Source organism: Ochotona princeps, chromosome 11 (genome assembly GCF_030435755.1).
Source record: "Ochotona princeps isolate mOchPri1 chromosome 11, mOchPri1.hap1, whole genome shotgun sequence".
Lineage (NCBI taxonomy): Eukaryota > Metazoa > Chordata > Mammalia > Lagomorpha > Ochotonidae > Ochotona > Ochotona princeps.
The window spans coordinates 34,684,448-34,756,536 of record NC_080842.1 but is presented as its reverse complement, the minus strand read 5'-3'; the positions used below and the strand labels follow the sequence as shown (position 1 = coordinate 34,756,536).

The following is a 72,089-nucleotide window of genomic DNA, read 5'->3' as shown; positions in this document are numbered from 1 at the left end:
AGGTTTGTATCGCATGTGTGAGAGACAAAGTGGTCACATGGGAGCACCTGATTTCAGTCCTTGACTTCCGTCTGCAGTTGGACAGGGGTCTGGATTGATGACTTGAATATTCTGAGCTCAGTTTCCTTGAGTTTTCAGGGTACTGTAGAGGTCTGAGCTCAGACTCGGCTCTCATGGGACTGAGTGAAGGTGGATGTTGCCAGCTGTTCAGAACACAAAGCATAGGCACCCAGAAGCACCCAGGAGTTTTGCTTCAAGCAAGTTTTTCTTTAAAATGGAATAACAGCTTCCTTTGATTGAAGTTATGAGGCAGTGAATTGGAGGACTCCCTGTGTGTAGATATGAGATAGATAGACTGAATCTTAGTTGGCTGGTTCACTCCTCAAATGCTCCCAAGAGCCAGCTCAAACTCAGGAGCCCAGAATGCAAGCCTTTATGCTGCGTGGGTGGAAGGGACACACAGCTACTTGTGCCATTGAGCTGCTTGCTAGATTGTGCACTGGTGAGATGCTGAAGTCAAGAGAGCCAGATGTGGAACTCAGGCCCTGCAGTTGAGAAGTGGGTCCCCTAAGAGCATGTTAGTCAGCAGGCCAAGGCCTGCCCTAGGAAGGCATCCTTGTTAACTGCACTGATGATAGTATTGTTTTAGAGGGAGTTGTGAATTATTAGAGTATTGGTTTTGAAGAAGTGAGCCTATGGTGTGCTAACCTTGCTAGAATTATGGTAATGAATCTTTGGGTCTCTTAGTTTCTCTCTTTTTCTGTGACTTCTCTCATTGTTATAATACTGCGTGCAGGAGGTGAATGTGAGAGAGGAAATTGCCATTCATTTTACATACTCATGTCCTATCACTTTCATTGTAATCTCGTGTTTGCACTCAGGTGGTCTAGTACAAAGGAGGGAACACCTACTGAGTGCTGGCTCTGTGCATTTTCTTTCTTGCTGTTCATCCTGAAAGGTTTCTCTTTGGAACTCAGTTTTGTTCTGTCTAACGTGAGCGGATGTGTTATGAAGTAGAATGGCTTAGTGATGTGTCTTCAAGTCTTGATTTATGCCGTTTTTCCTCTGTGCTTGGTGACAAGTGCTTGAGGCCTGGGGTCTTGAAGGAAAGGAGCCGCATTCACACACCTGGCCACCAGGCGGCACTGCCGCACAGGTGTTCATCCTTGGGATTCAGTGGGGATTCTAAGGGTAGCCTGGCAGTGCTGTGAGTTCTGAATGGTTCCTCTGGGCTCCAGGTTCTAACTGACATAGGTGGCAAGCTGCTGCCAATGCATGCTGGGTGCCTGAGCTACATTCTCCTGCCTTAAATCCCTGATCATTTGAAGAACAGCGCTTCATCATCCTTCCTTCCCCGGACTGTCTTTTTTTTTTTTTTATTTTAAGAAAGATTTATTTATTTTTCTTGGAAAGTCAGATATACAGAGAGGAGGATAAACAGAGACAGAGAGGAAGCACCACAACCTTCTGAAGCTCATGTTTTGGCTCTTTCCTGGAAAGTGTCTGGTTCCACACCATGTACACACAGTTCTCTCAACACCCTAGGTCTGAAAGGTCTTCAGTAAAGTCATGCTGCGTCATCTGATTTATTCTTCTAAGAAACCTTGTTGAGTTTGAGTTTGTTTTCCATGTGCAGCATCGAACTTGTCCTGTGTTTTCATGGGAAAATCCAGATGTGTTTCTGATGGGTATTGGACAAAATAGAAATTTCCCACCATGTTATAAGGGATCTTCTTAATTTTGTGGAATGAGGAAATAGGAATGTAGTAGGGAAATACATGTATTATATTTTTGGTAAGTGATAAATCCGATGTATGTTAGTATTGATGTAGAAGGGCAGATTGAGTTCTAGTGTGAAAAAGAAGAAAGAAGATATTGTAGAGGGAAGGTAGATGAGAGTTTGAACATGCAGGAAAACTGGAGAGGAGAAGTAAGCCAAACTTGGCTATTAATAGGCCAGTAGTCTTGGCCTACTCATTGAAAATCACCGGAATTGATCATTAGGTCCTTGAGTGGACACTAGGAGCAACCTCTCCCTCCTGCCCCCTAGAGAAATTGGGCAGTTACCATCGTGACGTGAGTGGGTGAAGAGTGCCCCACCCCCGCCTTGAGCATGACCCTTACTTTGCCTAAGCCATAGATAGACTTCCCTTTGGAGCATTGTTTTTGGAAAGGCTGAATTACATGCAGTGAAATGAAACTAATTTCATAATGTAACAATAGCATGAAATTAGGTGGTTATGGCAAAATTTCTAAATACTGATAATAATAGCTCACCCCGAGTAGTTTGTATTTGTTATCAATTTGCTCAGTTGCTAATTATCACTATTTGTCCTCTGAGGTCCTCCTTTGACGTTCTCATATGCACTATCAATTCAGATTTGCACAAGAACTAAGTTAATAAGTCCCTAGGATGGAGAACTCATTTGCTGAGTTGTCATCGAAGAATTTAAGATGGGCCAGGTCTTTGAGAAGGTAATTGACGCAAGGAAAGCACACATGTTTATAGGGCTCCAGTGAGGCTTCTCTGCTGTGTGTACTCCTTATTCCCTCATGTTAGGATAAACCTATCTCTGCCTTCAAATATTTCACATTTCTTTGTGGTGAGAACATTCAAATACCCATTCTACTTTTTAAAGAGAAATATACTGTATGATATGATTGTCTGTGTTTATCCTACTATGAAATAGAACATCAGAACTTCTTGCTGTGATGTACAGTTTAATATCTCTTAATCAATGTTTTCTCACTCCTTCCAACCCTCAAGTTTCTGTATCCTCTCATAACGACCATTATACTCAGATTCTGTGTGTCACCTCAGTTTTAAGGATTTATTTATTTTTATTTGAAAGGCAGAGATTGGAGGGGAAATGAGAGAGGGTAAGAGAGAGGGGAGAAAGAGAGTGATTGGGAGGGCAGAAAGAGAAGATGTGTGTGTGTGTGTGTGTGTGTGTGTGTGTGTGAGAGAGAGAGAGAGAGAGAGAGAGGGAAAGAGAGAGAGAGAGAGAGAGAGAGGCAGAGAACTTGGATCTACTGGTTCACTGGGTCTTCCCTAAATGGCTGCAGTATCTCCACACTGAAACCAGGAGCCAAGTACTTTGGCCATTATCCCTTGCTTTCACAGGTGCAGGGAGCTGGATGGGAAGTGGAGCAGCCAGGACTCACACAGGCACTTTTTTGTAATGCCAGTGTCAACAGCAATCAGTGAAGCCTGTATTTCCCTCACTGCTTGTGATCTGGGAAAGCAGCAGAGGATGGTCCGACTGCTTGGGTCCCTGAACTCACATAGGAGACTTGAAGAAGCTGTGGTTCCTGGTTTGAGCCTTGCCCAGTGCATGTTTTTTTAGATTCTGCTGTTTTAAGAGTAAACCAGTAGATGGAAGACCTCTCTAATTTTCCTTCCCTCCCCTGCCTCCCTCGATAACTCTTTCATATGACTACAGCTTAAGGCAAACAACAAGGACAACAACAACAATAAAAGCCTTAGATTTTTGGAAAGTGAACTGCCTTAACTCCTGTGGTTTGGCCCGATCAATTTGCTTTAATGATGATGTGATCCACTCCCATTGGCAAAGATAACCCCTTACAGAGTAGCTACCAGGAGGACTTAGCCCCTAGCAGTACCACCACATGGCTCTCCTTCTCTCTTCAACTCTGATCAAATACAGCAAGGATTTTATGCATTTGGTCTAATATATCTTCATCAGACAAAAGCAGCTTTCTGTGCTACACTACCCAAGGAAAATGAAATATCTCATGATCTTGATTATGGAGGCTGAGTTTTGTGGGAGCAATATCAGCGAGAGAATGCCTCTGAATAGCCCTGGGAGGACCATGCCACGTTATTCCCAGCACCCAGAGTGCATGAAAGATTTAGGTTCCCTCATGATTGAAAGCTCCTCCAGAATTCTGGAACCGTGTACCTGCTGGAGACATTCAGCCAAAGCTGACCAAGGATGTTTTCCCCAGAAGCAGATGGTCTCCTAGATTTGGACAGCTTTTTCAGGATCATGAATTCAGACTTTTTTGATGCTATCATGAACACATTATTTTTTGTTTTCCTCTTCCCTGCATTTCCTATGTTCATAATTGTTTCACCCTTTACCATACAGAACAATGTTAATGACCATAATCTCTGGGTGGCTTTAACAAAGCCTATGCTCTAGGAAAAACACAAGAATGTTTGTAAGTTAATGTCCCTAAATCAGGAGGCAATTTCGTTTATACCAATGCCTGTCTGTGTTCACAGTGACCGTGAAAGCTCAAAATAACAGGGCACAGTTCATATTAGAGACAGCACTGGTCTAGGCCTAAGTGTACTTGCTGGGAGTTTTCAAAGTTCCCCAAGCTTTCCGCATTAGTAGCCCAATAGTCCAGATATAGAAAACCTGCCAGACTGGTGTTTGCAGAAGCTATGTTTCCAAGCATCACATACGAGACCTGGGAACTTGCTACGTGGATATGAGCACTTGCCTGCACATCACTAGTCTAAATCTGGTGTGGTTCCTTTCCAATAATGTGATTATGCACACTTACATCAGCAGCATGCGTTGAATGACCAAACATACACACACACAGAAAGTTGAATGTTCCAAGTGGTGTTTGTTGAGGAGCTCTGCAGACTTCTGGGAGAAACTTTACTAATGTCTGCTCAAGTGCCACTAGGTGGCTCCCTTTCCAGTGCTAAGGGCCTTTTCAGGTTCTCAGAAGTTGCTTGCTTGGTTGGTTCTGTTCCATATTAGTTCAGATCTTGTTAATTGGCCAGGCTCACTCTTTGTGAATAGCTTTCCCTGAAAATTCTAATGCCTCCCATAATCAGATGCCAAAGTTGGTACCAACCCTGAAATAGATGAAGATAATTCCTGGGCCAAGTGTTCCTGGGCATGAGTATTGGAGGCAATAGTATACTGTTGCTGGGTAGGGAAGCTACTCTGCCAGCTGTGGGAACGTTGGAGTTTTGTAGGCAATCAGACCATCCAGGGGTGCAGAAGGACAGATCACCACACTCCACTGTATGTGAGTGAGAAGATTCAGGTTCAACAGAGACCAAGCAGTAGCAATTGTAGCCGCTTTATATCTCCTTTTCACCCTTGTTGGGGGCTTGAGTATGCTTCTGAATGAACCTGGGTGCTCCACCAGTTTTTCTCATGATTTTACTACTACAGAGGTGGCTGAGGCTGCTGTGTCTTTTGATACTGCCTATGAGTAAGGAAAATGTTCAGGGGGAAGAAACTTATCACATGTTTAAAGGACCTGCTCAGAATTGACTGCAAACAATTGTGAGTGTCAAGAGGGGTATGGCAGTATTTTCTGATCCTTCTGTTTTTGGGAGGTGTCCAGAATGCTATAGCTTGTATTACAAGTCCAGTTAGAAAAAGATACCTGTTTAAAGTAGGCCATACCCCATTAAACTGTGACCCTTAGTCATCATGCCTCCGACAAAAATGCTGATCAACTGTCTTTGAATGCTGTTAAACTCTCATTTTTTCATGGACTCTGAATTGTTTGATTTTGAGTTTTATGGTAATTCCTGATAGTAGGGTTGCTTTACTTTCTTGATATTATCCTGTGTGTGAGAGAGACTGTCATATCTAGTTGTGAAGGTACAATGCAGTATGCATCTGTACATGTCAATCAAAGATGGACTGCTAATGGAACTGTTAAATATATCATGACAAGAGGATGCTGGACTGTCTGCCATTGTCTGTAGCCCCTATGCCTGGGTACACTTTAGTAGCCGAACGATGGACTTGTGATTGCTGATGAAGGACCATACTATTGTCATAATATGGGATAGTCAGTGGGGATGGAAGGGAATTTGCAGATGTGTTAGGGGAAATCCCAGAGCCTATGGAATTGTATCATACCAATACAATTAAAATAGAAGAACAAAAGGAAAAAGATTTATCTACGTATATTAGAAAGGTAGGTTTACAGTGAAAAGGAGGGAAAGAGAAGGAGAGCCAGATGGAGAGGGAGGGATGGGAAAAAATAGGTAGGGAGTAATAGAAAGGGGGAGGAGAGAGAGAGAGAAATTTCTATGTGTTTGTTCACTCTCCAAATGTCTACAAGGACTGGAGGTTAGCAGATCAGAAGATAAGATCCAGAAGCTTCTTTGGTGTCTCTATTATGGGAGCAGGGGCTCCAGGACTTGAGCCATCCACTACTGCTTTCTCTGTCCTTAAACAGGGAGCTGGACAAGTGAAGCAGCCACGACTCAAACCCATTGCCTATACTGGATGTCAGTTCCATGGGGGGAGTTAGCCTGCTTTGCCGCTGTGCTGACCCCTCGCTTGAATTTACTTTGTCTGAGTTTTATTTTCAACAGTATACTTTCCAAAATGCTTGAAAACTTTAGAGTGTCAAAAGCCTTGAAGGATACCCCATTTCCCCCTAATACTTTAAAACTTAGTTGTGATGGACGTGTACTCTCAGTTGGCAAAAATGAATGTAGAGTAATCAGACACAACCAAATGACATCTTGTGGCTCTCTCTCCCTTTCAAGATGGAATATCTGTTGCAGGTGATGGTAGAATTCTAGGATGATGGAGATGTTTATGTACACAAAGGATAGCATAAGTAATAGGGCATCAATTCCAAATTCCTCAAACTAGGCTGAGAGCAGATTAATTTATTATGCAAGCATTCCTTCTTCACATTTGACAACATACTTAGGAAGTTAGGGAAAATACCTCTCATTCCTAATTCTTTTACCAAGTTTTGGCAGAGTAACATGTTAGTGCTAGATGACCTTAATGAAAACAGAATGTCTGGATGTTTTCATATTCTGTTCGCAAATATCCAAGTGCTTGCTTGTAATCAAATATTCCATGAAATAGATGAATGAGCTTGTCTGCCACTCCTCAGCCGAGGTGCCTGGGACAGCAAGGGGCATTGCAAAGGAACAGGTGCACACATTGACAAGCATCTGCTTTGGGGCAGGCCTAAAGCTGCGAGTTGGGAGTCACCATCAATCCATTTTTCTAACAGCAGAAGGCAGCACCTCATCCAAGCAGGGATCCCTAGGGCTGCTTAAGGGCAGAATGCAAGCATGTTGATAAAGGCAAAATAATGATAAATATGCTAAATTTTATTTCTGTTTGAAAAAGAGAGCTACAGAGTGTGGAAATGGGGGGGGCAACGGGAGGCAAGGAGAGAAAGCAAGAGGGGGTTAGAAGGAAGAGGGGGATGTTAGAGAGTGAGATAGGGAGAGAGAGAGATTTTCTATTTGTGATTCACCCCCCAAATTGTCATAGGGCTGAGGCAGGGCAAACCAGGTGGTCCCACGGGGTCCAAGCTACCTGCCTGGTTACCTGACCCACCTGCATGTAGCTTGCAAGCTCTGTTAGCAACTGTGGCAGTGGGTCTGGCAGGGTCCACGTTGCTAGGCTCTGGACCTTGTGTGCACCTGCGAGAACCAGTCCTCATCAGTATAAACGACAGTGTAGTGGGTGGCTGGCCCTGATCCACTTAGAGATTGAGGCAACCTATTGGGGCTTTCAAAGGACATCTGTCACGTGGCCGAGGAAGAACAGAACAGATTGAACAACTAGCCCAGCCCAAATAAGGCAGCAAATATCTGGGTGAATGGAGAGTCTGTGGTGGACTGTGTCAGCCAGTGGATATTGTATTGAAAGTGTTCCCTCATTCTCAGTTCAGTGAGACTGAGACCATTTTGGAGCTCTCGACATCTTCTGAACAGAACCCTCAGAGCATATATACCACATTGGTACCGTGGATCAACACTGGGTGGCCGTTCCTGATCCCTGGGTTCTAGGGCAGTTTGGAAGCTGGGTGTGGCTTCTACCTTGGTGTCCTCCCCTCCCACCAGATACAGTGAAAAGAAATGAAAAGCTTGGAAATAATGATCACACCCACTTTCCCTGACCATCGTCCTTCCCATCCTGATCCACTCTGTAATTGTCATCAAAAATTAAAAAAAAGAAGAAGAAGAAGAGTATGGCATTACTTAAGAGACCTGTTGCTGTATACACGGCTAAAGTACTTGCTTGCTACCACCGGGATCCCACATGTGTATTGCCTTGTATCCGGCTGCTCCACTTCCCTTCCTGCTACAGTAGAGGATGGCCCAAAAGCCTTGGGAAAATGTGCCCACCTGGGAGACCTGGAAGAAGCTCCTGGTTCCTGGACTCGAGTTGGCTCACCTGCAGCCGTTGTGGCAACTTGGCTAGTGACACAAGCTGTTTGGGAGGTGAGCAGTACAGATAGCATACATTGATGAACTTATTAGCAGTTTGACTACTACGAAATGAAGCCAGACTTCAAAGAATACAATGGAAGACAAGATTCAAGTTAAAAGTATATTGCTTTGGTAAAATCATCACATTTACAATTTTCATTTGTAATCTGAACTCAATCAGTATGCCCCACCATTCCCAAGTAATCTTCTAAATGTCATTATACCGCACTTGTATATTATATATACAACACACATCCTATCTTCTAAACGTCAGTCCGGTATTTATGGGGGTCCCAGGCTTGCAGCAACAATGTTTTCTCAGCGAAGAGTACAGTTTTGGAGTATTGATACTTGTGTCAGTTCTCTTCCCATAACATTTTTGCTTCAGAAAACTACCACACGTGTAATTTTCTTCAGGAACTGCATATCCAAACTTTCTACATGTGGTTTTCTTCAGATACTGCCTAGCCACCTTTTCTGGAAATGAACATTTTGTGGTAGACTAATGTTGGAACAGTTTTGTTTGTTGCTTAGCAATGTCAGGGTTGTTACTAGCAGTTTGAAGAGCTGCTTCCCTCTGCATTCATCTCAAACACAACATCTTCCACTCTGCCTCTCGGCACAGGAATGGATGAATGTAAGTTCTAGTCTCAGGGTTGCCATGGCAACAATCTGTCCAGTAGTCACATCTTCTACAACTGTAAGAGAATAGTCCCCGGATTTCTTCATATGCTCAAAAGATGTCATAACCTGTTCAGGATTGATGACTCCAGTCTCCATCAGCTGGCCCAATACCTCAAAAACAAAAAAGAACAAAATGAAACAAAGCAAAACACGTGTATTGAAGTGAGCAGTACAAAGAGGCCTCAAAGGAAGCCTTATTCAGGATGTGTGTGGGAGATGGCTGGAGAAACTGTGGCTGTGTTCTGACTCCAGTTTACTTCTCTGAGCAGGTAAGGACCTAACATGGGCATCTTATCAGGTGTCACTGTTGCAGTTAGATGAAGGAGGCCTGGTGGTAGGTGCTCCTCTCCAGGTACAGCAGACCCTGGGCTGCCCAAGCACACGGTACAGGATCCGGATCTGGCTTCAGAGCCAGCCCCACCTCCTCCTCCTTCACCTGTGCTCATGCCAAAGCCATGGCAGGAACCCTGGTCTAAATGTGGGCAGTGCCAATGCTCCCACACTGCTCTGGCCTCCTGGCACAGCTCTGTGCATATTCAGTGCAGACCCAGGTGCCAGTTGGGCCTGCGGGGGCTCTGGGAATAAAACATAAATTCTTGTGTGGACTTTTCAGACTCATCCTATGCAAGAATCAAAAATGAAACTGTGCACCAATAAGAATACTCACCTTGAATTCACTTCACACAGACATTTTGCAGTCCCTTCCGGGAAGCCTGCTTTTTAGCTTCCCAGCACTGCCGAAACTCTCCCGGCTCCTCAGCAGTGGCTCCTCTGCTTTTCATGATGGAGAGTCTCTGGGCAGGAATGCTGGAAGCCCCACGTGCCCAGGAGTGACACCTGGGCTGATGATGAGCAGGCTATGCATGGTATTACAAGCTCCTCGGAATGGTTGCACTACAGCTCTGATTGGTAACGCATTGAAGCACTTTATAAACTTTGTAGCTCCTCCATAATTTTGAATCACTTTAAAGTACTCATGCTCCAATCTGTAAAGTCTTCCTTAAGGGCTGCAGATGTATAAAAGGCACATGATCCAAATGACAGTAATCAACTCCTTCAATTTTACATGTGGAAATCTGTGGGCTTGTCCCTCTGAACACTGTGTATTGGTTGTTCACCAAGTACAAACAAAATGGTCATAAGGACACAGTGCACAAAATATCCATTTTGCACCTGCACCAAGCAATCCAATTATAAACATTTTGTTTAAAAAGAAATCTTTTAGTTATCTACCTGTGGTAGATGTGTGTGTGTGTGCACTACACTTGCCCAGGAACCTGGTCAACTGGAGTCATGCAGAAGATCCATTCAGGAATCTTCTGATGGCAAATCTTTGGGAATGCCCTTGAAATAACAGGCAGGCACCCACCATGCCAGGAGAAGCCAGAGAAGGAATGGAGCAGGAGATAGATCCTGCACTTCAAAGATCATGAAGTTCTTTCTGAGTTGAACTAGATCTGTAAAGGTTTAAACTAGTAACTGAGGCGCTCCCTAACATGGTCCTGTTAGCACTGACTGGCATTTGTCTTCAGATCAATGACTGCATTCAGGTTAGGTCCTTCCAGCTACCCAATGATTCCAGTTCTGGTTGGGATCCTTCACAACTAAACCATATCAAACTCAGCACTGTTTCTCAACCAAGGTGTCACAGTAGTGTGGTGTAAACAATGTTGCTACTTAGGGGACAAGTGCCATGATCTTTATAGAAACATTGAAGCATCTAGCTTTGTTGCACCTCAAATGAGGTTTAATTGATAGAACACAGAAGATGAAATGCCTGCGTCAGGAGAATGCTTGGCACTCCTTGTGCATTTCGGTCTGGTGCAGCTTGGTCTTCAGCTGACCAGCAGGTGCAACCAGCTCAGGCTGCCTAGCAAAGAGTGCTGCGTGTAGCCTGACTCTTCACCAGACGCTGACTTTCTTTGCTATCATGCCTGTTGAAGACACACACTGAGGAAGCCAGTGAAAGCGTGGACACTTACTGTGTGGCATTAGGTGTCCAGGTAAAGATGTATGATCAGTTGTTTCAAGCATATTTATGACTGAGTGTTCTTAGGTCCAATGAGGAGACAATCCAGTGAGAGCAGAAAAATCCTTCTGTAGAGGGATATTTGGTTTTGAGTCTCTGCAGTTACACGACATCAGGAGAGGATACATGCCAATCCATGCAGGATGTGATAGTTCCTGATGGAAGAAGAGAACACTGATTTCACAAGACTGACCAAGTTGAGGTAGAAGAGCAGGCTTGTGGTAACACTGTTCCATGTGAATCTCCCTCTGAGTTTGTGTGAGTCTAAAACTGTTGGGAAATCACGATGACATAAACTTCTACTCTACGTTCCCCCGCTCTGGCAGCTGAGCTATCGAAGGGTGCACAGCATGATATAAACTTGAGACATCTTCATGGTCGTCAGCTAGGTGGAGGTTTCTGACCTATAGGACACTGGGACATGCATGTGTGTTGCAGTATTTCATGAACATTTCTGTGTTTTGTTGTGTAGAGATTTTTAGTGGAGAGTCTCAGGTGGCAATAATGAGTAGGAAGTAGGGTACAAAACACTTTGTAAGGTATTGGGCCAATAAAGAATTTCCCCTTACAAGGCAGCAGTGCTTCAGTTAATACATGCTGAGGCAAATACAGATAAAAGCTCAGAAGAACTATGCAAAATCATGAACTCTCCTTGATGTGCCTCTACTGATGCAAGCAGACTGTCGCTGTCCTAACCTAATTCCCAGAGAAGTGCAGCTTATTGTGGGGAAAAGGGTCAAAAATGCATGTAGAGGCTGAAGGAACATAAGACCCAAGTCAGTAACATGTTCATGCTAGCGTGTATCCCTATTGCTGGCCCCTTCGTTTCTGTGCAAGATGTAGTCCTGAAGCATTAGGTGGCTGAGCCAGACAGGCATAGAAATGCTGGGAGAGCAAGTCCCTGCTTCTTATACCTGAAAGGGATGTCTCACCCCCAACTCAGGTGTGTGAGCCTAAGCCCTGAACCCCTACTTGCCGTAAGCTGGGAGACTGGAATCCTTGTTGGTTCTTGGGGTGACTTACGTGGCTACTTGGTTGCTGCTTTCTATGCGGTGGGCCAGTGTTGCCCGTTGCACCTGTGCCGCCTGGTCGTGCTGAGGATGTGGAGTCCATTGCTGATCTTTTTCTCCATTGTGGTACCCGCTCACTGCTCAGTGGAGCAGTGCTCACGCCAACTCATCACTTAGGATGAGTATAAGGCCAACGTCCATAAACAATGCTTATTATGTAAATATTGCTCAGAGATAAAACATGTTTTAAATATTCCAACAAGAAAGGTATCAAAAATATTAATAATGAGAAAAGATACTATAGAGCAAAATAGGTGTTAAGAATAACGGTATGCTGTAAAAGATTTTTCAAATATTCCAGCAATAAAGGTATCAAAAATATTAATAATGAAAAAACATATCATAGTGTAAAATAGGTGTTAAGAATAACATAATGCTGTAAAAGATTTTTCAAATATTCCAGCAATACAGGTATCAAAAATATTAATAATGAGAGAAGATACCATAGAATAAAATAGGTGTTAAGAATAACATGATACTGTAAAATATTTTTCAAATATTCCAGCAATACAGGTATCAAAAATATTAATAATGAGAGAAGATACCATAGAATAAAATAGGTGTTAAGAATAACATGATACTGTAAAATATTTTTCAAATATTCCAGCAATACAGGTATCAAAAATATTAATAATGAGAAAAGATACCATAGAGCAAAATAGGTGTTAAGAATAACATGATGTTTAAAGGATTTTAAAATATTCCAGCAATACAGGTATCAAAAATATTAATAATGAAAAAACATATCATAGTGTAAAATAGGTGTTAAGAATAACATAATGCTGTAAAAGATTCTTAAAATATTCCAGCAATACAGCTATCAAAAATATTAATAATGAGAGAAGATACCATAGAATAAAATAGGTGTTAAGAATAACATGATACTGTAAAATATTTTTCAAATATTCCAGCAATACAGGTATCAAAAATATTAATAATGAGAAAAGATACCATAGAATAAAATAGGTGTTAAGAATAACATTATGCTGGACTTTATAGGTCTCTCCATCTTCTCCTTAGACACTTGCTCACTTCTCTTTTAAAAAAAATGTAAATCTGAAAAAAATAGATAAACCTTAAAAGTAAATGAATGCAAAAATGAAAATTCCAAGAAGGAAACAGAAAATGCAAAATGGAACAGAAGAAGAAATGGAAATTAAAAGTTTTAAAAATGTAAAGAAATAAAATGATGGAAATAAAAAATAAGTGACAAACAGAATTTCAAAAATTTTGAGAAGGAATGAGGATGTGTCTAAGGAAAAGAAATACACACTGCGAAAAACAAACTGAAATTAAGAGGGAAGAACAAAACTAATAACATAGAGAAGAGAACAAATGAACAAAATAGGCACAACTAAAACAGGTTAAAAAAAAAACAAACCAGGTAGCTTAGTGCAGGTCCAAGAGCTCTCCAATGGAGAGCTCCTGGACAGAGGGCCCAGGCCCGGCCAGGGCTTTATATAGGGCTTTGGAATTGTGACCTGTCAATGGTTCTGTATGATGTCAGAGCAGGACATGGTCCAATCCCAGCTGGAGACAGTTGTGAGTGATTTTCGCAAGAAACCTTCTGCTTGAATCAAAGGACCCCCACAAGGTTTCTCTGAAGTTAGGGATAGAGAGAAAAACTTGTTTTTTTTTTTTTCAGATATATGGTCTAAGTAGTTTTGTCAGAAAGCAACCATTTGTGTGCACATAGCTGAATTTGTGGGTATCTGTTCTGTTCCACTGGTCATGCCAGTGCCATGTGGTTTTAGTTACTACAGCTTTATTGATTTTTATGTAGATTTACTGATTTTTATTGGCATGTCAGATTCACAGAGAGAAGGAGATGCAGAGAGGAAGGTGTTCCATCTGCTGGTTCATAGCCCAAGTGGCCTCAATGGCCGGGGCTGAGGGCATCTGAAGGACCACATGCCATAGCGGCGTTTTGTGTGAGTTCTGGTTGTTGTGTTTGTTATTCTGCTGCCTGCTATTGCAGTGAGAAAGGCAGTAGCTGATGGTCTGAGTTCCTGGGTCCCAGCTACCAAAGTCAGGGACACACATGGCGTTCTGTGCTCCTGGCTGTGTCCTAGCCCAGCCCCAGCTGACGTAGGCATTTGGAGAGTAGGAACCAGTGGATGGAGGATCTGTCTTTCTCTCCTCCTCTTGCTTACTGTCACTTTGCCTTTCAAATATAAATAAATCTATGCAAAATGCCACCTTTACCAAAAAGGTGCATCTAGTCTTCATGAATCAGCAGTTTGTATCCTTTCCGTGTAAATGTTTTTGAAAAGATTGGCTTCTTTATTTGAAAGGCAGAATTAAAACACACACACACACAGAGACACACACACACACACACACACACACAGGGTTAGGAGGCAGGGAGGAGGCAGAATCTTCCATCTGTTGTTTCACTCTCCACTTGGCCAAGATGACTCCATTTGCACCAGCCCAACACAAGTCTCCCATGAGGTCACAGGGGTCCAGGCACTGGAGCCATCTCCCATTGCCTTGCCAGATACATTAGCAGGGAGTTGGATTGGACGGGGCAAGGCAAAGGATTGAACGAGTACTCACATGGGATGTTGCCATTGCAGGCAGAGGCTTACCCTTAACACCAGCCCCTCTTGTTGTAAAATACAAATCCATTGCACAAATACACCAGTGATTTAAAAAATCCAGTTACTGAGAGATTCCAGAGCTGTCCTTTCTGAGACATAGATGAAGCTGCTCTAGTTACCCTTGACTTTCTGAATATATGTTTTTCTCTTCCTTGCACACATAAATGCAGACTTGCAGGGTTGTAGTGTAAGTATACAGGCTTATAAGAATCTACTAGGGGTACCAGTGCTGTGACATAGCAGGCAAAGCTGTTTCCTGTGGTGCTGGCATCACATATGGATGCTGGTTCAAGCTCCTAACTCCTGATTTCAGACCAATCCAGCTGCAGCCATTGTAGTTATTTTTGGAGTGAACCAGTGGATGGATGGTCTCTGTCTGTCTTCTTTTGCTGGTCACCCTGGCTTTCAAACAAAAATCTTTTTGGAAAAGATGTATTTATTTTTATTATAAAGTCAGATATCCAGAGAGCAGGAGAGACAGAAAGGAAGATCTTCCCTGCCATGCTTCATGGCCCAAGTGGCCGAATGGCCAGAGCCGAGGCGATCCAAAGCCAGGAGCCTGGGGACTCTTCTGGTTCTCTTACTCTGTGCATTGTCCTGAGGCTTTGGGCCATCCTCAGCTGCTTTGCCAGGCCACAAGCAGGGAGCCTGGTGGGAAGCGGGGCCAGCAGGACTAGAACAGATGTTCATATGGATCCCAGAGCATGCAAGGCGAGGATTTTAGCCACTTGGCTACCATGCAGGATCTTCCAAGGAATAACTTTTTGAAAAGATTTTAAAATGTATTTTGTTAAAGCATACAAAGAGAAGCAGATACAAAGAGAAAGATCTTTCCCCTGCTGATTTACTTCCCAAGCGGCCACATTGCCTAAGCCAAACTGAAGGCAGGAGCCAGGAGCTATTTTAGAGTTTCCCATGCAGGTACAGGGTTGCAAGGATTTGGGCCATCCTCTCCTGTTCACCAGATCACACGTGGGGAGCTGGCTGGCACATTTATGGGATCCCAGTCATAGTAAAATGAGAATTTAGCTACTAGAATATCATGTCATGGCCTTAAATGACAGATTTTTAAGAAATGATCTTACTAGAACATTTTGTAGATGGGGTATATCATTTTTAAGTTAGCTACAGCACAAAGTGTGACAGCTCCAATTTCTGTCTATTATTATCAACACTTGGTTTTGTTAGACATTTTCTGTTATGTTTACTTATTTTTCAAATATTTGTGTGCTTTTCTAGGAGAGGGAGGTTTACAGAGAGAACGATAGACTGGAAGATCCTTTATCTATTGGTTCTCTCCCCAAGTGGCTGCAGTGGCTGTGCTGAGCAGATCAGCAGCAGGAGGCAGCAGCTTCTTCCAGGCCTCCCATGCAGGTACATGGCCCCAAGGTTTTGGGCCATCCTCTGCTGTTGTCCCAGGCCATAAACAGAGAGCTGGATGGGAAGTGGAGCAGCTGGGACGTGAACTGTTGCCTCTGTGGCATTCTGGAGCATGCAAGGCAAGGATGTAGCCAATCAGCCATTGCACCATGCCTGAGATCTTCTCCTTTTAGCCATTTTGTGCATATGAAGTAGCATTTCATTGTCATTTTCCGTGACATTTTCCTGATGACTACTGGTGTTGCATGACACAGATTTTTAAACTAATGTGTGTATGGAAGCCTGCCTCCAAGTAAACTATTTTTTAAAAGATGTATTTGTTTTTAAATTTGCAAGTCAAAGATACAGAGAGGAAGATCCTCTGTCTGCTGATTCACTGCCCAAAAGGCTACAATGGCTGGAACTTAGCTGATCCGAAGCCAGGTGCCAGGATCTTCGTGTTGGTCTCCCATGCTGATGCAGGGTGCCAAAGCCTTTGGTTGTCCTCCACTGTTTTCCCAGACCACAAGTTAGGAGCTGGATGGGAAATGGGGCCACTGCGACAGAAAGTGGCACCCACATGGGATTCCAGGACTTCCAACACAAGGAAGTGGACCCGTAGACAATTGTGGCAGACTCTAAAAGTAAACTCTAAATGAGGAAATACCAAATCTCCCACAGGAAGCTAAAAGCAAAAGCTGGGTTCTCTGAGGCCCAGCAGGTAAAGCTGCGGCCTGTGTCATCTGAACCCCATGTGGGTTGAGGTCCCAGGTGCTCTTCCTTCAGTACAGCTGGCTGCTAATGGGCTGCCTGGGCAAAAGCAGTAGATGATGGTCCAAGTGCTTGGGCCACTTCCACCAACGTTGGAGACCCAGATGAAGCTCCTGGCTCCTGCATGACTCAGTCCTGGCCACTTGCTGAATCAACCACAGATTGAAGATCTTTCCCTCTAATACCGACTTTACATATATATATTTTAAATGAAGAATGTGTTTGGAAATAAAGCTAGTGTGTCAGTCAAGTTCAAGCCAAGTTGAAGTCACTTTTGACCAGGTATGTTAAATTATTTGACAGAAACAGAGGAAAATACCTAAAACAATTTCAGATCCTGAATAGGCAGCTCAGAACCAGCAAGGGAAGTCCTGTGTTGGACCTTTGCATCCGTCCATTGGCTGGAATGTGTGAATCATACACCAAGGAAGAACCGCCAGACATCTCATGGTCCCTGTAAACTGAGAGGGCAATGAGACAAAACCAACTGGAGTTCACAGGAGAGGACCAGAAACCAAGTGGAAAGCGCTTCCTCTCCTTTTCAGCTGAGCTGTGATTAATGTAGTACTGGGAATTATCCAGGGGCAGGGACTCACTGATCAGAAAAAAAGAGAGAGAGACAGAACAACCCTTGGAATGATACAGGGTGTAGATAGTTTAGCGCCTTTCCTCAAGTGGGAAGTGGGAGAGCATTGCTATAGACAGTGCATTGGTAAGGGTATTAAAAGAGTACTGCCTCTGTAGCGACTACACATCAGCACTAAATGCTGCTTTCATCTTTAAAGCAAGTCTCGAAAGGATAAGAAATGGTCTCTAGATTTTCTGGTAATCCAACTAGATCTCAGCATAAAATATAAGCATAATGAAAGTTGACATTGCTCCTCACTTGAACCAGGCCTAATTGATGTCTGACATTCTGTGATTTTCAGGAAGGCAAACAGAATAGTTTAACCCATTATGAGAAGAAAAATACATCAAGAAACACAAGTTTTTAAATGACACAGACGATAAGTGCTTGCTTATAATCAAATATTCCATGAAATAGATGAATGAGCTTGTCTGCCACTCCTCAGCCGAGGTGCCTGGGACAGCAAGGGGCATTGCAAAGGAACAGGTGCACACATTGACAAGCATCTGCTTTGGGGCAGGCCTAAAGCAGCAAGTTGGTAGTCACCATCAATCCATTTTTCTAACAGCGGAAGGCAGCACCTCAACCAAGCAGGGATCCCTAGGGCTGCTTAAGGGCAGAATGCAAGCATGTTGATAAAGGCAAAATAATGATAAATATGCTAAATTTTATTTCTGTTTGAAAAAGAGAGCTATAGAGTGTGGAAATGGGGGGGGCATCGGGAGGCAAGGAGAGAAAGTGAGAGAGAGGGGGTTAGAAGATAGTGGGGGTGCTAGAGAGGGAGACACAGAGAGAGAGAGAGAGGGAGAGAGTGAGAGGGATTTTCTATTTGTGGTTCACCCCCAAATTGTCATAGGGCTGAGGCAGGGTAAACCAGTACCATGATCCAGGAGCCTCATCCGGGTCTCCCATTAAGAAGTCAGGGCCCACGTATTTGTGCTATCCTCTGCTGCTTTCCTCTTGGTGCATTAGCAGATTGGAAGTAAAGCAGCCAGGACTTGAGCCTGTGCTGGTAAGGGAGGATAGCATTACAGCTGGCGGCCTAACACACTAAGCTGCAAGGCCAGCTCCAGTCTAGTTTGTTTTAATAATGTATGAGTTATTTAAGGAGACAAAAATGGGAGAAAGATGAGGAAGGGAGGAAATGAATTTGTTAGGGAGCTTTGATCTTGAAATGGCACAACGTTCCCATTGTTGTCCTTGAACAAATGTAATATACTGGTGTCCTTCCCTTCTCAGTGTGTGTCTCTCAAGTGTTGGACCCTGTCAAGTGTAGTCTTGCTTCAGAGTTGAGGTGTTAACATTGACATTCACAGAAAATTGGACCAAGAGCACTAGAGGGAAGAAATGTGTAGCACCCCTGCAATGTTTGAGTGGTGGGCACTCAAATTCTATCAACAAAATTCAGTGAAAGTACTATCTTTGTAATGCATGAAGTTCAGGATAGTGTAGGTCTTTTTTTCTTTAAATTATCTACAAGATATCCTATAACATGAATGTCTCCAAATCCTTTAAATTTGTGAACTCACCTACCATGCTCTTGAGTGGAACGAGTGAGATACATGGTAGGAAAAAGCACCTAGGTGAGATGGGAATCCTGGCTAGGTGGACCCTGACCTCGGCTCAGGCAAGAATCACCCGTGTGAGGCTACAACACAACTCCAACACAACTCAAACATTTCCAGAACACAGTGCTTCCAGACATTCACACACCCTCTGAGAACTGTTTATGTCTTGCTATTGAACTGACTTTTGCGCATTTAAAACTGTTCAGATTTAAGACTGCCCTCTCCTTCCTGAAGTAACTCCAATTGTCTGGACTCGGCATGCTGTGCACTTGCAGCCATCACAGAGGGGAGTCACTTCAGGACGGATCTCAGCTGTGTAAGTCCATGGGAAAAGGTAAATGACGCCTGAGCTGTAGTGCAATCCCACGTGACAAGGCACATGGTCATTTTACATTTCAAATGTTTCATTTTTCCTGTTTCACAGATGCAGGATTTGCTGTTGCTGTAAAACATACAAACCAAAGACCAGCACTCCAAATATGAGCTATTGGTTAGGCAAAAAGAAATGGCAGAATAGGTGCTGGCAAAGTTGCAGCCTCTGTTAAAAGCACCTGCTTTTCAGCTGTCATCTCTGCATGTCTCCATTTGCAATGACACAGCCACGTTGCCCACATTCATCCTACCTCCTCTCCATTGCCCTGGTGCCCACCAGGTTCTCAAAGTCAATGAGCTAGTGTTTGTTTCATACAATGTATATCCTAATAACATGGGCAGGTGCTGGCACTGTGGTAAGATGCTCATTGCGATGACTGCACTCCGTCAAAGTGCTTGTGTCCAAGTCCTGAACTTTGCTTCTGAACCCAGCTTCCTGCTGATGAGCAGCCTAGGAGGCAGCAGGAGATAACACCTGTACTTGTATGTGGGAATAGTTTCCTGACTTTGTCCTGACCCAACCTCAATGTCCCTTTTGAGATCTTTCTCTCCCTCTAACACGTGTGTGTGTGTTTAACCAAATTTTGAAAATTTAAAAAAAGGCAAGAAAAGAAAACGAGTGTACTTCCAAAGCTTCATGGAAAGTGACATTGCAAGATGAACTTAGGGACAAGTGTTTAACTTAGCAATTAAGAGATGAAGATACAGGTTTCACCGGTAAGAACCAGATTGAGTATGTAGCAGTTGGTCAGGGACACTGTGGATGCCAGGAGAGGATGTGGACAAAGGCAACCTGATCTAAGGAGCAGTGTTGCATGCCATATTTGCCACAGAGAGGTGACCTGGTAGAAGAGCTTGTGGAATTCCTTTGTCAGGGCAGAGGCCCTGCAGTTGAGCGCAAGAAGCAAGGCAAGGGGCATTCCAAATCAGGACAGGCTACAGTATTGGGCATCACACATGTGGGTCATGTCTGGGGCAGTTGGACAGGGTTAGGCCGGTTCATAACATCCACTGGCAGAACAGGACAGGTCACATGAGGGGCCGGGTCAGGCTGCACCCAACCCCCTCACACCAGGGCTGGGACAGGGAGCTGGCTGAGCCAGGTCAGGCTGCATCTCGCTCAGCAGAGGCTGGAACTTAGGGCAGACTTGAGTGAGCCAGGCTGAAGCACGTGCTGGTGGAAGTGAAGTGTGGTGATCCATGCCAGGCTAAGGACAGTGGGTACTGGGTCCATGAAATCCAGGATAGGTGGTCCCACGGGGTCCAAGCTGCCTTCCTGGTTACCTGACCCACCTGCATGTAGCTTGCAAGCTCTGTTAGCAACTGTGGCAGTGGGTCTGGCAGGGTCCATGTTGCTAGGCTCTGGACCTTGTGTGCACCTGCGAGAACCAGTCCTCATCAGTATAAACGACAGTGTAGTGGGTGGCTGGCCCTGATCCACTTAGAGATTAAGGCAGCCTATTGGGGCTTTCAAAGGACATCTGTCACGTAGCCGAGGAAGAACAGAACAGATTGAACAACTAGCCCAGCCCAAATAAGGCAGCAAATATCTGGGTGAATGGAGAGTCTGTGGTGGACTGTGTCAGCCAGTGGATATTGTATTGAAAGTGTTCCCTCATTCTCAGTTCAGTGAGACTGAGACCATTTTGGAGCTCTCGACATCTTCTGAACAGAACCCTCAGAGCATATATACCACATTGGTACCGTGGATCAACACTGGGTGGCCATTCCTGATCCCTGGGTTCTGGGGCAATTTGGAAGCTGGGTGTGGCTTCTACCTTGGTGTCCTCCCCTCCCACCAGATACAGTGAAAAGAAATGAAAAGCTTGGAAATAATGATCACACCCACTTTCCCTGACCATCGTCCTTCCCATCCTGATCCACTCTGTAATTGTCATCAAAACTTAAAAAAAAGAAGAAGAAGAAAAGAAGAGTATGGCATTGCTTAAGAGACCTGTTGCTGTATACATGGCTAAAATTCTTGCTTGCTACCACCGGGATCCCACATGTGTATTGCCTTGTATCCGGCTGCTCCACTTCCCTTCCTGCTACAGTAGAGGATGGCCCAAAAGCCTTGGGAAAATGTGCCCACCTGGGAGACCTGGAAGAAGCTCCTGGTTCCTGGACTCGAGTTGGCTCACCTGCAGCCGTTGTGGCAACTTGGCTAGTGACACAAGCTGTTTGGGAGGTGAGCAGTACAGATAGCATACATTGATGAACTTATTAGCAGTTTGACTACTACGAAATGAAGCCAGACTTCAAAGAATACAATGGAAGACAAGATTCAAGTTAAAAGTATATTGCTTTGGTAAAATCATCACATTTACAATTTTCATTTGTAATCTGAACTCAATCAGTATGCCCCACCATTCCCAAGTAATCTTCTAAATGTCATTATACCGCACTTGTATATTATATATACAACACACATCCTATCTTCTAAACGTCAGTCCGGTATTTATGGGGGTCCCAGGCTTGCAGCAACAATGTTTTCTCAGCGAAGAGTACAGTTTTGGAGTATTGATACTTGTGTCAGTTCTCTTCCCATAACATTTTTGCTTCAGAAAACTACCACACGTGTAATTTTCTTCAGGAACTGCATATCCAAACTTTCTACATGTGGTTTTCTTCAGATACTGCCTAGCCACCTTTTCTGGAAATGAACATTTTGTGGTAGACATTCAAGACTAATGTTGAAACAGTTTTGTTTGTTGCTTAGCAATGTCAGGGTTGTTACTAGCAGTTTGAAGAGCTGTTTCCCTCTGCATTCATCTCAAACACAACATCTTCCACTCTGCCTCTCGGCACAGGAATGGATGAATGTAAGTTCTAGTCTCAGGGTTGCCGTAGCAACAATGGGTCCAGTAGTCACATCTTCTACAACTGTAAGAGAATAGTCCCCGGATTTCTTCATATGCTCAAAAGATGTCATAACCTGTTCAGGATTGATGACTCCAGTCTCCATCAGCTGGCCCAATACCTCAAAAACGAAAAAGAACAAAATGAAACAAAGCAAAACACGTGTATTGAAGTGAGCAGTACAAAGAGGCCTCAAAGGAAGCCTTATTCAGGATGTGTGTGGGAGATGGCTGGAGAAACTGTGGCTGTGTTCTGACTCCAGTTTACTTCTCTGAGCAGGTAAGGACCTAACATGGGCATCTTATCAGGTGTCACTGTTGCAGTTAGATGAAGGAGGCCTGGTGGTAGGTGCTCCTCTCCAGGTACAGCAGACCCTGGGCTGCCCAAGCACACGGTACAGGATCCGGATCTGGCTTCAGAGCCAGCCCCACCTCCTCCTCCTTCACCTGTGCTCATGCCAAAGCCATGGCAGGAACCCTGGTCTAAATGTGGGCAGTGCCAATGCTCCCACACTGCTCTGGCCTCCTGGCACAGCTCTGTGCATATTCAGTGCAGACCCAGGTGCCAGTTGGGCCTGCGGGGGCTCTGGGAATAAAACACAAATTCTTGTGTGGACTTTTCAGACTCATCCTATGCAAGAATCAAAAATGAAACTGTGCACCAATAAGAATACTCACCTTGAATTCACTTCACACAGACATTTTGCAGTCCCTTCCGGGAAGCCTGCTTTTTAGCTTCCCAGCACTGCCGAAACTCTCCCGGCTCCTCAGCAGTGGCTCCTCTGCTTTTCATGATGGAGAGTCTCTGGGCAGGAATGCTGGAAGCCTCACGTGCCCAGGAGTGACACCTGGGCTGATGATGAGCAGGCTATGCATGGTATTACAAGCTCCTCGGAATGGTTGCACTACAGCTCTGATTGGTAACGCATTGAAGCACTTTATAAACTTTGTAGCTCCTCCATAAGTTTGAATCACTTTAAAGTGCTCATGCTCCAATCTGTAAAGTCTTCCTTAAGGGCTGCAGATGTATAAAAGGCACATGATCCAAATGACAGTAATCAACTCCTTCAATTTTACATGTGGAAATTACTGTGGGCTTCTCTCCCCGCCACCCCCCCAAACACTGTGTATTGGTTGTTCACCAAGTACAAACAAAATGGTCATAAGGACACAGTGCACAAAATATCCATTTTGCACCTGCACCAAGTAATCCAATTATAAATATTTTGTTTAAAAAGAAATCTTTTAGTTATCTACCTGTGGTAGGTGTGTGTGTGTGTGTGTGTGTGTGTGTGTGTGTGTGTATGTGTGTGTGTGTGTGTGAATGTGTGCGCTACACTTGCCCAGGAACCTGGTCAACTGGAGTCATGCAGAAGATCCATTCAGGAATCTTCTGATGGCAAATCTTTGGGAATGCCCTTGAAATAACAGGCAGGCACCCACCATGCCAGGAGAAGCCAGAGAAGGAATGGAGCAGGAGATAGATCCTGCACTTCAAAGATCATGAAGTTCTTTCTGAGTTGAACTAGATCTGTAAAGGTTTAAACTAGTAACTGAGGCGCTCCCTAACATGGTCCTGTTAGCACTGACTGGCATTTGTCTTCAGATCAATGACTGCATTCAGGTTAGGTCCTTCCAGCTACCCAATGATTCCAGTTCTGGTTGGGATCCTTCACAACTAAACCATATCAAACTCAGCACTGTTTCTCAACCAAGGTGTCACAGTAGTGTGGTGTAAACAATGTTGCTACTTAGGGGACAAGTGCCATGATCTTTATAGAAACATTGAAGCATCTAGCTTTGTTGCACCTCAAATGAGGTTTAATTGATAGAACACAGAAGATGAAATGCCTGCGTCAGGAGAATGCTTGGCACTCCTTGTGCATTTCGGTCTGGTGCAGCTTGGTCTTCAGCTGACCAGCAGGTGCAACCAGCTCAGGCTGCCTAGCAAAGAGTGCTGCGTGTAGCCTGACTCTTCACCAGACGCTGACTTTCTTTGCTATCATGCCTGTTGAAGACACACACTGAGGAAGCCAGTGAAAGCGTGGACACTTACTGTGTGGCATTAGGTGTCCAGGTAAAGATGTATGATCAGTTGTTTCAAGCATATTTATGACTGAGTGTTCTTAGGTCCAATGAGGAGACAATCCAGTGAGAGCAGAAAAATCCTTCTGTAGAGGGATATTTGGTTTTGAGTCTCTGCAGTTACACGACATCAGGAGAGGATACATGCCAATCCATGCAGGATGTGATAGTTCCTGATGGAAGAAGAGAACACTGATTTCACAAGACTGACCAAGTTGAGGTAGAAGAGCAGGCTTGTGGTAACACTGTTCCATGTGAATCTCCCTCTGAGTTTGTGTGAGTCTAAAACTGTTGGGAAATCACGATGACATAAACTTCTACTCTACGTTCCCCCGCTCTGGCAGCTGAGCTATCGAAGGGTGCACAGCATGATATAAACTTGAGACATCTTCATGGTCGTCAGCTAGGTGGAGGTTTCTGACCTATAGGACACTGGGACATGCATGTGTGTTGCAGTATTTCATGAACATTTCTGTGTTTTGTTGTGTAGAGATTTTTAGTGGAGAGTCTCAGGTGGCAATAATGAGTAGGAAGTAGGGTACAAAACACTTTGTAAGGTATTGGGCCAATAAAGAATTTCCCCTTACAAGGCAGCAGTGCTTCAGTTAATACATGCTGAGGCAAATACAGATAAAAGCTCAGAAGAACTATGCAAAATCATGAACTCTCCTTGATGTGCCTCTACTGATGCAAGCAGACTGTCGCTGTCCTAACCTAATTCCCAGAGAAGTGCAGCTTATTGTGGGGAAAAGGGTCAAAAATGCATGTAGAGGCTGAAGGAACATAAGACCCAAGTCAGTAACATGTTCATGCTAGCGTGTATCCCTATTGCTGGCCCCTTCGTTTCTGTGCAAGATGTAGTCCTGAAGCATTAGGTGGCTGAGCCAGACAGGCATAGAAATGCTGGGAGAGCAAGTCCCTGCTTCTTATACCTGAAAGGGATGTCTCACCCCCAACTCAGGTGTGTGAGCCTAAGCCCTGAACCCCTACTTGCCGTAAGCTGGGAGACTGGAATCCTTGTTGGTTCTTGGGGTGACTTACGTGGCTACTTGGTTGCTGCTTTCTATGCGGTGGGCCAGTGTTGCCCGTTGCACCTGTGCCGCCTGGTCGTGCTGAGGATGTGGAGTCCATTGCTGATCTTTTTCTCCATTGTGGTACCTGCTCACTGCTCAGTGGAGCAGTGCTCACGCCAACTCATCACTTAGGATGAGTATAAGGCCAACGTCCATAAACAATGCTTATTATGTAAATATTGCTCAGAGATAAAACATGTTTTAAATATTCCAACAAGAAAGGTATCAAAAATATTAATAATGAGAAAAGATACTATAGAGCAAAATAGGTGTTAAGAATAACGGTATGCTGTAAAAGATTTTTCAAATATTCCAGCAATAAAGGTATCAAAAATATTAATAATGAAAAAACATATCATAGTGTAAAATAGGTGTTAAGAATAACATAATGCTGTAAAAGATTTTTCAAATATTCCAGCAATACAGGTATCAAAAATATTAATAATGAGAGAAGATACCATAGAATAAAATAGGTGTTAAGAATAACATGATACTGTAAAATATTTTTCAAATATTCCAGCAATACAGGTATCAAAAATATTAATAATGAGAGAAGATACCATAGAATAAAATAGGTGTTAAGAATAACATGATACTGTAAAATATTTTCCAAATATTCCAGCAATACAGGTATCAAAAATATTAATAATGAGAAAAGATACCATAGAGCAAAATAGGTGTTAAGAATAACATGATGTTTAAAGGATTTTAAAATATTCCAGCAATACAGGTATCAAAAATATTAATAATGAAAAAACATATCATAGTGTAAAATAGGTGTTAAGAATAACATAATGCTGTAAAAGATTCTTAAAATATTCCAGCAATACAGCTATCAAAAATATTAATAATGAGAGAAGATACCATAGAATAAAATAGGTGTTAAGAATAACATGATACTGTAAAATATTTTTCAAATATTCCAGCAATACAGGTATCAAAAATATTAATAATGAGAAAAGATACCATAGAATAAAATAGGTGTTAAGAATAACATTATGCTGGACTTTATAGGTCTCTCCATCTTCTCCTTAGACACTTGCTCACTTCTCTTTTAAAAAAAATGTAAATCTGAAAAAAATAGATAAACCTTAAAAGTAAATGAATGCAAAAATGAAAATTCCAAGAAGGAAACAGAAAATGCAAAATGGAACAGAAGAAGAAATGGAAATTAAAAGTTTTAAAAATGTAAAGAAATAAAATGATGGAAATAAAAAATAAGTGACAAACAGAATTTCAAAAATTTTGAGAAGGAATGAGGATGTGTCTAAGGAAAAGAAATACACACTGCGAAAAACAAACTGAAATTAAGAGGGAAGAACAAAACTAATAACATAGAGAAGAGAACAAATGAACAAAATAGGCACAACTAAAACAGGTTAAAAAAAAAACAAACCAGGTAGCTTAGTGCAGGTCCAAGAGCTCTCCAATGGAGAGCTCCTGGACAGAGGGCCCAGGCCCGGCCAGGGCTTTATATAGGGCTTTGGAATTGTGACCTGTCAATGGTTCTGTGTGATGTCAGAGCAGGACATGGTCCAATCCCAGCTGGAGACAGTTGTGAGTGATTTTCGCAAGAAACCTTCTGCTTGAATCAAAGGACCCCCACAAGGTTTCTCTGAAGTTAGGGATAGAGAGAAAAACTTGTTTTTTTTTTTTTTTTCAGATATATGGTCTAAGTAGTTTTGTCAGAAAGCAACCATTTGTGTGCACATAGCTGAATTTGTGGGTATCTGTTCTGTTCCACTGGTCATGCCAGTGCCATGTGGTTTTAGTTACTACAGCTTTATTGATTTTTATGTAGATTTACTGATTTTTATTGGCATGTCAGATTCACAGAGCGGAGATGCAGAGAGAAAGGTGTTCCATTTGCTGGTTCATAGCCCAAGTGGCCACAATGGCCGGGGCTGAGGGCATCTGAAGGGCCACATGTCATAGTGGCGTTTTGTATGAGTTCTGGTTGTTGTGTTTGTTATTCTGCTGCCTGCTATTGCAGTGAGAAAGGCAGTAGCTGATGGTCTGAGTTCCTGGGTCCTTGCCACCAAAATCAGGGACACACATGGCGTTCTGTGCTCCTGGCTGTGTCCTAGCGCAGCTCCAGCTGACGTAGGCATTTGGAGAGTAGGAACCAGTGGATGGAGGATCTGTCTTTCTCTTCCTCTCCTCCTCTTGCTTACTGTCACTTTGCCTTTCAAATATAAATAGATCTATGCAAAATGCCACCTTTACCAAAAAGGTGCATCTAGTCTTCATGAATCAGCAGTTTGTATCCTTTCCGTGTAAATGTTTTTGAAAAGATTGGCTTCTTTATTTGAAAGGCAGAATTAAAACACACATACCCAGACACACACACTCACAGACACACACACACTCACAGACACACACTCACAGAGGGTTAGGAGGCAGGGAGGAGGCAGAATCTTCCATCTGTTGTTTCACTCTCCACTTGGCCAAGATGACTCCATTTGCACCAGCCCAACACAAGTCTCCCATGAGGTCACAGGGTTCCAGGCACTGGAGCCATCTCCCGTTGCCTTGCCAGATACATTAACAGGGAGTTGGATTGGATGGGGCAAGGCAAAGGATTGAACGAGTACTCACATGGGATGTTGCCATTGCAGGCAGAGGCTTATCCTTAACACCAGCCCCTCTTGTTGTAAAATACAAATCCATTGCACAAATACACCAGTGATTTAAAAAATCCAGTTACTGAGAGATTCCAGAGCTGTCCTTTCTGAGACATAGATGAAGCTGCTCTAGTTACCCTTGACTTTCTGAATATATGTTTTTCTCTTCCTTGCACACATAAATGCAGACTTGCAGGGTTGTAGTGTAAGTATACAGGCTTATAAGAATCTACTAGGGGTACCAGTGCTGTGACATAGCAGGCAAAGCTGTTTCCTGTGGTGCTGGCATCGCATATGGATGCTGGTTCAAGCTCCTAACTCCTGATTTCAGACCAATCCAGCTGCAGCCATTGTAGTTATTTTTGGAGTGAACCAGTGGATGAATGGTCTCTGTCTGTCTGCTTTTGCTGGTCACCCTGGCTTCCTTTGATTTATGTTATGAGGCAGGGGATTGGAGGACTCCCTGTGTGTAGATGTGAGATAGATAGACTGAATCTTAGTTTGCTGGTTCACTCCTCAAATGCTCCCAAGAGCCAGCTCAAACTCAGGAGCCCAGAATGCAAGCCTTTATGTTGTGTGCATGGAAGGGACACACAGCTACTTGTGCCATTGAGCTGCTTGCTAGATTGTGCACTGGTGAGATGCTGAAGTCAAGAGAGCCAGATGTGGAACTCAGGCCCTGCAGTTGAGAAGTGGGTCCCCTAAGAGCATGTTAGTCAGCAGGCCAAGGCCTGCCCTAGGAAGGCATCCTTGTTAACTGCACTGATGATAGTATTGTTTTAGAGGGAGTTGTGAATTATTAGAGTATTGGTTTTGAAGAAGTGAGCCTATGGTGTGCTAACCTTGCTAGAATTATGGTAATGAAAGAGCTATTTTCAGAATCTTTGGGTCTCTTAGTTTCTCTCTTTTTCTGTGACTTCTATCATTGTTATAATACTGTGTGCTGGAGGAGAATGTGAGAGAGGAAATTGCCATTCATTTTACATAATCATGTCCTATCACTTTCATTGTAATCTCGTGTTTGCACTCAGGTGGTCTAGTACAAAGGAGGGAACACCTACTGAGTGCTGGCTCTGTGCATTTTCTTTCTTGCTGTTCATCATGAAAGCTTTCTCTTTTTTTTTTTAACATTTTTAAAATTTAATTTCATTGTATTATGTGACACAGTATCATAGCTACTGGGATATCCCCACCCCTCCCCACACCCTCCCTCCATGTTGGGTTGAGATTCCCTCACTGCAAGTATATACCAAACATAGAGTCCAGCATCTTGCTGTATGGCCTAGTTCAACGGCTTCTTAGGGAGACCCTTCCCATATACCATCAGCAAAAATTTACATCATTATGGAATTAGTTGGCATAGTAATGAGTAACCAATATATTAAAAGTAAATGCGAGTTCTTAACTACATTCTGTGACCAACTCATTGACATTTCAATTTTAGTTTATACACAACTTATAACATAACAACATAGCATTACATGTGTTACATAACATCATATCATCTTAAATTAAGGCAAACATGTGGTATTTAACCTTTTGGGATTGGCTCATTTCCCTTAGCATTATGGTTTCCAGTTTGGCCCATTTGGCCACAAAGAACTGCATTTTGTTTTTTTTAATAGCTGAGTAGTATTCCATGGAGTAGATGAACCATAGCTTTCTTATCCAATCCTCTGTTGATGGGCATTTTGGCTGCTTCCATGTTTTTGCAATTACTGATTGTGCTGCTATGAACATAGGAGTGCATGTTGGTTTCTCATAAAACAAGTGTTCTGGATATATTCCTAGGAGTGCTATTGCTGGATCATACGGTATGTTGAATTTAAGTTGTTTGAATGTTCATACTGATTTCCATAGAGGCTGTACCAACCTGCAGCCCCACCAGCAGTGGAGTAGTGTTCCCTTTTCTCTACAACCTCGCCAACATGTTGGTGCTTTTTTTCATGTGGGCCAATCTTACTGGCGTTAGGTGGTACCTCATTGATGTTTTAATTTGGATTTCCCTTATTGCCAGGGAACTTGAGCATTTTTTCATATGCTTATTTGCCATTTGGGTTTGTTTCTTTGTGAAGTGTCTGCCCATTTCCCGTGCCCATTTCTTGAGTGACTTATTTGTTTTCATCCTGAAAGGTTTCTCTTTGGAACTCAGTTTTGTTCTATCTAATGTGAGCAGATGTGTTGTGAAGTAGAATGGCTTAGTGATGTGTCTTCAAGTCTTGATTTATGCCGTTTTTCCTCTGTGCTTGGTGACAAGTGCTTGAGGCCTGGAGTCCTGAAGGAAAGGAGCCGCATTCACACACCTGGCCACCAGGCGGCACTGCCGCACAGGTGTTCATCCTTGGGATTCAGTGGGGATTCTAAGGGTAGCCTGGCAGTGCTGTGAGTTCTGAATGGTTCCTCTGGGCTCCAGGTTCTAACTGACATAGGTGGCAAGCTGCTGCCAATGCATGCTGGGTGCCTGAGCTACATTCTCCTGCCTTAAATCCCTGATCATTTGAAGAACAGCGCTTCATCATCCTCTCCTTCCCCGGACTGTCTTTTTTTTTTTTTAATTTTAAAAAAGATTTATTTATTTTTCTTGGAAAGTCAGATATACAGAGAGGAGGATAAACAGAGACAGAGAGGAAGCACCACAACCTTCTGAAGCTCATGTTTTGGCTCTTTCCTGGAAAGTGTCTGGTTCCACACCATGTACACACAGTTCTCTCAACACCCTAGGTCTGAAAGGTCTTCAGTAAATATCAGTAGCTATGATGCTTTAGGTATGTTTGGTTTCAGAACTATATATTAAATAGATTTCAGTAGGATAACAAAATGATTTTGGCACACTTTATAGGGTCTATAAATTTTCATAAAAAGAAAAGATACACTTTGCATATTAGTGTGAACTGAATCATTTTCTTAAATTTACAATATAATTTTGTGTAAAATGTTAATTTCTAAGAAAAAACATTGTGGAAAAGTATAAAGCAATTATTGAGTTCTCTATAATAAACCTATGATAAAAATAGGTTGCTACAGGTTGAAAATTCATCACAAAACACAAATAGAGTATAGAAATGTCTGACATGTTGACATAGAAAGTACTTTAAAGCTTGTTTAGTTCAACTACCAAAGATGTGAAATGCTTGATGAGCTCCAACTTGTAAGGCTAACACACATGACGTTTTATTCCACCTAGACAGAGATCATTTATCTTAAAAAAAAATCCAACTATGAGTAGTGTGATCAGTTTTCTTCCAAAGATTCTTTTATAAGTTCGGCTAATCTCTGGAAAGCCTAAGATAGAAAAGAGATAAGAATTGGTGAAATTAAGATCTCTTCTAGAAATGTTGTAACTTTAAAAATTCAAACTGAATACCCATCTGATTTTGAGAAATGGCAATGAAAACTCAGGATATTACTGGTTTTATCTGGGCAAGAGTATATCAATATTTTATAAAATATGCATATTTCATTTTTCTCATATCTTTTCTTATATGTCCTTACAATAATCATTTCCTATATTATACAAACATACTTAATTTTATATAACCTCTTACCTGCATATGCATTCCACATTTTTTTAACTATCCCACTCTACTAAGATAAAAATCAGAGAGAACTTATGCAAAGCTTATTAAATAACATGAGAAAATAAGTTAACAAAAGACACACAAATGTGTGCATCTCCCAGGGTAATTAACAACTCTTCTTCAGGGCTAAAGTCATGGTTTAATTAATTTGTCAGTTTGTCTTTTGGATTTCCAGACACACAGCTCTTAGCATCTTGCTTCTTTTCATCTGGTCTATTAATGAAAGCTAGACTTCACTGATTTACCCTCCCCAATACTATTTTCTTCAGAAAAACAGGCTGACAACTATCATGAATCTGTCCTTTTGTCTAAGTTAACTCCATGAAGAGAGAGCAAGGTTCTCTTCCTAATACATTGATAACTTGCCAACACTGCTCCGTAGGTTCTGAAAGTTATTCAAGAAGACAACAAGCTTGGACTCCAATTTAGTCTCATTTGCACACGTCTAGTCACAGAGTGAAAGAGATGTTTAATATTAGTTGATGATTGGCTAATGTTAAACGAGTTTTTCAGAGACCTAAGAAGACATTAAGCTGTGTTTTAATTGATGAGGTAGACACACACACACACACACACACACACACACACACACACACAACCAAAATTGCCAGTCATGTTATTGTGAAGAGAATACGCTACTCACCACATCCATCTGTTCTGGAGAAACTATGGAGAAGGAAGCTCTCAGGTAAGGGCTGGGAGCAGAGCTGTTGGAGTAGAAACCATTTCCTGGAACCAGTAACACCTAAGAGAGTTGGAAAATAAGTGCTGTACCATGAAAGAAAAACTAGAAAAATGCAGCAAACCTAATCTCAGAGTAAGGAAGGTTATATTAAGCTTAAAAATAGCCAATGATTCTCATTAGGGGGAAAACACTCTTCTAAAAATTGAATAATTCAAAAAATAAAAACACTAATTCTAAAAAAAAGTTTATTTCAAATAAGGAAAGTACTCTTATCTCTTCTTCATGTATGCAGGTTCACACAGAGAGAAGAAAAACAGTCAAATTCGAGATTTAATGTGTAAAGCCATTTGACTAAGAAAACAAAAAATAAGGATAAAGATAAATGAAAGTTTTACCTACGTAACATAGTGGTAGAAGTTCAAACAATGAAGTACCATTTTTAAATTATTGAATTTGAAAATGATTGTTAAGCTGGAAATGGAAAGAGAAGTAGGTGACCTGTTAGAAAGAGGAGATGAACATTTTAGGGAGCAGATACACAGAAGAAAGTCCCTGAAATGGGAAGAGAATTCGTGCATCCCAAGAACCGAAAAGAAGTAAAAAAAAAAAATCTAACACAAAATGTAAGAGAGTAGTGAGAACTATTTCTAAAAGTTATTTTCTTACATAAGTCAAACAAATTTCATGTATTTCGTAAATAGAAATTCAGAAGCCTAGTGAGACTTCGTATGCGCCCCTCCCTCCTGCTCGTTTTCTCACTCTCCTCTCCCTCCTACTCTTTTTTCACTCTTACAATGACATACTTTTGTTTTAGTTTATAATCATTGACTTGCCCCTGTACTACATAAGGAATTCAATAAACAGTAGGTAGAAAAATACCTTGTTCGTTAAGAGTGTTGATAAAAGCTCTAAGCTGTTATCAAATCTTAAAATGTCATTTCACTCATATGCAGTTTAGTTTTTGTGCTATAGTGTACATACCACACATCAGGGAAACCTGATATTTTTTCTTTTGTGTAGCAGGCTTATTTTACACAGCTTACTGGCTTCCAGTTCTGTCTATTTGTTTGCAGGGGCAGGATTTCCTTCTTTTTTATGGCTGGGTAGTGTTCCATAGTCTGCCTGTCTATCTATCTATTTTTCTTTGTCCATCATCCATTGATGGACATACCTGGCTTGATTTCATGTCTTAGCTATTGTGGATTGAACTGCAATTAACAGAAGATATGCTGAGTAACTTCCATACATTTCCACCAACAGATTTGGGTAGTTTTCCAGAACAGCATGTTTGCCTTTGTTATTTTTTTTTTAATTTTTGGATAATAGCCATTCAAACTGAGGTGAGGTGAAACCTCACTGTGATTTTGATTTGCATATTCCTGATGCCTAGTGATACCAAATACCTTTTCAAGTGTCTGCTGGCCATTTGAGTGTCATCTTTTGAAAAACACCTGTTCATGTCCTGTGCCCATTTTGAACTGAACTGATTTTTGTTGTTGAGTTTCTGGAACTCTTTATAGAATCTGGATATTAATTTTTTTCAGTTGCATCATTTGCAAATATTTTCTCCTGTTTTCTCAGTTGTCTCTTTGTTGAAGGCTTGTTTTGCAGTGCAGAAGCGTCTTGGCTGATGGAATCTATTTTTCTATATTTGCTTTTTGCTTCTTGCATTTCTGGGGTCTTTTCTAATAATTTTTTTTTTAAATTAGGGACACAGTGACACACATGGGGATGGAGGAAGGAAGATGAGTTCACCCATCTACTGGTTTACTCTAAACTGTTGCAACAGTTGGGACTGGGCGGGCTTAACCTGGAAAGGAAATCCAGGCAGTCATGTGGATGGCAGGTACTCAACTGTTTGAGCAGTTAAGCGATGCTGTCTCTCTTGGTTCGTACTGTTAGGAGCTTAAATTAAGAGCTTGGGCCTGGTTCTAATCCACGCACTTCATTTTGGACACAGGTCTCTCTTCTAGACCATCTGTTTCAGAGAGAGTTGAGTGACTGTTCACTCCATCTCCTCCTGGCATGAAACACACTCTATTCCTTAGCTTAGTTCTTTCTTGTCATGAATGACTGTGTGAGAAAATTCTGTGTTCTCTCCACAGTAACCTTCCCATGTGTGAACCACAGCACTGTGTCCTTGTAGCAATCATGGATCCATGTGTTGAAGGTTAAAATGTAACAATAAGAAATCGCCAGGGTCTCTGATGATCTATTGTATTAAGTTTTTGGAGATTTGGGGATTTTTTCTTTCATAGCAGCTGGTATTAAATAGGATAACGTAGCCTACTTATTATTTTAATCATGGTCTTCAAAAAACATGTAGTGAGCATTTGTGGTGACATAGTATGAATCTGAATACTGCTTGCTATGTAAGATGAGCCAAAGGGCTATGATTTGGAAAACTCTTTTGAAAAGAGGGAATATGTGTTCAATTTGTTAACAATAAAATGAAAGCTATTATTTCTGTCAGTATAATGGATGTTAGAAGCAAGGAAGAGAAGGAGAAAGGGTACTTATTTCCTTGCAAGCTGACCAAAATGTGGGATAAAGTAGTGGGATACATTTCAAAATAATGCAGAGAAGGTAAAAGAAGATGTAGCAGGGTGTAGGGAATAAGAAACAAAGACAGAAAAGAATGTCATAAAACATGAAATCTACATTCTTAGCCCTGCCAGTTAGACTGTCACTTTTGAATGGTTTTGATGCAATGGAATTGATAAAAAAGAAAAGTGTCAACAACTTTATTTTGTTTAAATGTACCTATTTGAAATATTGATTAAACTTTTCACTATCTACTACGTTTAATTGTTATGAAGAGTAGAACAATGAGAATAACTTGACTCACCTGCTTAGTAAAATAACAGCCAAATAATGACCTTTCCAAAGTTTGTCACAATGATTTAAGGAACTATATTGTGCAGAGCATGAAGAGTGTTACTTGTACATAAGAAATGATTAGTAAGTATTAGACACTAGTATTTGAAATGGAAGGTATTTTCCCAATAATTGTAAAGATAAAATATACTCACATCAGGATTGTGAAGGTAAAATATACTCACAACAGGAAATTTGAACAATGCATAAATGTGTAATGAAGAGGTCTAAAAATAGCACCTTAGTTCATCACCATCCATCCATTTCAGATACTAATGGATAAATACTTCCTGAGCTTTAGTCTATGTGCTATATATTAATTCATTAATTCATAGAAGAATTTCCAATTAGAAGGAATCTTCTTACTCTATTTTGTAGATGAAGCAGAGGGAGATTATGCCAGGCCACAAGGATGGAGCTGGGATTCAAACTCAAGTAGTTCAGTTCCAAAGAGTGCAGCAGCAGAGAAAAAGGCTGTGTTTCCATTCATTTGTACCATACAAAGAATTATGTAACTCAAAAATCCAGTCCAGGTTTTAACAGTGAAACAGTGAACTTAATACTAAAATATTGTGAATTGGGTGGTAGACAACAACAATCATGTTTCTAGTTGAGTAAAGCATTACTTTAAAAAGAAAAAAAAGCGGGGGGAGATACGTGTTTTTTCTTTGGTTCTCTCCTCCAATTATCAGTTCCCAGTTTTACCTCTTTTTTAATGGCTTTTTCTTCAATCAGTCCTTTTACATCAGAAATGCCTTTAACTTTAATCCACAGAAACATTCCAGCAGTGGGAACATGCCATTCTGCCAAACCTGCAAATAACAGAGAATGAAAATCTTTTAAGAGCATGTCGGACATTATAAAATCACCTAAGTGCTGGAGTTATAAACTAGCACTTCCAAGATGTTTCATCAGTGATACTTAATTTTACTTGAATTTCTACTTGAAAAAAAAATTTAAGAGCCTTTAAAAATGGAGTTCTGAGTTTATTTTGAGTCAGTGTGGGTGAGGGATGCAGAGGATGGCTGAATAGCGGCTCTGTGTGGAATCACAGTTGTGAGTCTGAGCAAGGAGCAGGAAATCTAGTGCTGCTTTCTTTACTTGGTTATACTACCTAAGATATATATTTACAGGGGTGTTTCAATGTAGTCATTTTGTTAAAAAGTTAAAATAAAAAACCCATTGTTTGGGCAGCATGGAAAGGGACAGGGAGAGCAGGAGAGATAGAAAGAGGGAGAGAGAGGGCAGCTTAGTTCTGCCATCCACTGGTTCCCTCCTCAAATGCCCGCAAAAGCTGAGACTGGGCTGTGAGAAAGTGGGTTCTGGGAACTGAGTCCAGGCATCCCCCATGACCACAGGGTTGTGGTCCTTTGAGTCATTATTGTGTTGACTCAGGCTCTGCATTAGCAGGGAGGGAATCAGTGATCAGAAGCAGTCCCTCTGACTGCAGCTAAGGCATCTTGGGTAGCAGTTGGCCCATAGGTTCAACTTGCACTCCATTTTAATTTTAAAAGAGGATTCTTCAAATCTTTTTAGAGTCTTCCAAGTAAATTGTCATAGTTTCTATGTCCAGTTACACTATCAGAGTGTAATTAACTATGAGAATGTACTTTGAACTTAAGAATATCAGATGCACGTTAATGTTTCACTGAGCATTGACAACCAAGAAGAGAATATAATATTTTGCTTTGAATTACTATGCTTTTGTAAAAGAAAAACTTGCTGTTTGTGAAACCTTTTTCTTTAGCACTATATACAAAGAGTAATTTTTAGTTGGAAAGAAGTAGGGAATGGGATAAAACAAAAGGAGTTGGTATTTCTGATATTATTGATATTCATGTTGAAGACTTCTTAATAATAAACCAGAACATTTCAGAAAGTTTTTAAAATGAAGGAAAAAAATCAGTGTATATTATCGCAAAGCACTTTTCGAATTTGTGCACACATCTTCAAAATATGCATTTTTTTCTCTGTGGATCTTTTGCATCCTATTATGCATGGATTTGGCACCAAAATAAACTTATATTTACTTAGTTCTATTGGTGAACTTTTTCAAATGTCTTACAATTAAAGCCATTTAATTAATCTAATTTTCTTCCTTAGTTAAAAGATAAATGTTTGGACTGTACTGTGGTGTAGTGCGTAAAGCCACTGCCTACAATGCCAGCATCTCATATGGGTACCAGTTCAAGTCCTTGCATCTCCATATCAATCCAGCTTCTTGTGATTGGCCTGGTTAAAGAAATTGAAGATGGTCCCAAGTGTTTGGGTGCCTGCCACCCATGTGGGAGACCTGGAGGAAGCTCCTAGTTTATGGCTTTGAATTCACCCTAATCCGGCTATCATGGCCATTTGGGGACTGAACCAGAGGATGGAAGATCTCTGTGTCTCTCCCGTCTCTCTGTAGCTCTCCCTGTCAAGTAAAATAAATAAATGTTCAAAAATATAAAAGCATGCAAATTAGTGAAAGCTAATATTAAAAAATTAAGTGATGTTGATGATTAGAAGGAACATCATTTCAGAATTCTGTAATGAGTATATTCTGAAAGGTCTTCAAAGACTTCATGAAAATCACAGATTGTGAAAAGATTGCATGAATTTCAAAAAGTTTTATCAAAATAAATTTATCTTTTAATTCAATTTTCATGAACTTTTTGAAGTCCCTATATTTACATAGTTTAATTAGAAATGGAATATGTTATTTGATATTTTCTCTGCTATGTGTGATAAACTTTGAAATGATGTAAATATTTTATAAACATTAAGACATTATTTACTTTTATAAGTTATTGCTGCTTTATTTTTGGATTTTTCTTTTAAATCACAAATTCTAGGCAGCAGGTGAGTAGAGACAGGTTACACTGTGCCAGCATTTACAGAGTCACTTGCACGATCACTGATAGGATAACATTTCCTGGGAAGAATATCCTTGAACTGTTGCTCTGCTTCTACCAGGGTGGTTAAGACTCTGTGTTCTGTACCTCTGCTTTCCCAGGGGCGGCAAACATGTGGTCCACTCACCGCTTAGCCACTTGTCTGCAGCTGCCAGTGCTGCATCCCTCTGGTTCCTATAGAAATGAATAACCCTAGAAAAAGAACACAGCAGAAAGGATGTGTTCAGAAAGGCACTGGGCTCCAGGCTGTATGAACTTGCTGTCTATCTTAAGAGCACAGAACATTTCTGTTTAAAGTCTGTATGGTGATAAACTTGTGTTTTCTCCTTTATAACTTTATAATAGTGAGACAACTAAACAAATGAAAATGAAGAGAGCAAAGTCTATTTCTGAGTAAATCATGGAGCATAGAGGTAGCAGATTCAGTCTATGTTTAGTTGTCTTAAATAATGACTATCATTTGCAGGGTAGGATAACACGCAGGATCCAGGAAAACACTATTGAAAAGCTGAATCTGTTGTGGTCTGGATTAGGGAATGACTGTTTTCCAGATTCTTGCCTCACTTGAATGCAGTGGCCAGAGCTGAGCTAATCAAGAGTCAGGAGCCAGAAACTTCCTCTAGGTCTCTCATGTGGGTGCACAGTCCCAAGGCCTCAGATGATCCTCCACTGCTTTTCACAAACAAGGAGCTGATTGGGAAGTGGAGCAGCCGGGAAACAAGTCGGTGCCCACATGGGATCCAGCCATTGAGCCATCATGTGGGACCCTAGCACTGACTCTTACTGAGCTTGAAGCAGAGTGGTTATGTGATACCACTTTATGCAGAGCCCAGGTAAGGGAAAGTATCACCTGGAAAAGTGTCATTTAATCACATGTGGGCAGATAGAATTACATAGGTGGGGGAAGTATGGTTTTTAATTATTTGATCCCAAACCACATTCCTACCTAAATCCATGTCAAATCATTGGTATGGGGATGAGCATATCCCTCTCACCTTATTTCCAAATAGCCTAGCTATTCACCAACCTAACTGAAGTAATTCATAGTTTGTGCCGATAGTGATTGTTGAAGCAAATAATATTCTTACTCATCTGAGCTAAATCCTGTGTAATATGACACTTATAGTTAATTATTAATTAAAACAAATGACAGTTGACCTGCCAACTCAGTTGAATATTGTTAATCATAACCTGGAAATTTCAGGTTATCTTAGGTAAGGGGTATTCTGCTTTCAAATTCTGCTTGTCTTCTCTAAAGAGATTTTCCAGTTAAGACAGCTAATAAAATGAATGCATGTGAGATTTCTAACAGCTGGTTCCTAGTGTCTATCTTAGATACTTAAGAAGGTAAAATAGTGAGTCAGTACTCTGGGTACATTGTCCTTTATCCACTGGATTACTGTTTCATCCACAAACATTTTAATGAATGTTTCAATACCTGTCTACATGAGCCAGAAAACCATCTTCTCCCCATTGGTGTAGAAGCTGATAAACCATAAGCTAAAAGAGATAATAATAAATGTTATGGTTCATTTTGGCCAAGCAAAAAAGCAAGTCACTCTAGATTGCATGCAAACTGCCATAGAAGAATGTAACTTATACTAGTTATATATAGTCTCTGAAGTATAATAACTGTTAATTGATATCAATGACAGAATAGTAAGAATAACAACTATTTATACATGACCTGTTTTGTGCCAGGCACTATTATAATCCATTGCTTTATCTTGATTAATTTATTTTTGGTAATAATCTTACTTTTTAGATTATTTATGTTACTGGTGAAGAGTTTAGTTCAAAGGTTAACTTCCTGAGGGCATACAACAACGTTCAACTTTAGACTTTCAACTTCAGGTGCATGCTCTTATCTACCAGATTATCCATATTCTCTGAACAAAAAATATATATATATATATATGTGGTAGATAGATAAAAGCAAGTAGTATTTGGAGATTTTCCCTTTAAAAATGAAGAATTGGAAGTTATAGATAGTACACTTTTTGTTGGCAATGGGTATAGAAATCCTGAAAAATGTTGCTAATTTTGCAAAAACATAGAGCTATCTTAAGCTATGCTTAATGGAATATACCAAATCAAATATCCTAAGCAACACACACACAAATATTCCTGGTAATTTTGAATTATGCATTTTTTAATGAAAAAAAAGTTACTTGTTAGCATTTTATTTGAAAAACTGAGCGGGCGTTTGTGAGGGGAAGTAGGAAGAGAGGGGGAAGAGGAATGGAAGAAGGGAAAAGAAAGAGACGGAGAGGGAGGGACATCTCCCATCTACTGGTTCATTCCAAAAGCCTCCTATGGGTCCAGCTAGATCAGACAGAAGTTAGAATCCCATTTTCCGCATGAGTCTTCCAAACCAGTGCAAGGAACCAAACACTTGATACGTCACATTCTACCTCCCAGTAGTCAAGCCGGATTGGAAGTGCAGGCATGAGGTACTGCCATATGGGACTTAGACATTCTAAGCAGTGACTTAAACACTGTGTGAAATGGGTACCCCAGAGTTCTCAGACAACAATTCTGTTCTTCAAGATTGTTGTAGCTATCCATTAATTTCTCAACACTTGTGAAGAAACATATACCTCCTCCAAAATCAGTTTTACTTTACTTTCTGTAAAATTCATTTCAACCAGTGGCTTTGGAAGAGGATCGCACATCTGCAATGAATGTAAGGAATGAGTCTCTAAACAGTTTTGGAATCCTTGCTCAGTCTTTTGTATTCACCGCCACAGAATCTGTATGGAGTATTAGAATCTATCCTAGGAACACAGAGAGAATAACATACTCTGACCCACAAGAAATTTGGACACGAGATTAATTCATCTCATTTGCCTTTTAGAATATACATCTGTGGCATTTGGCATAGTATGTTGAAACTGGGGACTTGACATTGGTGATTCAGTTTTGCAAATTAAGTGTTGATGCTTTTCACATTAACTGAATGCTACATGTCAATATGTACTTTTTATTCTGATATTGTATTTTCTAAACTGCACTTACCTGTATAAAAGTGCTGGTGTGCAATGATGACACTTGGGTATGTAAAACAATTCTTTCTATCAAGGGCTTGGGACCAGTTAGAAACCCCACTCTCAATCTACACAAAAAAAGAGAAAAGGAATAATACCAATCCCACATTAACAATTGACACATATCATCTGATTGACTCCGTTAGGAAGACTCTGGTGACCTGGGGACAAACAGATCTCGGTATCTGAAACATTCTGGCTAAACCACTTCAAACAGAAACCTACATTTAAGTGTAGTTTGAAAATATAATGCAAGTCTGATCAAGAATTTCCAAATGTGCTTTTTCATCTGTAATACCACAACCCTGGACAGTCCCTATGTTTAGATCACTCACCAAGCATCTTCGGCCAGGGAGATGACTAAAGAAAAGGTCTATATTCGTATTAATAATCAAACTGGCATTTTCAGGCAAAAGGATGAGAAGCAATTTACATGAAAAGAAATATTTGGGTTAAAAGATACTGAGGCAGAGTCTACTTAGAGATAGTTTCAGTTTAGCCAAATGGACCTTACCCAGAGGAGAGGACTTTTGAGAAAGAATCGGCTCTGATGACACGCCCGTCAACATCCATGGATAGAAACGTTGGCGCCCAGGACTAAAAAAATAAAACAAAACAGAAGTTTTGGTTTGGTGCCTCATATAGTCCCCACATGAATACTGTATATAGAGTGTGAAGTGGGCATGAGCTTGGACAGCAGTAGCACAAGTCTCTCTTACCTTAATCTCAGTCTAGTAACATGAGCCACCAGGGAGTCATAGTCTTGAGTCATTCACACATCTGTCTGCCTTCACAGCTTTCTACAAAATACACACACACACACACACACACACACACACATACACGGTCTCTTTATTTGCTTAAGATCCATATGATAAATTTAGGGAACCCTCAAACAGGTCTTCTTTGCCCTAACAGTGGAAAACCAGGATTAATAGATTTAGAGGCAGAGATTAAGACAATAGTTTGGGACAAGATCAAAATAAAGGGAACCAGCAGCATTTAGAGTTATAAAGAGAAAGAATTCAGATCTTTAGACCTAACTAGAAAGATGGAAAAAATGAGGATAGAGAAGAGAAATTTAGTCAGCATGAAATATTGATAGCTGTGTTTACAGATACAAATGAGAAAGGGGGTTAGCCTGGAGTGCAATAGGTTGGCAGAATGATGTTCTTACAAACTATAGAACAGCAGAGAATTTCTTTCTTTTCAGTAGACTTAAAGCAGGAATTGGGAGAGGAAGGAAAGAAATCTCAGAATATGTTCTCTGTTGCAGTGTGAACAAATGAAGAATTTTATTGGATTTGGGTGACTCCAGCACTGGCGGGCTGTACCACTCCTCTATCTATTAGAAAACAGTCATCATGACAAGCAGTCTATGTATATGGGGAGAATGAATCTAAATTCCCATTGCACTTCAGGTAAGAGCTAGGACATTACAGAGGTGGCATAACTGTAGCCTTCTGTCTGTGTCCATAACAGACATCACTGATTGAGCACAGCTCTTTCTGTCTTGCAGATTTATTCTTCTCCGCCTTCATTCTAAGCCAATCCCTATCAAGAGAGTGAAGTTGACATCCAGAGGAGCCCAATTCAGGATCTGTGGTTGAAGAGTACCAGTCTAACTCCACTTACCCAGATGCACGGCACAGACAACGAGCTACTACTTCCAATGTAAGTGATTTTTGGAAAAAGGAATATATTATCAAAAATGAAAAAGATTAACTGTATGATAAAGCTGGAAGCCTAAGGTTCTTGCTGCAGTTTTATTATGCTACAGTTAATTTCAATGCCAAATTAGATTAGCTCAATTTAGCAGAGACAGTCATTACAAGCAAAGTAAAACAAGTTGAAACAACTTATCTTCTAATAGTGAAACATGCCCACTTTATTACCTACCTTATTGAACTGGACAAAATAGTAAGGATCATCTTCTATTATGAGAAAGTCATATTTCCTTGCAAGCTAAAAAATTTAAAGTAGTATGTTTATTATTAAGGATTTCCAAAATTACAATTATTTGTAATCATAATCATATGTATTTATTAATTTAAGATATTACTGAATGCCTATTGTTGTAGAGTGTGATGATAAAAAATGAAAAAGACACTAAAAATTCCTGGTCCAATGGAATTTACATTCTTGTTTAGGAAAGATAGAAAACAGAAAATAAGGATAACAAACAAAAGTACCATTAGGGATGGGCATTTGATTCGGTGACTAAATTGCTGCTTGGGATGCTGAAGCCCATATCAAAGTCTAGGCTCTGCTTAGAATTTCAGCTTCCTATGCATGCACACCCTGGCAGGCAAGAGGTGATGGCTTGAGTAGTTGAGTCCCTGCCACCTTTGTGCTTGAGCTGAGTTCTGGATCCTGGCTTTGTCCTGGCCCAGTCCTGGTTGTTGTGGGCATTTTGGGAGTGATCCAGCAGATAAAGAATCTCTGATTGTATCTCTCTCCACTTTTCAAACAAATAAACAACAAATATATTAGATGGAGACAGTTATTTGTGTGATTAGCTATATTGGTCAATTTGAGAGAGAAATAGGATAGTTACTTTGGTTAACGATTGAGCAGTCCTTTCTGACAGGTGCTCAGGGAATGAGTTGTGCAAATATCAAGGAAGATTCTGCACTGAAGGAAGAGTGACAACAAGGTCATTTTAATGAGCAAAAAGCCTAACATGGACAAAGAATCAGAAGCCAGCATGGTTGCAGCCAGAAGGATGACAAGATTTGTAATTTTTTAATTTAAAAAGATTTATTTATTTATGGGAAAATCAGGTTGATAGAAAGAAGAAGACAGAGAGAGAGAGAGATCTTCCATCTGCTGCTTCACTTCCCAAGTGGCTGCAATGGCCAGAACTGAGCTGATCTAAAGCCAAGAGCCAGAAGCTTCTTGCAGGCCCCCCTATGTGGGTGCAGGGTCCCAAGGCTTTAGACCATCCTCTACTGCTTTTCTAGCCTATAAGCAGAGAGCTGGAATGGAAGTGCAGAAAGTGCACATACCCAGTTGGGATCCCCGGTGCCTGCAAGGCTAGGACGTTAGTCACAAGACTACTGTGCTGGGCCCATATATTGTTTTTAATGTAAAAGAAAGAATCCAGCTGGGGCTGGTGTTGTGACACTGCAGTGGGATAGGGTCATTCTTGGCTGTTATGTGAAGAATGACTGGTGGGAGCCCAAGTGTAAAATCGACTGCATGCAGGGAGGCAGTTCTTGTAGAGGTTCTGTAATGTCAGTGGGGAGGGGAGTTGGAAGGTGGAGTTAGTTATGGTAGCAGAGAAAAATGGATGGGTTCAGATTAACTCAGTGGTGGGTTCCACAGGGTAGACTGGATGGGGGAAGGAGAGAAAGGAAGAGGACTGGGGGTAGCAGTTCATGGTCTTGTTAGTTGTGGAGATGAAACATGGGAGTGGCTGCAGATAAGAGGATTGGGAAGATCAGGAGTTGTAGTTTGGCCACATTGAGTCTGAATGTCTATTTGACATCACAGCAGAGGTGTCCAGTAGACAGCTGGATACTTAAGCCTGGAGTTCCGGGAAGAGGCAAAAACATGGGACAAGATGGGAGTTGTCATCCACAGAATGGGACTGAGCAAGGACCAGGATGAGGGTTTTTGGCGAAGTGTGTAATGGAGTAGGGAAGAGAACTCCAAAATAGCCATATCTCCTACAATAGGACAGTATCTTGAAATTTATATTTTCTAAGCACAAGAAACTGCTGAAAAGTTCTCTTTGATTCCACTGCATAGGACTCAATTTTTCCCTTTAACATTGTTTTTGGACTTATTCTAAAGAGCTCTTTGGAGTAGAATGTTATGGAGGACAGTCAGGTGCATTAAAGAGACTTCACAAAAGTCAAAGATTTCTGTATAGCTTAATAAATGTTTGATGGTTAAAAAAAGAAGAGATCTTATTTTAAGAAAATTCTAGTAACCTGAAATGACAAGCTGTAGGAACCTGAGAGCCAAGTAGGCAACACAAAGATAAAACAATAAAAACCAAATGAGGCCATATATTAAATAATTTCATAAATTTGACATCAGGACAAAATAATTATTCTTTTATACTAAAACACCAATTGAGAGAAAAGAAACAGCATGCATATTTAACAAAAGAAATAGTAACTTATTATATCATAATTTATTGGGTCCTTGGCATTCATGACTTCCAATTATTCAAAATTACCTTCCATGAAAATAAGTAAGGGAATTTGCCAAGTACTCTTCCAAGGGATCAATAAGTAGCAGCAACATAACCATTTCACCCATTTCTTGCAAATACCTCATAGATTTCCTTTTTGCGGTCGCCTGTTAATGAGTTTCCAGTAGGGTTGCTGCCATTTGGGACAGTGTAAAGGAACTTGGGAGTGTTCTTCTTAGGGTTCTTTGCATCTTCTGGTTTCCATTGGGAAAGGACTTCTTTGAGGGAGGCTGGAATCATCCCATATTCATCACTGGCAACATTAATGATGTTGCATCCCAGGGGTAGCAGCTGTCGAGCACAGAAGGAAAGTCAGAATTAGGCAAGAACATGTGTAAGTGCCATTGGGTTTTGGTTTAATACTAAGTAAGTGATTACCACTGATGCGCTAAAACCTATAAAGCTATACTCACAGCTAAACTCCAGAGCACAAAGTTGTTGATTTTCACTCTATAGTTTTTCTGGTGTGGTTTCCATGATTGTTCAAAAATAATTCCTGTTTTAGGACTGGCATGGTGGCATAGCAGGCAAAGCAACTGCTTGTAATGCCAGCATCCCATATGGATGCCAGTTGTGTTCTGTTAGCTCCATTTCCCACCCAGATTCCTGTTAATCACCTGGGAGAAGCAGCAGAACATTGCTCAGGTGCTTGGGCCCTTGCCATTCATATGGGAGACCTGGAAGAGCCTTCTGGCTCCTGGTTCCTGACTTTGTCTTGGCCCAACTCTGGTCATTGGGACTGTTTGGGGCAGTGAACCAGTAGATGGAAGGCACCCTCCACCCCTCTGCCCATTAACTGACTTTTAAATAAATAAATAGACCTTTTAAAAGTACTATATTTTTTGTCACATTCATTAAAAGAGTAAATTAATTTGTCGTAAAGATAAGAGTGACAGAGAGCTAGAAATATTTTATGTATTTACTCTCTAAAACACCAATAAAAGCTGGGTTGTGACTGCCTGAAACCAGGTTCCAGGAATACTGTGTCTCTTACATAGATGACACAAACCCAAGCCGGATCAGAAGTAGAGTAACTGGGAGTAGAACCAGGCACTCGGGTACTCAATGTGAATGCCCAAGTGGCAGTCATTCCGACATTCTGCGCACTGCGCTTGTCCATGTATCTTATTCTGCGTGATGAACTGTGCAAAGAACTCTCATATTTCCAGATGTAGGAGTTCTTTCAGAGCAGAACCTTAAAATCCAGCTTGTATCTGGCTCTCTGTGCCTCTTTCCCCTCTGCTGTGAGATGGGTAGTGTTTCCTGGTAAGGCTCCTTCTGTGACCTGGGGCTTGCAAGTGAAGATGCTATGGAGCCACATGGTGTTGTGGTGGCATGTAGAGAAAAAGACAGGAAGCTCTGCAGCAGGTAGCTTCTGAGACGTTGGGGTCCTTTGTTCCACAGCGGATCTAGCCCCTTGAAAGGAATTACCTTGCAGCCTTAGGTTACAAAGCCTTACTCCAGGTCGCGGTCATTTCACTCAAATTTCCACTCTTCATATTTCATCGACTTGAAGACATGGGGACAGTTAAATCTAAATCTTCTGTCTTGTGACTAACTTTTATATACTTGAGAATAATTCTGCTCTGTCTATTAAATCTTAACTGCAATCGCTATACCATTCATCATGCGATGTAGTTTCCATTTCCCTGTTCATTCTGTTCACATTTCTCTGAATGTGCTCACTTGTGGACATTTGTGTCCTAAAGCAAAGAGCTCCAGAGAAACTTGATTCTCATTGGTGTGTTATGATCAGTGCACATCACACTTGGAATTGAGATTTCTCATTCTGCATACTATAGTTCTGTTAGTTTAACATTGAGATTTCAAAAATAATTGGTGGTGGTCCTTTCACCAAGTGGTTAAAATACCCACATCCCCTCTTTTTTCTTACTGACATTTTTTAAGAAGCATTTTTTTTTGTTGGAAAGGCTGATTTACATAGAGGAGAGAAAAAGAAAAAAGATCTCCCATCTGCTAGTTCAATCCCCAAGTAGCTGCAATGGCCGGAGGTGAACCAGTCCGAAGCCAGGAACCAGAAGCAGTGTCCTATGGTTTTGGGCCATCCTCTGCAGTTCTGCCAATCGTAAACAGGGTGCTGGATGGGAAGTAAGGCAGCTGAGACAGAAACTGGTGCCCATATGGGATGCTGGCATTTTGCAAGGGAAGGATTAGCTCATTGAGCCATCATCCCAGACCCAAAACCTGCATTCCTTATTGGAGTGCATGGATTCTTGTCCTGGGTGGGCTACCAAGTCCAGCTTCACTCAGTTCATACTGCAAGAGCAGCTGTTCATGTTTCAAGCCATTGAGTCCCTTCCACTCCCAGGGAGAACAGGGTTGAGTTCCTGGCTCCCAGATTCAGCCTTATCTGACTCTGGTTGTGGACATATAGGAGTCCACTAGTGGATGAGGGCTTTGTGTCTATTTTCCGCTTTGACTCTCTGCCTCTCAAAGAAAAAGCATAAAGAAGATGGAATATGTACCGTATTTTACTTTAAAAAAAAGGTTTATTTATTTTTATTGGAAAGGCAGATATACAGAGAGGAGGAGAGACAGAGGGGAAGATATTCCTTCCAATGATTCACTCCCCAAGTGACTGCAATGGCCAGTGCTGCGCCAATCTGAAGCCAGGAGCCAGGAACTTCCTCCAGGTCTCTCACATGAGTACAGGAACCCAAGGCTTTGGGCCATCCTCAACTGCTCTTCCAGGTCACAATCAGGAAGGTGGATGGAAAGTGGAACCACCAGGATTAGAACCAGCGCCCATATGGGATCCCGGTGCATTCAAGGCAAGGACTTTAGCCTCTAGGCCACTGCACTGGGCCCTGTATTTTGACTATACCATTTTGATTCTATTTGATACTTGAAAGAAGCCACTTTATTTTCCAGTGGAAAGATACTTGTATAGGTGCAATATTTTCTTCTTTCCTTATAGAGAGAGTGGTATCATTTGAAGCAGCATGTACTCACAGCTTGAAGTGTTCCTGAATAAACAGGTTCATTTATGAGGATATTATCCCCAGGGTTAATGATCATTTCAAATGCCTAAGAAAAAAAAGCATAGGTTAGGTGGGATAATACAATTTTCATTTTCAGAACCCCCTTTGGAAGCCCAAGTTGAAGGCTTTCTGGAGTAGAGACATCAAGCCTCTGCTTCTATAGTGAGACAGTAGTCACTGACAATACATGTACACATAGGCATCACCGAGCCCCAGTACAACTTCATTTACTCAGAAAATTACATAACAGCACGAACACCAGGACAGGGGCAATTCCCCCAACTGAACTGCTGATCTTAGAACCCCAACCATGAAGAGACTGTCAGGCAGTGGACTCTGAATAGGTTTCATTGCGATTGGAACTGAGAGATTGGCAGCAATCCAGAACTGATGAACTATCAAAACTGTTTGAGCAGGACCCTCAGAGTGCACCTCACGTTGGGGATCTGGGATGGGTGGGCGGCTGGGTGGGGCTTTTCCCTTTGTTTCTCCCCTGACCCCAGATACAGGGAAAAATGATAATATTAGTGTGGAAACAATGGTATTACCCACTTTCACCCTGTAGCCCTTGACCCTTTGTACCCTAATAAACTAAGTAAAAAAAAATGTTACATAATTCAAGTAAAAAAAAAAAAAGAAAATTACATAAATTGCTGGATTCAACTTTCAAGTCATTATCTGCCAGTCTCTGTACTAGAGTCAGGAGAGCATGAAAACAACTGTTGTGGCTCCTAAAATGCATTTAGTTTTTTATTGCTTCTTTGAAAATATATTAAATATCCCCTGTGATATTTAATATCAAGGTACTGTGCAAAATACTGTGGAACTCACTCTCTTGGAGCTACCAGTCCACTGGGAAAGTTAGCAACTGATCAAATAATTACCCAAGCAAGAATATTAGTATGAGCAGTAGAGAGTGTGATCAAGTAGAGGTTTAAAGCTCTAACAGTTCATCGCAGGAGGCACTGGACAGTCAGGGAGTTCAGAAAAGGCTTGCTTGAGCGAGTGATGCGCTAGTGTCAGGGGAGGCAACAGGTACATTTGGAGCAACTGGAAAAAAGATTTGCAATCAAAGGGAGTGCAAAGTGGAGATTAAATGAGACTGGAAAGCTGTGGGCTGAAAGTCCTCCATGTTAGGCATTTCAGTCAATACAGCTGAGTAGTAATTTTAATAAAGGATAGGGAGAAGAGTCACGTGATCAGACATGCATTTTAAAGGGATCAATCTGGCATTCATCCTGTGAAGAGTTTGAGAAGTTTCTGGGATTATTTGAAAAGATATTGCTTCGGTTTTAGGATAGCTGAAGGTAGTAGTAAGTGTGGTGGTGGAATTAAGCAGAATAACTGGGGATGTGCAGGAAATAAAAGCCAACTGCACATGATTATCGCCTGTGCAGAAGTAAAGAAGAGGAGGTCTTCAAAATGGTCTGTGGGATAAAGAAATCACCTGGGTACATTATGAATATATCGAGCAAAGCCTTATCATATATTTTCTATGTGTGGTAGTGCTATAAATATGTCAGATACTTTAATTAAAAGGAATGACTTTAATTAAAAGGCATTGTTTAATAGAAATATACAGAAACATAGGGGCCTAAAGTGACATCTGTGTCAGGAGAAATAATAACCTGGTTCCTACTCAGGCTCTGTAATGAAATGTTTGCTATAGTGATTGAATTATTGATGTGTTTGGTCATTGATTGTGTTTTCCTTCTGTGATATCATGGCTGGTATGACAAAGTTAAAAGTGTCACGATTATTTTTTTTCTAGAAAAATTATTTTTTCAGAAGGATGTTTTTTCTAGAAGGATATTTTTTCTAGAAGAAATGTTCCTATGCAAAAAATTTTTTTTCTTCAGAGACTTTGAAAAAAGAATACAATCTACATACTGACGAATGGTTCTCTTTAAGCAAAAAAAAAAAATCTAAAAAAGTATTTGACTTTTCCTGATTAAAAGGTAAAAAAAGGATTTTTTTTAAGTTCACAAAATCTTTGTAAATTATTTTATCAGTATAACCCGTTATTCTGAAATAATTTAATTAAAATCCATTTGTGGAAGTGAGACTATAGTTTTCACATCTCCACAAAAAAAAAAAAAAAAAAAGAAAAAAGGGGGAAAAAACTAATCTGATTACTCTGTAAATAACAGTCATGTTTTAGTCCAGGTGTGGAGTGAATACAGAGAATCTTGATTTCTCTTCATGTTCAGACTCCCTGCTTGTAATTCTAGGTGAAGACAAGACAGACTACCAGTTAGCCACAAAAAGTGACCCTCTTGTGCTGCAGTGAAACACACACGTTTTATCCTTCCTACAGATTGCCTTGTCCTTTCAGGCTTACCTTGCACAGCCCGTCCTGGCTGCCAGATGTGACACAGATGTCCATCTGTCCCCGATCGGGTGGGTAGTTGAGGGTGGGAGGATTATGTAATTTAACTTGCAGTTGTTTTAGCCAGGACAGAAGCTCTGGAATTCTAAAGCATAAAATGTACTTTTAATAGTAAAAAAAATCATAGTAATGGTAGACATAAAATAAACATTTCATGTTTAAACACATGATTTAAAAGCCTCCAAATGCTTCCTGTCAGTATTAATATTCTCATTTAAATTTTACTTATTTATTTGAGAGACAAAGAAACCCTGACAAAGACTGGAGCGAGAGAAAGGGACAGAGGGGGAGAGGCAGAGGATGAGACAGACAGAACTCCCAGTTGCTGTTGTATTCTTGAGCTCCATTTGAACACCACCAATGGGTGGAGCTGTGCCAGGCTGAAACCAGGAGCCCCAACACCCTCTGGATCCCCCAGGTGGGTGGCAGGCACTGGAGTACTTGGGCCCTCACTGGCTGCCTCCCAGGATGCATGAGCAGGCGGCTGGACTGGCAGCAGGGCAGCAGGGACTTGAAGCAGCACTCTGATTGGGGGTGCCCAGGTCCTAGGGGAGTACTCAACCACTGCACCCCAGTATTACCCTGTATCTCTTTTGCTTTTAAACATTCCTTGAAAACTCTCCCTTCAAACCTTTCTAATCATTGGACACCAGATGAAAGAGCTCTGTCACTTTATCAGTATGTTTAGACTATTGTTCATGAATATAGCCCAACAAGCTTATCTATCGAGAACCTACCCAGCACTTTGAGAATACTGAAGTGCTCTGTTCATCGTCTCTTCTTCAAATCGGATGGTGATTCCATCTTCTGCAGTGATAACAGCGCTCTTGAAGGGGAACATGCTTGGATTTGGGTATCCAGGAGCCAAGGAGATGAGTGATTTTGGTGCCCTACCCAATATTTCAGCTATAATTAATAGAGAAGTTCTTTGAGAATTTAATAAACAGACAAACACTACATAGAAAGTTCAACAATCGATATGATGGACTGTGTTACACTCCGTTGGTGTCCCCCAAACCCACATCTTGGAACCTAATACCAAGTGTGAGAAGCTGAAGAAGTGGGGCTTTGAGGCGGGTTCTGCCTTCAGGAGCTGGACTAATGATATCCTTAAGAGGGCGAGAGTACGCATGCTCCGTCCTGCCCTGTGACTCCAGGTGTACCCTTTGCCACAGGTGTCCCCTTTGCCACAGGGGTACACATGTATGGAACATGGCCCCACCAGGCACGGGGTGTGCTTGCTCTTTGACCTGGGACTTCCCAACTTCCAGAACTGTAGGAAATAAATTCCTGTGGCTTCTAATATATTAAACTAATGTAAGTTAAAATGTACGATAATTCTACACCTTGACAATACGTTGCACAGGATCCAAATAGCCAAATCAGTTATTACCTTTACTAAAAGAAAGATACAACCTTTGAAGTAAATTTTTCTGACTTTGAGACCCCAGGGGTCCATCTGGAAATCCCCAAGTCAGAAGAGTTAAACCTATTAAATAGGCCAAGAGGCCTTAAATTTTCAAAGTAAGACTCCTCATCATCACAAAACACTATCTACCCATTTAGTCAGGGTGATTCAGTTACACATCAGACTCCTTACACTTCTAAAGTGATTACTGAAATACTTCAAAAAAAAAAGTACATATCAAAAACAACCTTTATGCTTTAAAATGCAGCTGTTTCCAAACCATAGAGAACTTAAAAGGCACAATAGCGGACCCAAGATGTTACCTTACTAAAAGGAAAAACATAAAAGGGAAATAAAAACCTTGAGCAGAGAAATTAGCACATACAATTATCTCGTAACTTTTAACAATTTAACACATTCAAAAGCAGGGACAGGAATACAGCTTGCTAGGGCCTGTTAGAAAGTTGCCAAAGTCACCCATTAAGCAGAAACTAATAAAAGATGTTTTAGATTTTTTTCTGATATATTCAAAATTAGAGATTTAATATTTTCAGAAGTTTACTAGCATGCTTATCCACTTTCATTTCAAAACCCTTATTGAAAACAGACTTCAAAATTAGGCATCAACTATTTCGGATATTCACTAGCATATTAATATGAGTACTTCAGAAACCTCACTGTATTAATGCAGGATTCACTTCCAGTTGTATGTCAATATGCATTAGGTATTGATGATAAAGTTTTAGACAATGCTCTAGCAATATCTTAACAATTATATTGTACATAAATCTGCAGAATTTATTCCTCTCAAATATTCTGTGACTTCTCTACTCTGTCTTCCAACACTTTCTAAAGATTTTTATTTTTTATTTTTTTAATGTTTATTGGAAAGTCAAATATACAGAAAGGAGGAGAGACAGAGAGAAAGATCTTCTGTCTGTTGATGCACTCCCCAAGTTGCTGCAATGGCCGGAGTGGCACCAATCTGAAGCCAGGAGCCAGGAGACTTGTCCGGGTTTCTTATGCTCTTGCAGGGTCCCAGGACTTTGGGCCGTCCTTGACTACTTTCCCTGGCCACAAGCAGGGAGCAGGGTGGGAAGCAGGGCTTCTGGGATTAGAACTGTTACCCATATGAGATCTTGGAGTATGCAAGACAAGGACTTTAGCCTTGCAGTGCCCTCTTCAACACTCTTAAACATCTTAGCATTTTTTCCTATCTTCCCCTTGCATTCTAGGGTTGTAGCCATTCTACTACAGAACAAAATATTTTACAAATCATTGCTCTTCCTTTATGTGAAAATTCTCTTTATTTTATAACCTTTCTCACCAAGAACGCATTTTCATGCTCATCACCATTTCCCATCTGCTAATTTCCTTGATTTACACTTTGAAATAATCCTTTAAAACTCCCCAAATTAAGGCAATCTCAATAAAAGCATAACGATTTCAAACTTAGTTACTTTTTAAGTAGTCTTGAATTTTTTGTGTTAGAGACGGCCAATTTATGAAAATATTCTTTTAAAGAAAACCGAATAATCTTTTTCATAGAATTTAAGAAGCCAGGAATGCTGATGCTTGTATTTAGAGACATTTACTTCAGTTACATTTGGTCAATATATACTTAGTAACTGTACCTACATGGCTTAAGGAGCATAAATGAGACAAGCACATCTATCATTTTAAATCATTTTCTGTTGAGCAAAATCCTAATAGTTCATTGTGCTTAGTGCACAGAACACAATGAGTATTATACTATCATCAAAATGATTTATTCTTAGATCAAAATAACATTTCTATTATTTTAATTATCTGGCAAGGATAAATATAACATTTCCTGGTCAGCAAACACAGGTGCAAATGCTAAGAATGTTGAATTTTTTTTCATGAAACATCTCAAGCTGGAAAAGAGTGTCATAAGATGTCATTCCTATTCACTCTCAATGAACACTGAGGCCAAGCAGTGTAATTGTAAAACAGTATCTTTTCTTTTGTAGATTTAAACTAATATATATTTTTTTATTTTGCAAAATACATTCTAGGGGGCTGTGTACAGACCAGACCCAGAGGGTGAGCACCAATGTCCAAGACCAAAAAGCAGTCCAGGACCAGATGGCATGTGCGGCCTCTTGCCACCGGCCTGGGTTGGGGAAGCAGTGCTGTGTCCAGCTTTCCAGCAAAATCCACCTCCACCTAGTAAATGTCTTTAATATTCTGGTTCTGCATTTGTGTCCCTAACTGATCATTTGTTTTTCTGCTCGCCCTGAGACTCATGTAGCCTTAGAGGGCCTGCAAAACTGATGCCATTTTGAATTTTCGGGCTGTGACAAGCTCTGGTGTAGGACCTAAGAGGAATGATTCACTCCTGACCATAGGGATCTGGAAGCAGGAAAAAACTAGAGCTGGAGGAGCCACCTCCTCTCACCCAGCCTTGATTGTGGAGCCTGGTCACTTGCTCACCCTTTTGGGCCGTGCCCACATTCATCTGCACCCTGTGCTGCCCGCAACCAGCTTCCTGAGAAAGAGCCTATTGGACAGCAGTGCCTGCCCTGTGCTTCCCAGCACCTCAGCCCAGCTGCGGCTTCACCTGGCACAGAAATGCTCCGGTCAGGTGCCCTAGCCTGCGCACTCTGCGCAGGGGGTCTGCAGGGCCAGGGTCACTTCAGCGTTCTTAGAGCCCTCCGGGTTAATGAATGAATGACACCGAGAGTCACTTAGTGGGACCCCATTCCTAGGGACTTGGCGAAGAAAGTCCCACCATACTGTGGCAAAGGCGTTGACTTCCCGTCTCACCTGTGGTTCTGATGGGAGAAGGCCACCTGGCAGCGCTCGTGGTCGTGATGAACCGTGAGTAATTCATGCCTAGGGACAGCCAAGCAGCGAGCTCCTACTTCAGTTGTGGACGAAGGTAAAACACAGAAACCCTATGTTAGACTCTGCGTCTCAATTCGCAACCAGCAACCAAGCTGCTTGCTGTTCCCGGCTGCGCTCCCACAGCACAGCCACAGGCTTCCCAGATGTGGGAAGCGATTGGTCGCCGCTGCTAACCCGCCCCGGAATGCGGCTGAGGCAGCTAAACTAGTCCGCAGAGAAATTCCTTGGGTCATTTAAGCAGGTCCTGGCAGGCCGCGCCCACTCGCGCTCCGCACTGGGCCAATGGACGCGGGTCCCTCCCACCTCCTTGTCCCGGGTCATCGCTCTAGGCACTTAGGGCAAGGGAATGAGGGCTGGTCGCGAGGCAACCTTGGACTAGTGCCTGACTTGCCCTTACTTGCCCTTACTTGCCCTTACTTGCCCTTACTTGCCCTTACTTGCCCTTACTTGCCCTTACTTGACTTTACTTCTGAAGTCGCTCCCACAGAGTCCGGGTTCACCGAGTTGCAGGTCTGAGATCTTGCAGGGGAACTGCCAGAGGCGGCCGGAAGCTCACCCAGTCTTGATCCTCGAGTACCACCTGGCGGTCATTTCGGTCCGTTGCAGCAGCTCCCTAAACTGCTCAGAGCCTGGCGCTGTGCTGTCTGCATCTGAGCTCTGAACCTCAACTGTGACTGTGCAGACTGACCATCGCTGGGCCATGGTCTCATTTTTCCTTAATAAAGCTATAGTGATTAACGTAGAAGTGACCAAGGCGCCGCAGAAGAATTCCCACACCACTTCCTCCAAGGTCCGAGCATATATTTGAGAGTGGGAGTGGTGTGCTGACATAAAATTTTGAAGAATCTCACAGAATTTCTCCTAGATTTTCCTGCGTTGACTCCGTTTGAAATTTTCAACTTCTTATTGTGGATGAATTAGGTTGGGAATACATAGGGTGGGTGGAGATGAAGTTTTCCCTGTTGGATTTCATGAACCCTCCGGGTTATGGCCATGCTCAGACACATTTGCTTAGGCTCACTGGGCTTGCAGAGAAAGGGAGGGAAGAATAACTTGATCGATTAGAGACATTAACCACATAGTTCCAACAGCTGAGGAAGCTTGCTCTAACAGGATGGAAACAGGTTTGGGTAGGAGGAAAGATTCGTTAAACTGGCTTTTGACCGCTGGAGCCTCTGCTGTGGAGATCTGTGAGGTCCTGAATTTTGGAGGGAGGTGCTCTGGAGATGAGGATCCCCTGGTGCAGCCTGAGCTCTGCGCATGGGAGAAACCGAAGACAGAATGCAGCCTGTCCCAGCACACGCTGTCATCCCAAACCAGTGCTAAAGAGATTTCACACCATTGTCGGATGCAGGCTCTCAACCTTGGAGCAGTTTACTGGCTTTCTTGTTCAGCCTCCTTGGGTTGGGTAGGTGTGATGGTTAATGGTGCCGGTTGGTTATAAATGAGGTGATGATCCAGACCAGATAGAGAAGTGACCCATTAAGGCAGTCTGTGGAGTGTGGGGCACTTGGAGTTGTGATTAGAAAAGACGGGTGGAATACGGGCATGTGGCTGGTGCTTTGGTGCAGGAGATGAGTCATTGCCTGCATGTCAGCATCCCCGTAAGAATTGGTGCATGTCCCAGATGCTCCACTTCCCATCCAACTCCCTGCTCATCAGCCTGGGAAAGCAGTGGCTCCTGGCTGCTCCATTTTCCTTGGCCTGGCTCCAGTTGTTGGGGTCCTTTCAGGAGTGAATCAGGCGATGGAAGCTCTCTTTCTGTCTCTGCATGCCCCCTCTCTCTGCCTATCAAACATAAATTAACCTTTAAAAAGGAGAGCATGGGAGAATCAAGATGGCGCAATAGGATAAGGACACGTTTAAATGGACGAAGAAACGTTTAATTAGGATGAAGCAAAGAGGACACATTCTAGGAAATAGGAAAGGACAGAACAACAGCAGAGGGGTACCTGGAGACTGACACAGGAAAGCAGTGGACAGAACGGTGAGGTGTTGCAGCGATGGATACTCCAGCAGCTTTTAGCTAACAGCAATCTGAACTCCACCAGCAGCCGGAACTCCACCAGCAATCAGGTGGGAAGGGACTTTCACTGGGAGCTTGGGAGGTGAATACAGACAAAGAACTGTCCATCCTGCTGGTCCGTTTGGTTTGACCATGAGCAGAGACAGAGCAGCAGATCCCAGAAGGCAGTACGAGAACAGGGTGGATTTCACAGCCCAATCAGCCCCCTAGAGCCGAATTGGGTGCCATTTTACATAAGGAGACAAAAACAAGGGAAAGGACTGAGCATATGCTGAGCTGGGAGTGAACTCATTTCTGACTCTGTGAACTGCATCAATGTGGCATTCTACAGGTTCCACCCAAGACAGGTATGGGTAGCTCTCAGACCTGACGGCCAGTAGATCAAGAACTCTAGTAGGAGTACATCAGGTGCCATTTTGTACACTGTGGCAAAAGCTTTAGGATGGCAGGGGACAACAGTGAACTGTGCATGTGCTGAGCTCAGTGCACTGAGTTCATGTGCTGAGCTCAATGCACTGAGTTCAGTGCATTGCGCTGGCCCTGCAGGAAAATAATACTGACTGTGGCATCATACAGGTCAAAATAGGTCCGTGTGGCACCCAGACCTAACGTCCAACAGGTTCTGGCAAGATCAGCAACACCAACAACCTAGCTATATAGGACACCTGGTGTCTCCCTAATCCTGGGACCTGCTCCAACCAGAAGTGGAAGACAGGTTGTACAGACAATGGTGCAGCCTCAGCATGGTATCACAGGAGGTGGAGAGTGGTGAGCCAGGAGCTGAGGCTATGGAGACCATGGTGCAAATCTAACATAAGAACCCAGACCTGGAACTCGTTGGAGGGAGTGGCACATATGGGTGCAAGCGTTGTGTACCAACTGCAATAAGTAAAATCGAACTGTAGACCTGTGGGTGACAGAGCTTAGAAACCTGCCCCAAGGAGAAGACTCTGCTAACCAGAAGTACGATGACCAAAAGCAAAAGAAGAGACAAAAGCACAATGAATATTACTGAAAACTCCCCTGCAAAGGAGCAAAACTCTTGGCCAACCTCAGAGTTAACTGAGGAAGACATCGAGAAAATGGGGGACATGGAATTCAGAAAACTCATTTTAAAGCTTCTAATCAACAATGAGAAGCACATACAAGAGTTCAAAGAATTTAAGGAATATTTTACACAGGCAATAGCAGCAATACAGCAAATCAAGGCTGATATATCAGAAACTAAAAAACCAGTAGAGCAAATTAAAAGTACAGTGGAGAGTCTCCAAAATAGAATGAAGCAAGCAGAAGGAAGAATCTCAAAATCGGAAGATATTTTCTGTCAACTGGGGGAAGCAAACAAAAAGCTGGAGGCAGATCTGTATCAGGTCAAAAAAAGTATTCAAGAATTGAAAGACACTATGGATAGGGCTAATATAAGAGTTTTGGGAGTCCCAGAAGGTGCAGAAAGAGAAGCTGGTTTTACAAATATATTTAATGAAATAATAAAGGCAAATTTTCCTAATCTGGAGAAAGAATTGGGAAACAAGATCCAGGAGGGGCACAGAACTCCTAACAGGCCTGATCAAAAGCGATCTTCACCAAGACACATGATCATCAAGCTTTCTTCAATTGAACATAAGGAAAAGATCCTGAAATGTGCACGTGAAAAAAAATCAATTGACATATAAAGGAGTGCCAGTTAAACTCACAGGAGATCTCTCATAGGAAACTCCACAGGCAAGAAGAAAATGGAGTGACTTATTCCAGATCCTATAAGAAAAACATTGTCGGCCTGGGGTAACATCCAACAAAGCTTTCTTTTGTCTTTGAAAATGAAATAAAATTCTTCCACAGTAAAGAAAATTTAGAAGAATTTGCTTCTTCCAAACCTGCCCTACAAATGATACAAGATGTTCTCTTGATAGAGAAGAGGAATAGCACCAAAACAACAACAACAACAAAACAAACAAACAAACAAACAAACAAAAAACCCCACCAAAGGCAAATGTGAAGAACATCCCAGTAAATTGACAACAGAAGATTAAACCAATGAACAACCCATTCCTAAAATCAGAGGACCAAAGTACCACCCATACATATTAACCCTGAGTGTAAATGGCTTAAGCTCAATCAAACGTCATAGATTAGTAGACTGGATTAAAAAAAAAACAAAACCCATCTATTTGTTGTCTAGAAGAGACACACTTCACCAACAAAAATCAGCGGAAACTATATCACATTGGATTTGATGTTTTCGGTTTGTTTCATCTCTCCAAAACACTTTCTTCTTATTAAATTCTTCAATGACTTGTAGATCATACAGTAGCATCATTTTCTGCAAGAAAGTTCTTGATTTTCATTTCTTCAGCTACATGTTAGTCATTTAGTAGCATGTTATTTAACTTCATGGTGTTGTTAATTTCTTTTTTCTTCCTGATGTTGATTTTGTTTTGCGGCTTTTCATTTAAGGGGATGTATAGTAGCTGTGAGTGGAGACTGTCATATCTAATAACATGTTATTTAACTTCATGGCATTGCAAATGTCTATTTTTCTTGCTATTGTTGATTTTGTATTATGACTTTTCATTTAAGGAGATGTACAGTAGCTGTGAAATGGAGACTAACATATCCAGATGTGACTACAATTTTTACTTCCGACAAAAATGGACTTACCAAGAAATAGTTTACTATATCTTGACAATAGGATGCTGGACTGTCTGCCATTGTCCATACGTGCAATGATGCACGTATGACTGTGTATGAAGAACTATGCTTTAGTAATGATACAGAGGAACTAGGTGGGGGGGGGTAATTCAGGCTGGGATAAGGGAAATCCCAGAGGCTATGGTACTGTGTCATAAAATGATAATAATAATTTTTAAAAAACCTTCAAAATAAAAAAAAAAGGGAGAGCATGGCCATGAGAGGGAGAAGGAAGAGTTTAGTTGGCATAAGAAAACTGAAAGATGAAGGTGAATGGATTACCAGAGAAACTGAGTTTTGAATTTGTGAGCAGCATGAGGGACAGGGAGTCTCCTGAGAAAGAAAGGGGAGGAACACGACCCACTGTTCATTGTTGACTTGAAGGACTAGGGGTCCAACCCATGAGCATGGAATTAAAGGAGACAGGTTCCTTCTTTCAACATTCATCAAATTCTTACTCTGTACAAGGAATTTTAACGAGTTGTTAGCCAATGAATCACAACTAATACCAGGAATTTGTCCGTTGAGGTTCAGTAATTTCATAAAATGAATTGTCTGTAGCAGAATTAGATTGAGTCTTCCAAGGTAAGCAAAGAGGATTCAATGTATCTTTAATGTACAAAACTCAGTTTGATTAGAAACACCAGCTTCTTGGCCTCTCTTTTGCCTTCTGCAGTTTTGGTTGTGGTTGCAGCCTAAAACCAAGCAGGGTCTATACTGGCTGACTGCTATCCTCTGCTATTTTATTTCTGTTGTTAAAATGATTTTAATTCATGGTGCCTGGGCCTAAAATTTTAAATCCACTTAATAAAGTTCAAGGGGATTCTAGTTTTATAATTTTCATGTCATACTTTTAAATAACATGGTTTTAGAACAAGGCTATTCAGTAGGGCAGTGCTACTCCACAAATCTTTACAGAGGACTGGACATGGAGTTGGTGAGGTAGATGGATTAAATTTCTAATTTTGCTTAATTTTACAATTAAAAAGTATTAATTGATTCAAATATTAGACAACATTTATGTTTAAAGCAAACAGAAAATTGTATCTCTTCAGCTCTGTGTTTTATGTCTTAATACAGATCAAACAGTTTAAATAAAAGGATTTTATTCATCTATTCTGAAAAAATTTGTATAAAGTTACTAGATTTCACATTTTACACAGTACAGATTTCAAATCAGCATGGTTCCTCCATGTGTCCTCCCTTATTTTTATTTTTCCCCAAACTATTACAATACCATATTCATCCACTTCAGTCTAGCAAGCTTAACTTTCTGATACCTAAATCCATCATGACACAGCAATTAGGGGAAAATGGCATAAAATTCTAAGACTGAAATGAAAATGGAAATTCCCTCTGTTGCTCAGTGTATACAGCAGTTAATTCCCAGTATGCTGATCTCACTTACAGGTCTCACTTACACAGATTACTTTTTTTGTGTGCTTTGTGTAGCAGCTGTCGCAAATCAGAAAGAGATATGATATTTGTCTTTTTAGGACTTGCTTAGTTGAGCGTAGAGATTTCCAACTGGGAAATGTATGTGTGTGTATACCACATTTTGTTTATCCAGTAATCAATTGATGGACATCTGGGTTGTTTCTGTATCTTAAATATTGTGAATTGCACTGCTTGGAACATTAGGTTGATGGTATCTGCTACTTTTACTTAAAACTTAGGTATCACTAATGGACATATTTGTCCCATGTTGATAGAATTATCTCAGGGACTTTCCTGTAATCTGTGAGGGCATAAAGCTTTAGAATACCAAGCTGATTTAGAAAAAATAAATTTTGCTGAAGTTCTTAATTTTTATTCTTTTTAGGGCTAGACTGAGACAATTTTGTTGATGCATGGAGGTACCAGTTCATGTTTTTTTGAGGGTAGTGTGGGAATGTACGTTATTGTTGTGTAACAAATTATATGGAAACTTAATTGCCTAGTTAGTCAGCTAGGGCTACTGCAAGATAGTGCCTCTGAGTTACTTAAGCAATGGGAATGTATTCCCTGGGGCCTGGAGGTCCAAGGTTAAGAAGTTGATAGGCTGGCTTTCCTGGAAGCTGTTCTCCCTGGCTTGCAAAGGGCTGTTTTGTTGGTGTGTGTGTGTGTGTGTGGGGGGGGGGACATTCTCTCTGGATGTCTGCATCCCTGGTTTCTCTTCCCCTCTGTTGAGGTTGTAAATTGTATTGGGTTAGGTCCCCACTGTTAGGGCCACATTAATATTAACTACCTCTTTGATGTCACTGCTACAGATAGATTCACTTGTGGCTTAGAGCTTAATGAAACTTGCCGATTCTAAGATGAACTCCTTCATGTTCACTCCAGACAAAAATTAGAGCTAGGAACTATGAAAGAGGAGGCTTCATACCTGCCTAAGTACTGTAGCAAGGGCTTTGTATAAATCCCACAACAAAACCCTTATTTTGCTTGTCTTATATGTGGGCACATATTTCTGAAACAGAGTTTGTGTTTACTGTTGTTTCAGATTGTAACTGATAGAATGTTGACACAGCATTTGCCCAGCAGTGTATTTCCACAAAGGTGTTGCCAGTTCCTGCTTCGTGTTCCAAGACCAGTGCACTTTGTACTCAGGCTGTTTATGTGATTCATCCTGTTTTGTTAATAAGATTTCTCTTTCTTTCTTCATGTGTAACTGCGGCTTGTCCTAGTGTGTATCCAACAATATGATCCTTTTAGCTTATTTTCAAATGAGTTTTATATACTCAGATTTTTTGTTTATGTTGTTTCTCTTCAGTATCCACAAGCTTTAGCATGTGAAATTATGTTGTTGGTGGTAAGACAAAAGTCAGTCCATAAAGGCAGTAAAAACATCAGATATTTATCTTATAATTTCCATATGTCAGAAAGGGAGAAGCTGCTTAACCAGTAGGTCTGACTTCAGGGCATCTCAAGATGTTACAGTCAAAATAAAGGCAAAGCTGCACTGTCTAAATGCTTGACTTGGACTGGTAGAGCTGCTTTTTAAGTGTCTTATTTACATGATGCCTTAGTTTCTTACATCTTCCAGAGCAAAATGCTAAGAACAGGGTGTATCAAAACAGCAGATGGGGGCCCGGCGGCGTGGCCTAGTGGCTAAAGTCCTCGCCTTGAATGCCCCGGGATCCCATATGGGCGCCGGTTCTAGTCCCGGCAGCTCCACTTCCCATCCAGCTTCCTGCTTGTGGCCTGGGAAAGCAGTCGAGGACAGCCCAAAGTATTAGGACCCCGGCTTCGGATTGGCGCGCACCGGCCGATGCAGCTCACTTGGGGAGTGAAACATTGGACGGAAGATCTTCCTCTCTGTCTCTCCTCCTCTCTGTATATCTGACTTTGTAATAAAATAAATAAATCTTAAAAAAAAAACAGCAGATAGTTATTGTTTCATGATGATATGGAGGGTAGAAGTACAAGGTAAAGATGTTGGCATTTGTGGGATATGCAAAGAGGAAAATCTTTGACATGGTTTTTTCAGATTTTGGTGGTTGGTGCTGATCTTTGGTTTCTGTTACCTAGTAGTTGCATTACTGATACCTAGCTTCATCTTCACCTGCTGTTGTTTCTCGGTTTGTGTCTAAAATTCCCCTCCTAAGAAAAACAGCAATCATACTGGATTAGCTCACTGTAAAGATCTTATTTTAACTTGGTAGCCCCTGTAAAGCCTTATCTTCTTGTAGTGTCCAGTTGGGAGGTACTTAGGGTTATTACTCTGTGATTGTTTGGATACAGTTCGAGTGTCCTCCAAGGGTTTATGTTGAAATTAGAATACCATTATGAGGTATTAAGAGGGAGGAAACTTAAATTGATAGTTAGTTTTAATGGATAGTTTTTTTTTTTTTTTGAGAGGTGATTAGATTGGATAAGGTCATCAGGTTGGAGCCTCCATAGTGAATACTGGTGGCTTTTTAAGAAGAGCAAGAGAGAGAGAGACACCATAGGACATTCACACACACACACACACACACACTCCCTGTGTCATGTCATGTGACACCCTGTGCTGTTTTAGTATCTGCCAGTTGGAGTGCCTTCACCAGATGTGGGCCCTCAACCTTGAACCAGAACTACGAGCCAAAACAAACTAGTTATAATAGTTGATCTATTAATGTTATAATAGTTGTTTTTAGCTCCTTGCTTGCTTGATTCAAATATTTGGCTCATTTCAGAGTTCATTTCCGCTTTTTTCCTCGAAATCAGTTCACATTTCATAGTTCTTTTTCATGTTAAATAACTTTGAATTTACCATGACATTGTGAATGTTATGCTGATTACATTCTTGCAAAGACTGCTTAGATTTTGTTTTAGCAGGCAATTAATTTGTTTAGAGTGGAAGCATAATTTCTATCTCTTGGGCAGCAGATCAAGTCTCAATTCAGTTCTTTTATCTTTAGTTGGGCTCCTTTGTTTTCCCTGTGCACATATAGTTAGTTCAAAGACAGGGCCTGAGGCACAAAGAGATGTTGTTTTCTCGGTCTTTGTTCCTTTTGAGCTTTCTCCCTCCATTCAGATAGGCGAAAAGAGGGGCAGTGGGTTGTCTAGTGAGTTAGCTGCCCACTGAGGTTGGAAACTAAAAAAAATGAGGCTTTTGTTCACTTTTCAGATCCTTCCATTTTTCTTTCTTTTCTTTCTTTCTCCCTACACTTTTCTTCCCCTCATCCCTTCCTTCTCATCCTTACCTTCTTATATTGTGTACAAAAGTTATGTTTGATATGCAGAAGGATGAATCCTGTAGGAACATACCTGCCATACCTAATTTGGAGAATTGTTGTGCCCTTTGAAAAAGATAGAGGTAACAGAAAATAGTGAGTGAATTTGGCTTAGTAAAAGACTGTTAGGCTTCTACTCTTAGCCTTTGTGCTTGGGCAAATTACTTAACCTCTTTAGAGCTTAATCACCTAGCTTATAAAAAAGTTTAAAAATATTACCAACTCTTGGGCCTGGCGGCGTGGCCTAGCGGCTAAAGTCCTCGCCTTGAACGCCCCAGGATCCCATATGGGCGCCGGTTCTAATCCTAGAGGTCCCACTTCCCATCCAGCTGCCTGCTTGTGGCCTGGGAAAGCAGTAGAGGACGGCCCAAAGCCTTGGGACCCTGCACCCGTGTGGGAGACCCAGAAGAAGTTCCTGGTTCCCGGCTTTGGATCAGCACAGCACTGGCCGTTGCGGTCACTTGGGGAGTGAATCATCGGACGGAAGATCTTCCTCCCTGTCTCTCCTGCTCTCTGTTTATCTGACTTTGTAATAAAAATAAATCTTTAAAAAATATTACCAACTCTTCAGATTATCATTCTATCAGAGCCTGGCGTGATAGCGTAGTGGCGAAAGTCCTCGTCTTGCACGCTCCAGGATCCCATCTGGGCGCCGGTTCTAATCCTAGAGGTCCCACTTCCCATCCAGCTGCCTGCTTGTGGCCTGGGAAAGCAGTGGAGGACAGCCCAAAGCCTTGGGACCCTGCACCCGTATGGGAGACCCGGAAGAAGTTCCTGGTTCCCGGCTTTGGATCAGCACAGCACTGGCCGTTGTGGTCACTTGGGGAGTGAATCCTCGGATGGAAGATCTTCCTCTCTGTCTCTCCTGCTCTCTGTATATCTGACTTTGTAATAAAAATAAATCTTTTTAAAAAATATTGCCAGCTCTTCAGATTATCATTCTATCAGGGCCCGGCATGATAGCATAGTGGCGAAAGTCCTCCTCTTGCACGCTCCAGGATCCCATATGGGTGCAGGGTCTAACCCCAGAGGCCCCACTTCCCATCCAGCTGCCTGCTTGTAGCCTGGGAAAGCAGTTGAGGACAGCCAAAGCTTTGGGACTCTGCACTCATGTGGGAGACCCGGAATAGCTCCTGGCTCCTGGCTTCGGATAGGCTCAGCTCCGGCCACTGCGGTCACTTTGGGAGTGAACCATCGGACGGAAAATCTTCCTCTCTGCTCTCCTCCTCTCTGTATATCCACCTCTCCAATAAAAATAAATAAATCTTAAAAAACATTATTATTGCTATCAAATGCGCATAGATTTGCATTATAATGTCTGCCAAGTAAGTGTGTAATAATTGTTGTTTCCATTTTTATTGTTGACAGTATTAATGATGAGAAAAGGTTCAACTTGGTCTGTTCTTAGAAAGCTTAATGAGAAAGGAATTCTTTCATGCTTAAATGCACTAAATCTACTGAGTTGGAAATAATCGCTGAATTCTGATGAAGTACAAACTATGGACTGAGTTTATTAAGAGAAGTAAACATCACCTACTCTCAGAGGGGAAGTATATGTGTTTGTCTAATGAGTACTAATTCAACATAGCATAATAAAACAATGAGAAAATATGAGGAGTACGAGCATGGGGTGCATATAAAATACTGCTGGAGACCAGCTCCGGCTGACTCGAGAGTTTGCAAAGGATGCATGGATCGGCGAGACGATATGAAGAAGAGATAAGACGTGGACCACTATGGCATGATGCTCATAATGGACAACCCAGAAAAGTTGCCTTCTTTATTTATACTCAAATCATCCTGAGCTTTTGCACAATATCTAATTGTTTCGTTTTTACTTCATGGTTAAGAGAATACAAGAAACAATCCTAAAAAATATTTTACTTCAAAGAAAACATTTTCAACAAACCATTACTCATTCAAACCTGCTGTCACCTGGCTGAAGCCAGGAACTCCATGGTTGGCAGCACATGCAGTTACATAGTGACAAATGGTTTACTTATACTCAAAATCAGTTTTTACTAAACACGAACTAACTAATATTGCTTAAAATATCAAGAGTACAGAATTAAAAGATCATAAATGAAAGGATTTTATAAAAGCATGGAACAGATTCTTTGCTAAATCTTATAATTAAATAATGCATTAATTACTATCACCTTCACCTAGTGCTGATTCAATTGTTTTTGTTCTTTTGTTAAAGGGCAGTGAAAGGGATCAAGGCAGCTCAGCCAATCTAGAAACAGAGGGCCTTTACAAGAAACTTCCTTTTATCTTTATAAACTGTTTTCTTTCCCCAAATATAAGTGCCAGTATAAGATTGAGATTTTAAGCCATTTTGAGGGGGTTCACATTTGTTTCCCTTTAGAAGATGCCCCATATACTTTTGCTTTCTGTGGTGAGAAACTAAAATGCGTCATATCATGTGTTGTAGCAGTTCAAGGCGCATGGTAAGCAAACTCTTTGTACCTGCATGATTGCCATCTGTTCCAAGATACTATCAAGCCATTTCTTAAGGAAAACATTACTTATACTAGGGCAAATTCAGGACCAAAGTGGGCACATAACAGAATGTTTGGAGACATAGTGGGCTCAGTTGTACTATTGTATACTTCTAGCTGTGTGCCATAGCCTTATGTCGCTAAAGATGTTTTTATCATAACATGATTGATCAATTTGAGGTGTCATTCCAGTTACAGGGATCACTTCACATTAGCAGAAAAACAATAACAACACCCTCAGGAGAATTCTGTGAAACATCAGAGAGGTGATTGAGTGTCCATACAATGGGGTGAGGCAGCAATGAGGTGACCAGAGACATTCTGCCGGGCCCTGCCTTGCAGTCAGAAACTCCTCATAGCCCTGCTAACCGAGGAGCGGTGCTCATCACACACCCATGCCATCCGACCCAACTGCATGGCTCCCCACAAAATATATAGATAAGAGATTTATTTTAAAGGGGATACTTGTCCTTCACTCAATGCCTAAATATATTAATCATCTGAGGTAAATTTAATATCAGAAAACCAAATTTATTGGAGAGTATCCTGGGCTTGCCATCTGTAGCAAAGAGAAATAAGTGATAGTTAGCCAATATTAGATCTAACATATAGATATGAAAGAGTATTGTATGGTTTCTTGGCTTTTCTGAAAAAAAAAGTGATATTTAGATGTCAGCTGAAACTAGATTAAAAATGGACAGCAAAGAGTTGTTGTGTTTGCCTAAAAAAATCCCCTGGAGCAAGGATTAATTTCGTAAATATGTGTTTTACATCATCTATGTATAGTACTGTAACAGTAACTGATAAGGTCTGAGAAGAGAAACACATAGTGTTTGACAATATATAATGGCATATAGATAGCATATAATGGTATTATATAGTCTAGAGGATTGAAGGGAGATAATTCTCTAAGGAAATTATTTTTTCTACTATAACCTGAAAGTTGAGGCAATGAAGGAGTGAGCACTTCCAGTAGCAGGCTCAGGAAGTGCAGAGCTTTCCTTAATGAAAGGAACAGACCATTTTTAAAGGCCTGAAAAGGGGCTACACAATGGGTTAGCTGGTAGTCAAGTCATTCTGGCCCTTGTATCCTGTCACCAAATGTTTGTCCTTGGCTAATAAGAAAAATAATTACAGAGATCAAATTGGGTGATTGTGATAGAGTTAGTGGGAATGTGGGATGTAAAGAAAGGTTGAAAAGAGCAACTCTGCAATTACCTTTTGTCTTCAGTGTGCAGGATGGATTAGAGAAGCATAAGTAGGTAAACTAGTTGTTATAGTCATAAAGATGAGAGTGGAGAATTGGTTATGACGGTGGAAATGGAGGTTAGAAAGAAAAATTGGTATCTGATGTTTTTTTAAAAATATTTATTTATTTTTATTGGAGAGGTATATATACAAGAGAGGGGGAGAGACAGAGAGAAAAATCTTCCGTCTGATGATTCCTCCCCATGCGGCCACAATGGCCGAAGCTGAGCCTATCCGAAGCCAGGAGCCAGGAGCTATTCCGGGTCTCCCACATGAGTGCAGAGTCCCAAAGCTTTGGCCGTCCTCAACTGCTTTCCCAGGCTACAAGCAGGCAGCTGGATGGGAAGTGGGGCCTCTGGGGTTAGACCCTGCACCCATATGGGATCCTGGAGCGTGCAAGAGGAGGACTTTAACCACTACGCTATCATGCTGGGCCCATCTGATGGACTTTAAATGCAGATGGGATAAGGAGGTAAGAAAAATCATTTTCAGATTTTTGCATAGCATTTCTGTACTTCAAATTTCTGTGGATAGTGTCACTATTTACCGAGTTTGGAATCAAGGGAAGTAATTTGTATTTGAGTAGTGCCACTCTGATTTTTCAGAAATGACAGTGCATCCATTATTTGTTTGTAAGTCAGGATCCCAATGTAAAGAATAAGGTGCACTGTAAATCTACCTATATTGAATGAATTAGGTTAGAACAAAGAACAAGTTTTGCATCAAATTTTCTTGGTGGCTTTGACAAGTAAAGAATGGTGACGAGAAGAGAGAATGATAGAGATATGGCCACACTGATTTACAGAGATGATTGTTTCTTCCAGGATTTCAGGATGTGTTAGTGACCCTTAGGAACACCTGACTACATGAAAAGACAGGGAAAGGCAGTGGTGTTTTTCCACTGGGCCAAGCAGATCCTGTTTATTTCTTCTGTTCTTCTTCCATGATCATGATACTCTCCCCAGAAAGGGAAAATCGTTATGGTTTCACTCATAATGTCAAGAGCATTTACATGCAAACAAGTAGCTTGAAGACTTAAATGATCAAATGAAGTGGTAATGATTATGAGCATACTTCAAATGGAAAGAATTTCTAATTTTCAAGTTCATTTGTTGGTTACATTGGATGACACTATTTTTTCTCTATAGTAACAATATCATACATTGTGAGTGTATTTTCTACATTCCTTTTATTAAAGTGCATTTTCAACTGAAGGTTGGATTTCTGAAAGAATATAAGTTATCTGCTTTGGACTAGTGCATCTCAAGAAAATTTTATTTTCTTGATGGTTAGTGATTTTGTATTTGTTGACCATTTCTATTTTTTCCTTGGGAACTGCATATTGAAGTCCTCTGCCCATTCCTAATTGGATTCATTTTTTTTATTGTGGAGTTTTATAAGTTGGTGATATATTTTGTTTATTAATCTTTTGTCACAATGTTGATTCACAGATATCTTTTCCTATTCTGTTGGATATCTCTTCACTTTACTCATTGTTCCATTTGTTGGGCAGAAACAAAGCATGTGCAAGCAAAAAGTTGGTGGAGTGATAGGCAGTGGTTTTTTTTGTGAGAGAATTAATCATCTTTTAAACTTTTTCTGTATTCTGCCACTTTGACATCCTGTGTCCTTGCTGACCTTAGAAGGATCATGTTCTTGGGGCTAGTTGCTTTCTAGAGACAGTACACAACTCACCCAAGAATATAACTTTCACATGCAAGCCAAACAATTCATAAGCTACATCTCTAGCCATGTTTCTCTTAGGTCTCTTAGGACTCTTAGACTCTTGAGCCATTATCCACATCCTCTAATCTTGCATAGTCAGATGCCAGACAGCCACAGGAAGCTCCTTTTCCTCAGAGCCCACTAAATTATTTAAGCTAGCCAATTCCAAGTCTGCTGACCCTGCCACATCTGTCCCTTCCTGTTATAGACACAATAAAGGTTTCATTCCAGTTTCTCTCCGTTGCACTGCCTCTTGACTGAATCTGGAAGGCTTATGCCCCTGTGATTAGTCTGCCCATTCTTGTGTGATCTGTAACAAACTATCTTTCCAATGTCAATTGCCTCTTAATCTATTAGCTTTGTCATCCACTACACCCACACAGGAGACCTGAAGGGGGGTCCTGGCTCCTGGTGTCAGACCAGCCCAGCCCAGCTCTGTCAGCCTTGGGGGAATGAACCAGCAGATGAACATCTTTCTCTGATTCTTCTCTCTGTAATTCTGCCTTTCAAAAAATCAACTTTTAAAATTATTAGAAATAGGAGAGGGAGTCAAGATGGCCAACAGTGTTAGACTGATAAAACCGAGGGTCCTAAAAGTTAGGGATGGAAGCAATCTGAGGTGAGCCCGAGAGGAAAAGAACCGTGGGGAACACTGTGGGAAATTACCCAGTCCCGCCAGGACTGAGAAAAAATGGCACATGGCAGTAAAACAATCGCGAAATACTGGGATCAGCAACCTGAGAGGGACTAAGAGGGAGCCCTGGACTGCAGAGACTTGAGCGAAATTCGAAATTCGGGAAGCGAACTTCGGTGAGCCGCTAACACAGGGGAGAGCCCGCCCTTAGGAAGCAAAATCGGGCTAGCGAAACTCGGGAACGAACCTCGGTGAGTCGCTAGCACAGGGAAGGGCCCGCCCTTAGGAGGAACTTGAGACAAACAAACAAACAAACAAACAAAACAAAACAAAACAAAAAAAAAACCCCAAAAAAACGATGAAAGGTACCTGAACTATTGGCTCAGATCTGGGCAGACCAGCCTGAGGACACAAAGAAAAAAAAAATCTAGGTCAGCAAGACCTCAGGTCACCCACTAGGTGGCAGCAGAGGTCAAGGGTCTGAAGCCAGCAATACCTTATATCACATAGACATGGGGCGAAGTCACAGAAAACAAATGTCTTGTTAGAGTTACAAGCCAGTCTAGATTATCCTAAAATCTGCCAAGATCAGCAAAATTATACTTCAACACAACAAATGGCTAAATACTAAAGTGAAATAGATACGAGACAGCTGAATGGTACCTTATAGCCATTTTAAGGTATATAGCAGCCGGTCCTGTATACAAACTAAAATTGAAATGTCAATGAGCAAATCATAGGTTGTGGTTAAGAACTTGTTTTTTGTTTTTTTTTTAACATACTGGTTACGCAAAACCATGTCAATTCCATAATGTTGCAAATTGCTGTTAATGTTATATTGGGACTCTTAATTGACTGGGATGATATTCTACCAGCTCTAACTTTGGACCAGAAATGGTCTCCCCAAGAAACTGTTCAACCCATCTGGACAATAAGTAGCTGGACTCTATGTTTGGTATATGTTTGCAAGGAAAGAATCTTGATTGAATTTGAACTGTAATACTGCACCAAGGTGGAGGAATCCACCAGGGGGAGCGGCGTGGGGAGGGGTGGGGGGATTCCCAGAGCCTATGAAACTGTCACATAATGCATAATAATTAATAAAAAAAAAAGAAAAAAAGAAAAGAAAAATAAATGAGTCAGAGGAAGGAGCCAGTGCCACTCCAAAAAGTCACCAAAAGGCCTGGTCAATCGCAGAGATTACACATGAAGAAGTTGAAGACATATCAGATAAGGAGTTCAGAAAAATAATTATGAAACTCTTCAGAGACAATGAAAAATAATGGGAGGAACTTAAGGAATTCAAAAACCACATAATCACAGAAACAAAATTACTCAAAAACGAGATCCTCAAACTGAAGCACAAAGTTGAGAGCTTAGCCAACAGAATTATTGCAGCAGAAGACAGGATATCCAAATTGGAAGATTCTCTGAATGAAAGCAGGCAGATTATTAACCAACTAGAGACACGACTACACAAGGCGACCAAGGCGATCCAAGAAATGAACGACAATATGAAGAAGTCAAATATCAGAATTATGGGGCTCCCAGAAGGAGTGGAAAGAGAGACAGGCATACAATCGGTGCTTGATGAAATTATACAGGAGAACTTCCAAAACGCTTGGAACATGAGCCCAGTCCAAATCCAGGAAGGCCAGAGGACACCCCACAGGTTTGACCCAAAAAGATGT

At 41.3% G+C, this 72,089-nt stretch overlaps 1 protein-coding gene across 1 annotated transcript; it reads right to left on the bottom strand.

Moving 5' to 3' along the window:
- Nucleotides 1-31,135: 31,135 nt before the first annotated feature.
- Nucleotides 31,136-54,906, bottom strand: LOC101529663 (kynurenine/alpha-aminoadipate aminotransferase, mitochondrial). Its single transcript, XM_004579269.3, has 13 exons — nt 54,799-54,906; nt 51,338-51,506; nt 50,553-50,685; nt 48,183-48,257; nt 45,291-45,500; nt 42,905-42,970; nt 41,520-41,602; nt 40,977-41,073; nt 39,397-39,458; nt 38,086-38,150; nt 35,770-35,876; nt 32,146-32,247; nt 31,136-31,206 (listed from the first exon to the last, which is right to left on the bottom strand). The coding sequence occupies exons 1-13, from the start codon at nt 54,863-54,865 to the stop codon at nt 31,156-31,158; spliced, it is 1,287 nt and encodes a 428-aa protein (XP_004579326.2). The 5' UTR covers nt 54,866-54,906; the 3' UTR covers nt 31,136-31,155.
- Between the last annotated feature and the right edge of the window lie 17,183 nt (nt 54,907-72,089).

What these genes read in the sequence shown, in the direction of transcription:
- LOC101529663 (XM_004579269.3), bottom strand. Translation starts at nt 54,865, where the DNA reads ATGAATTACTCACGGTTCATCACGACCACGAGCGCTGCCAGGTGGCCT. An exon ending in ATTCAGGAACACTTCAAGCT is followed by an intron (nt 45,501 to 48,182) that starts GTGAGTACATGC and finishes TGTGCTCGACAG; the next exon opens with CTGCTACCCCTGGGATGCAA. An exon ending in ACACCAGCACTTTTATACAG is followed by an intron (nt 39,459 to 40,976) that starts GTAAGTGCAGTT and finishes TATCTCTTTTAG; the next exon opens with CTTATGGTTTATCAGCTTCT.